This window comes from Aegilops tauschii, chromosome 2, assembly GCF_002575655.3.
Source record: "Aegilops tauschii subsp. strangulata cultivar AL8/78 chromosome 2, Aet v6.0, whole genome shotgun sequence".
Lineage (NCBI taxonomy): Eukaryota > Viridiplantae > Streptophyta > Magnoliopsida > Poales > Poaceae > Aegilops > Aegilops tauschii.
The window spans coordinates 465292576-465364664 of NC_053036.3; the positions used below are offsets into that span (position 1 = coordinate 465292576).

At 46.2% G+C, this 72089-nt stretch overlaps 1 long non-coding RNA gene, 5 other non-coding genes and 2 pseudogenes across 6 annotated transcripts; 7 read left to right on the forward strand and 1 right to left on the reverse strand.

The window, feature by feature from the left end:
* The first annotated feature begins 31991 nt into the window (after window positions 1–31991).
* On the forward strand, window positions 31992–32079 carry LOC120975058 (small nucleolar RNA SNORD25). Its single transcript, XR_005770902.1, has one exon. It is a non-coding gene; the product is annotated as a small nucleolar RNA SNORD25 (small nucleolar RNA).
* Window positions 32080–32191: 112 nt separating this feature from the next.
* Window positions 32192–32279, forward strand: LOC120975057 (small nucleolar RNA SNORD25). The gene has a single exon (XR_005770901.1). It is a non-coding gene; the product is annotated as a small nucleolar RNA SNORD25 (small nucleolar RNA).
* Window positions 32280–32405: 126 nt separating this feature from the next.
* On the forward strand, window positions 32406–32494 carry LOC120975063 (small nucleolar RNA SNORD25). Its single transcript, XR_005770906.1, has one exon. It is a non-coding gene; the product is annotated as a small nucleolar RNA SNORD25 (small nucleolar RNA).
* Window positions 32495–32688: 194 nt separating this feature from the next.
* Window positions 32689–32767, forward strand: LOC120975151 (small nucleolar RNA Z43; annotated as a pseudogene).
* A 164-nt stretch (window positions 32768–32931) lies between these two features.
* LOC120975106 (small nucleolar RNA snR60/Z15/Z230/Z193/J17) lies at window positions 32932–33024 on the forward strand. The gene has a single exon (XR_005770943.1). It is a non-coding gene; the product is annotated as a small nucleolar RNA snR60/Z15/Z230/Z193/J17 (small nucleolar RNA).
* A 213-nt stretch (window positions 33025–33237) lies between these two features.
* Window positions 33238–33324, forward strand: LOC120975170 (small nucleolar RNA U31b). The gene has a single exon (XR_005770997.1). It is a non-coding gene; the product is annotated as a small nucleolar RNA U31b (small nucleolar RNA).
* Window positions 33325–33798: 474 nt separating this feature from the next.
* Window positions 33799–33880, forward strand: LOC120975171 (small nucleolar RNA U31b; annotated as a pseudogene).
* A 12405-nt stretch (window positions 33881–46285) lies between these two features.
* On the reverse strand, window positions 46286–48681 carry LOC120973595 (uncharacterized). Its single transcript, XR_005768755.2, has 3 exons — window positions 48511–48681; window positions 48302–48436; window positions 46286–47319 (listed from the first exon to the last, which is right to left on the reverse strand). It is a non-coding gene; the product is annotated as an uncharacterized lncRNA (long non-coding RNA).
* Between the last annotated feature and the right edge of the window lie 23408 nt (window positions 48682–72089).

A 72089-nucleotide genomic window follows, 5' to 3' on the forward strand; every position in this document is an offset into this window, starting at 1 on the left:
TACAAATTATTGATGTGTACTTTACTAGTGTTTATAGCAACCCCTCGGTAATTGATACTGGTTCAGTTGCTAAAGAGTAGTAACTCAAAAACGGGAATTGCAGAATAAACAGAGACTAGTAAAAGGCGAGGTTACGATGTGTGTTGGAAGTAGTTCCAAGATTGATATGATCATCATCGCACACTCCCTGTACTTTCGGGATTAGTGTTGAAACTAAATAAGTGTTATTTGGTGTTTGCGTTGAGCATGAATATGATTTGATCATGTTTACTGCAATACGGTTATTCATTTAAATTAGAGAACAATTGTTGTTCTGTTTACATGAATAAAACCTTCTATGGTCATACACACCAATGAAAATGGTTTGTTGGATCTCGATCGTAGTGATACACATATTCATAATATTGAAGCCAAAAGATGCAAAGTTAATAATGATAGTGCAACTTATTTGTGGCACTGCCGTTTAGGTCATATTGGTGTAAAGCGCATGAAGAAACTCCATACTGATGGGATTTTGGAATCACTTGATTATGAATCACTTGATGCTTGCGAACCGTGCCTCATGGGCAAGATGACTAAAACGCCGTTCTCCGGAACTATGGAGAGAGCAACAGATTTGTTGGAAATCATACATACAGATGTATGTGGTCCGATGAATATTGAGGCTCGTAGCAGGTATCATTATTTTTTGACCTTCACAGATGATTTGAGCAGATATGGGTATATCTACTTAATGAAACAAGAGTCTGAAACATTTGAAAAGTTCATATAATTTCAGAGAGAAGCAGAAAATCATCGTAACAAGAAAATAAAGTTTCTACGATCTGATCGTGGAGAAGAGTATTTAAGTTACGAGTTTGGCCTTCAGTTAAAACAAAGTGGAATAGTTTCACAAATTCATGCCACCTGGAACACCACAACATAATGGTGTGTCCGAACGTCATAACCGTACTTTATTGGATATAGTGCAATCTATGATGTCTCTTACCAATTTACCACTAATCGTTTTGGGGGTTATGCATTAGAGACAGCTGCATTCACGTTAAATAGGGCACCATCAAAATCCGTTGAGACGACGCCTTATGAACTGTGGTTTGGCAAGAAACCAAAGTTGTCGTTTCTTAAAATTTTGGGGTTGCGATGCTTATGTGAAAAAGTTTCATCCTGATAAGCTCAAACCCAAATCGGAGAAATGTGTCTTCATAGAATACCCAAAGGAGACAGTTGGGTACACCTTCTATCATAGATCCGAAGGCAAGACATTCGTTGCTAAGTATGGATCCTTTCTAGAGAAGGAGTTTCTCTCGAAAGATGTGAGTGGGAGGAAAGTAGAACTTGATGAGGTAATTGTACCTGCTCCCTTATTGGAAAGTAGTTCATCGCAGAAACCAGTTTCTGTGACGCCTATACCAATTAGTGAGGAAGTTAATGATGATGATCATGTAACTTCAGATCAAGTTACTACCAAACCTCGTAGGTAAACCAGAGTAAGATCCGCACCAGAGTGGTACGGTAATCCTGTTCTGGAGGTTATGTTACTAGACCATGACGAACCTACGAACTATGAAGAAGCGATGGTGAGCCCAGATTCCGCAAAATGGCTTGAGGCCATGAAATCTGAGATGAGATCCATGTATGAAGAACAAAGTATGGACTTTGATTGACTTGCCCAATGATCGGCGAGCCATTGAGATTAAATGGATCTTCAAGAGGAAGACGGATGCTGATAATAGTGTCACTATCTACAAAGCTAGAATTGTCGCAAAAAGGTTTTCGACAAGTTCAAGATGTTGACTACGATGAGAGTTTCTCACTCGTATCTATGCTTAACTCTGTCTGAATCATGTTAGTAATTGCCGCATTTTATGAAATCTGGCAAATGGATAAACAAAACTACATTCCTTAATGGATTTATTAAAGAAGAGTTGTATATGATGCAACCAGAAGGTTTTTGTCAATCCTAAAGGTGCTAACAAAATATGCAAGCTCCATCGATCCATCTACGGACTGGTGCAAGCATCTCGGAGTTGGAATATACACTTTGATAAGTTGATCAAAGGATATAGTGTTATACAGACTTGCGGTGAAGCCTGTATTTACAAGAAAGTGAGTGGGAGCACTACAGCATTTCTGATAGGTATATGTGAATGACATATTGTTAATCAGAAATAATGTAGAATTATTCTGCAAAGCATAAATGAGTGTTTGAAAGGAGTTTTTCAAAGATAGACCTCGGTGAAGCTGCTTACATATTGAGCATCAAGATCTATAGAGATAGATGAAGACGCTTGATAAGTTTTTCAATGAGTACATACCTTAACAAGATGTTGAAGTAGTTCAAAATAGAACAGTCAAATAAAGAGTTCTTGCCTGTGTTACAAGGTGTGAAATTGAGTAAAGACTCAAAGCCCGACCACGGCAAAAGATAGAAAGAGAATGAAAGTCATTCCCTATGCCTTGGCCATAGGTTCTATAAAGTATGCCATGCTGTGTACCAGATCTATTGTATACCCTACACTGATTTTGGCAAGGGAGTACAATAGTGATCTAGGAGTAGATCACTGAACAGCGGTCAAAATTATCCTTAGTGGAATAAGGATATGTTTCTCGATTATGGAAGTGACAAAAGGTTCGTCGTAAAGGATTACGTCGATGTAAATTTTGACACTAAATCTAGATGACTCTAAGTCTCGGTCTGGATACATATTGAAAGTGTGAGCAATTAGCTAGAGTAGCTCCGTGCAGAGCATTGTAGACATAGATATTTACAAAATACTTACGGATCTGAATGTGACAGACCCGTTGACTAAAATTATCTCACAATCAAAACATGATCACACCTTAGTACTTTTTGGGTTTAATCACATAGCGATGTGAACTAGATTATTGACTCTAGTAAACCCTTTGAGTGTTGATCACATAGAGATGTGAACTATGGGTGTTAATCACATGGTGATGTGAATTATTGATGTTAAATCACATGGCGATGTGAACTAGATTATTGACTCTAGTGCAAGTGGGAGACTGAAGGAAATATGCCCTAGAGGCAATAATAAAGTATTATTTATTTCCTTGTATCATGATAAATGTTTATTATTCATGCTAGAATTGTATTAACCGGAAACATAATACATGTGTGAATATATAGACAAACAGAGTGTCACTAGTATGCCTCTACTTGACTAGCTCGTTAATCAAAGATGGTTATGTTTCCTAGCCATAGACATAAGTTGTCATTTGATTAACGAGATCACCTCATTAGGAGAATGACGTGATTGACTTGACCCATTCCGTTAGCTTAGCACTCGATCGTTTAGTATGTTGCTATTGCTTTCTTCATGACTTATACATGTTCCTATGACTATGAGATTATGCAACTCCCGTTTACCGGAGGAACACTTTGTGTGCTACCAAACGTCACAACGTAAATGGGTGATTATAAAGGTGCTCTACAGGTGCCTCCAAAGGTACTTGTTGGGTTGGCGTATTTCGAGATTAGGATTTGTCACTCCAATTGTCGGAGAGGTATCTCTGGGCCCACTCGGTAATGCACATCACTATAAGCCTTGCAAGCATTGTGACTAATGAGTTAGTTGTGGGATGATGTGTTACGGAACGAGTAAAGAGACTTGCCCGTAACGAGATTGAACTAGGTATCGAGATACCGACGATCAAATCTCGGGCAAGTAACATACCGGTGACAAAGGGAACAACGTATGTTGTTATGTGGTCTGACCGATAAAGATCTTCGTAGAATATGTGGGAGCCAATATGGGCATCCAGGTCCCGCTATTGGTTATTGACCGGAGACGTGTCTCGGTCATGTCTACATAGTTCTCGAACCCGTAGGGTCCGCACGCTTAACGTTACGATGACAGTTTTATTGAGTTTTGATGTACCGAAGGAGTTCGGAGTCCCGGATGAGAACGGGGATATGACGAGGAGTCTCGAAATGGTCGAGACGTAAAGATCGATATATTGAACGACTATATTCGGACTTCGGAAAGGTTCCGAGTGATTCGGGTATTTTTCGGAGTACCGGAGAGTTACGGGAATACGTATTGGGCCTTATTGGGCCATACGGGAAAGAAGAAAAAGGGCCTCAAGGGTGGCCGCACCCCTCCCCTTGGTCTGGTCCGAATTGGACTAGGGAAGGGGGGGCGCCCCCTTCCTTCCTTCTCTTTTTCCCTTCCTCTTTTCCTATTCCATATGGGAGGTGGAATCCTACTAGGACTAGGGAGTCCTAGTAGGACTCCACACTTGGTGCGCCCCCTCCTAGGGCCGGCCTCCTCCTCCCTTGCTCCTTTATATACGGGGGCAGTGGGGCACCCCAAAGACACAACAATTGATCCTTGAGATCTCTTAGCCGTGTGCGGTGCCCCCCTCCACCATATTACACCTCGATAATACCGTTGCGGAGCTTAGGCGAAGCCCTGCGTCGGTGGAACATCATCATCGTCACCACGCCGTCGTGCTGACGAAACTCTCCCTCAACACTCGGCTGGATCGGAGTTCGAGGGACGTCATCGAGCTGAACGTGTGTAGAACTCGGAGGTGCCGTACGTTCGGTACTTGATCGGTCGGATCGGGAAGACGTACGACTACATCAACCGCGTTGTGATAACGCTTCCGCTATCGGTCTACGAGGGTACGTGGACAACACTCTCCCCTCTCGTTGCTATGCATCACCATGATCTTGCGTGTGCGTAGGAATTTTTTTGAAATTATTACGTTCCCCAACAGTCCAGTGATCCACTCCTGGATTACTTTGGTACCTCCCTGCTAAACTAATAGTAAGGCACACATCAGGTCTGGTACACAACATTGCATACATGATAGAGCCTATGGCTGAAGCATAGGGAACATCTTTCATCTTCTCTCTATCTTCTGCAGTGGTCGGGCATTGAGTCTTACTCAACTTCACACCTTGTAACACAGGCAAGAACCCTTTCTTTGCTTGATCCATTTTGAACTTTTTCAAAACTTTGTCAAGGTATGTACTTTGTGAAAGTCCAATTAAGCGTCTTGATCTATCTCTATAGATCTTAATGCCCAATATATAAGCAGCTTCACCGAGGTCCTTCATTGAAAAACTCTTGTTCAAATATCCCTTTATGCTATCCAGAAATTCTATATCATTTCCAATCAACAATATGTCATCCACATATAATATCAGAAATGCTACAGAGCTCCCATTCACTTTCTTGTAAATACAGGCTTCTCCAAAAGTCTGTATAAAACCGTATGCTTTGATCACACTATCAAAACGTTTATTCCAACTCCGAGATGCTTGCACCAGTCCATAAATGGATCGCTGGAGCTTACACACTTTGTTAGCGCCCTTTGGATCAATAAAACCTTCAGGTTGCATCATATACAACTCTTCTTCCAGAAATCCATTCAGGAATGCAGTCTTTACATCCATTTGCCAAATTTCATAATCATAAAATACGGCAATTGCTAACATGAAGCATCGCTACGGGTGAGAAGGTCTCATCGTAGTCAACTCCTTGAACTTGTCGAAAACCTTTCGCAACAAGTCGAGCTTTGTAGACAGTAACATTACCGTTAGTGTCTGTCTTCTTCTTGAAGATCCATTTATTCTCGATGGCTTGCCTGTTGGGGATCGTAGCAGAATTTTAAAATTTCCTACGCATCACCAAGATCCATCTATGGAGTATACTAGCAACGAGGGGAAAGGAGTGCATCTACATACCCTTGTAGATCGCGAGCGGAAGCGTTCCAATGAACGGGGTTGATGGAGTCGTACTCGCCGTGATCCAAATCACCGATGACCGAGTGCCGAACGGACGGCACCTCCGCGTTCAACACACGTACGGAGCAGCGACGTCTCCTCCTTCTTGATCCAGCAAGGGGGAAGGAGAGGTTGATGGAGATCCAGCAGCACGACGGCGTGGTGGTGGAAGTAGCGGGATCCCGGCAGGGCTTCGCCAAGCGCAAGTGGGAGGGAGAGGTGTTGCAGGGGGAGAGGGAGGCGCCAAGGGCTAGGGTACAGCAGCCCTCCCTCCCTCCCCCTATATATAGGCCCCCTGGAGGGGGGGCGCCGGCCCTGGAACCCATCTACAAGGGGGGGGGGGGCGGCCAGGGGGGAAACTCCCCCCCAAGTCAAGTGGGGCGCCCCCCACCCCCAGGGTTTCCAACCCTAGGCGCAGGGGGGGCCCATGGGGGGGCGCCCCAGCCCACTAAGGGCTGGTTCCCTTCCCACTTCAGCCCATAGAGCCCTCCAGTATAGGTGGCCCCACCCGGTGGACCCCCGGGACCCTTCCGGTGGTCCCGATACAATACCGATAACCCCCGAAACTTTCCCGGTGGCCGAAACTGGACTTCCTATATATAATTCTTCACCTCCGGACCATTCCGGAACTCCTCGTGATGTCCGGGATCTCATCCGGGACTCCGAACAACTTTCGGTTTCCGCATACTAATATCTCTACAACCCTAGCGTCACCGAACCTTAAGTGTGTAGACCCTACGGGTTCGGGAGACATGCAGACATGACTGAGACGCCTCTCCGGTCAATAAACAACAGCGGGATCTGGATACCCATGTTGGCTCCCACATGTTCCACGATGATCTCATCGGATGAACCACGATGTCGAGGATTCAATCAATCCCGTATACAATTCCCTTTGTCAATCGGTATGTTACTTGCCCGAGATTCGATCGTCGGTATCCCAATACCCTGTTCAATCTCGTTACCGGCAAGTCTCTTTACTCGTACCGTAATGCATGATCCCGTGGCTAACTCCTTAGTCACATTGAGCTCATTATGATGATGCATTACCGAGTGGGCCCAGAGATACCTCTCCGTCACACGGAGTGACAAATCCCAGTCTCGATCCGTGTCAACCCAACAGACACTTTCATAGATACCCGTAGTGTACCTTTATAGTCACCCAATTACGTTGTGACGTTTGGTACACCCAAAGCACTCCTACGGTATCCGGGAGTTACACGATCTCATGGTCTAAGGAAAAGATACTTGACATTGGAAAAGCTCTAGCAAACGAACTACACGATCTTTTATGCTATGGTTAGGATTGGGTCTTGTCCATCACATCATTCTCCTAATGATGTGATCCCGTTATCAATGACATCCAATGTCCATAGTCAGGAAACCATGACTATCTGTTGATCAACGAGCTAGTCAACTAGAGGCTTACTAGGGACACGTTGTGGTCTATGTATTCACACATGTATTACGATTTCCGGATAACACAATTATAGCATGAACAATAGACAATTATCATGAACAAAGAAATATAATAATAACCATTTATTATTGCCTCTAGGGCATATTTCCAACATTGCCGATCATCGGGCAAGTCGACCAAAGTCCACACTTTGTTCTCATACATGGATCCCATCTCAGATTTCATGGCCTCAAGCCATTTTGTGGAATCTGGGCACATCATCGCTTCCTCATAGTTCGTAGGTTCGTAATGGTCTAGTAACATGACTTCCAGAACAGGATTACCGTATCACTGGTGCGGATCTTACTCTAGTTGACCTACGAGGTTCAGTAGCAACTTGATCTGAAGTTTCATGATCATCATCATTAGCTTCCTCACTAATTGGTGTAGATGTCACAGAAACCGGTTTCTGTGATGAACTACTTTCCAATAAGGGAGTAGGTACAGTTACCTCATCAAGTTCTACTTTCCTCCCACTCACTTCTTTCGAGAGAAACTCCTTTTCTAGAAAGGATCCAAATTTAGCAACAAAAGTCTTGCCTTCAGATCTGTGATAGAAGGTGTACCCAACAGTCTCTTTTGGGTATCCTATGAAGACACATTTCTCCGATTTGGATTCGAGCTTATCAGGTTGAAGCTTTTTCACATGAGCATCGCAGCCCCAAACTTTAAGAAACGACAACTTTGGTTTCTTGCCAAACCATAGTTCATAAGGCGTTGTCTCAACGGATTTAGATGGTGCCCTATTTAACGTGAATGCAGCAGTCTCTAGAGCATAACCCCAAAATGATAGCGGTAAATCAGTAAGAGACATCATAGATCGCACCATATCTAGTAAAGTACGATTACGACGTTCGGACACACCATTACGCTGTGGTGTTCCGGGTGGCGTGAGTTGCGAAACTATTCCGCATTGTTTCAAATGAAGACCAAACTTGTAACTCAAATATTCTCCTCCACGATCAAATCGTAGAAACTTTATTTTCTTGTTACGATGATTTTCAACTTCACTCTGAAATTCTTTGAACTTTTCAAATGTTTCAGACTTATGTTTCATTAAGTAGATATATCCATATCTGCTCAAATCATCTGTGAAGGTGAGAAAATAACGATACCCACCGCGAGCCTCAACATTCATTGGACCACATACATTTGTATGTATGATTTCCAACAATCTGTTGCTCGCTCCATAGTTCCGGAGAACGGCGTTTTAGTCATCTTGCCCATGAGGCATGGTTCGCAAGTACCAAGTGATTCATAATCAAGTGATTCCAAAAGTCCATCGGAATGGAGTTTCTTCATGCGCTTGACACCAATATGATCTAAACGGCAATGCCACAAATCGGTTGCACTATCATTATTAACTTTGCATCTTTTGGCTTCAATATTATGAATATGTGTATCACTACGATCGAGATCCAACAAACTATTTTCATTGGGTGTATGACCATCGAAGGTTTTATTCATGTAAACAGAACAACAATTATTCTTTGACTTTAAATGAATAATTGTATTGCAATAAGCATGATCAAATCATATTTATGCTCAACGCAAACACCAAATAACACTTATTTAGGTTCAACACTAATCTCAAAAGTATAGGGCGCGTGCGATGATGATTACATCAATCTTGGAACCACTTCCAACACACATCGTCACTTCACCCTTAACTAGTCTCTATTTATTTTGCAACTCCCATTTCGAGTTACTACTCTTAGCAACTGAACTAGTATCAAATACCGAGGGGTTACTATGAACACTAGTAAAGTATACATCAATAATCTGTATATCAAATATACCTTTGTTTACTTTGCCATCCTTCTTACCCGCCAAATGTTTGGGGTAGTTCCGCTTCCAGTGACCACTCCCTTTGCAGTAGAAGCACTCAGTTCTAGGCTTAGGTCCAGACTTGGGCTTCTTCACTTGAGTAGCAACTTGCTTGCTGTTCTTTTTGAAGTTCCCCTTCTTCCCTTTTGCCCTTTTCTTGAAACTAGTGGTTTTTGTCAACCATCAACACTTGATGCTTTTCTTGATTTCTACCTTCGTCGATTTTAGCATCACGAAGAGCTTGGGAATCGTTTCCGTTATCCCTTGCATATTATAGTTCATCACGAAGTTCTAGTAACTTGGTGATAGTGACTAGAGAACTCTGTCAATCACTATCTTATCTGGAAGATTAACTCCCACTTGATTCAAGTGATTGTAGTACTCAGACATTCTGAGCACATGCTCACTAGCTGAGCAATTCTCCTCCATCTTGTAGGCAAAGTACTTGTCAAAGGTCTCATACCTTTTGACATGGGCATGAGTCTGAAATATTAATTTCAACTCTTTGGAACATCTCATATGCTCCGTGGCGTTTCAAAAACGTCTTTGAAGCCTCGATTCTAAGCCGTAAGCATGGTGCACTAAACTATCAAGTAGTCATCATACCGAGCTTTGCCAAAACGTTCATAACGTCTGCATATGCTCCTGCAATAGTTCTGTCACCTAGCGGTGCATCAAGGACATAATTCTTCTGTGCAACAATGAGGATAATCCTCAGATCACGGACCAAGTCCGCATCATTGCTACTATCATCTTTCAACTTTGCTTTCTCAAGGAACGCATTAAAATTCAATGGAACAACAGCATGGGCCATCTATCTACAACAACGTAGACAAGCAAGATACTAACAGGTACTAAGTTCATGATAAATTTAAGTTCAATTAATCATATTACTTAAGAACTCCCACTTAGATAGACATCCCTCTAATCCTCTAAGTGATCACGTGATCCATATCAACTAAACCATGTCCGATCATCACGTGAGATGGAGTAGTATCAATGGTGAACATCACTATGTTGATCATATCTACTATATGATTCACGCTCGATCTTTCGATCTCAGTGTTCCGAGGCCATATCTGCATATGCTAGGCTCGTCAAGTTTAACCTGAGTATTCCGCGTGTGCAACTGTTTTGCACCCGTTGTATTTGAACGTAGAGCCTATCACACCCGATCATCACGTGGTGTCTCAGCACGAAGAACTTTCGCAACGGTGCATACTCAGGGAGAACACTTATACCTTGAAATTTAGTGAGAGATCATCTTATAATGCTACCGTCGGTCTAAGCAAAATAAGATGCATAAAGGATTAACATCACATGCAATCAATATAAGTGATATGATATGGCCATCATCATCTTGTGCTTGTGATCTCCATCTCTGAAGCACCGTCATGATCACCATCGTCACCGGCGCGACACCTTGATCTCCATTGTAGCATCGTTGTCGTCTCGCTAACTATTGCTTCTACGACTATCGCTACCGCTTAGTGATAAAGTAAAGCAATTACAGGGCGATTGCATTGCATACAATAAAGCGACAACCATATGGCTCCTGCTAGTTGCCGATAACTCGGTTACAAAACATGATCATCTCATACAATAAAATATAGCATCATGCCTTGACCATATCACATCACAACATGCCCTGCAAAAACAAGTTAGACGTCCTCTACTTTGTTGTTGCAAGTTTTACGTGGCTGCTACGGGCTGAGCAAGAACCGTTCTTACCTACGCATCAAAACCACAACGATAGTTCGTCAAGTTGGTGTTGTTTTAACCTTCTCAAGGATCGGGCGTAGCCACACTCGGTTCAACTAAAGTTGGAGAAACTGACACTCGCCATCCACCTGTGTGCAAAGCACATCGGTAGAACCAGTCTCGCGTAAGCCGGGCCGCTTCATCCAACAATACCGCCGAACCAAAGTATGACACGCTGGTAAGCAGTATGACTTGTATCGCCCACAACTCACTTGTGTTCTACTCGTGCATATAACATCTATGCATAAAACCTGGCTCGGATGCCACTGTTGGGGAACGTAGTAATTTCAAAAAAATTCCTACGCACACACAGGATCTTGGTGATGCATAGCAATGAGAGGGGAGAGTATGTCCACGTACCCTCGTAGACCGAAAGCGGAAGCGTTAGCACAACGCGGTTGATGTAGTCGTACGTCTTCAGGATCCGACCGATCCAAGTACCGAACGTACGGCACCTCCGAGTTCAGCACACGTTCAGCTCGATGACGTCCCGCGAACTCCGATCCAGCAGAGCTTCACGGGAGAGTTCCGTCAGCACGACGGCGTGGTGACGGTGATGATGTTGCTACCGACGCAGGGCTTCACCTAAGCACCGCTACGATATTATCGAGGTGGAGGGCGGAACCGCACACGGCTGGAATAGATCAACAGATCAACTTGTGTGTCTAGAGGTGCCCCCTTGCCTCCGTATATAAAGGAGTGGAGGAGGGGGGAGGGCCGGCCCTCCTATGGCGCGCCCTAGAGGAGTCCTACTCCCATCGGGAGTAGGATTCCCTCCTTCCAAGTAATAGGAGTAGGAGTCAAGGAAAGGGAAAAGAGAAGAGAAGGAAGGAGGGGGCGCAGCCCCTCCCCCTAGTCCAATTCGGACTAGGCCTTGGGGGGGCGCGCAGCCTCCCCTCTCTCTTTCCCCTAAAGCCCAATAAGGCCCATATACTCCCCGGCGAATTCCCGTAACTCTCCGGTACTCCGAAAAATACCCGAATCACTCGGAACCTTTCCGATGTCCGAATATAGTCGTCCAATATATCGACCATTTCGAGACTCCTCGTCATGTCCCCGATCTCATCCGGGACTCCGAACTACCTTCGGTACATCAAACCACATAACTCATAATATAAATCGTCACCGAACTTTAAGCGTGCGGACCCTACGGGTTGGAGAACTATGTAGACATGACCGAGACACGTCTCCGGTCAATAACCAATAGCGGAACCTGGATGCTCATATTGGCTCCTACATATTCTACGAAGATCTTTATCGGTTAAACCGCATAACAACATACGTTGTTCCCTTTGTCATCGGTATGTTACTTGCCCGACATTCGATCGTCGGTATCTCAATACCTAGTTCAATCTCGTTACCGGCAAGTCTCTTTACTCGTTCCGTAATACATCATCCGCAACTAACTCATTAGTTACAATGCTTGCAAGGCTTATAGTGATGTGCATTACTGAGTGGGCCCAGAGATACCTCTTCGACAATCGGAGTGACAAATCCTAATCTCGAAATACGCCAACCCAACAAGTACCTTCGGAGACACCTGTAGAGCACCTTTATAATCACCCAGTTACGTTGTGACGTTTGGTAGCACACAAAGTGTTCCTCCGGTAAACGGGAGTTGCATAATCTCATAGTCATAGGAACATGTATAAGTCATGAAGAAAGCAATAGCAGAATACTAAACGATCAAGTGCTAAGCTAACGGAATGGGTCAAGTCAATCACATCATTCTCCTAATGATGTGATCCCGTTAATCAAATGACAACTCATGTCTATGGCTAGGAAACATAACCATCTTTGATCAACGAGCTAGTCAAGTAGAGGCATACTAGTGACACTCTGTTTGTCTATGTATTCACACATGTATCATGTTTCCGGTTAATACAATTCTAGCATGAATAATAAACATTTATCATGAAATAAGGAAATAAATAATAACTTTATTATTGCCTCTAGGGCATATTTCCTTCAGTATTCACACATGTATTATGTTTCCGGTTAATACAATTCTAGCATGAATAATAAACATTTATCATGAAATAAGGAAATAAATAATAACTTTATTATTGCCTCTAGGGCATATTTCCTTCACCTTGCCCCTTGTGCAGGGGAGTGCAAGAATGTGGAACACATCTATTCTTCAGATGCCGCTTCACGCTGAGGCTTTGGAATTTGGTTATTCAAAAATTTCTCATACACGACATGGACACGTCGGCGTGGAGCTCCTATGACTCAGTCAAGACATGGTGGGCGAGGACGAGCGCCGTGGGCACCACCAACCAAAAAGCGAAGGCCTCGATCACCATGCTTGTGTTGTGGGTCATTTGGAATGAGAGAAACACAAGAGTGTTCCTGCATAAGAGCGCGCCGCTTGCTTATGGCGGGCTTGGGTCCTCAACACCAATAAGTTCGCGCGGGCTTTGAGACAGCGGTGGCCTTGGTATGAATAGAAGGAGCCAACAAAATTGTGGGTTGGGAGAGGTAACCCGTGTGATGAGGAAGATCTCAACTTCTTCTATGCTAGCACCACAATCAAGGTCGGGAATGGGGCGAAGACACCCTTCTGGGAATCCCCTTGGTTTCTTGGGTGCAAGCCCAAGGACATTGCTCCTCTCATCTATGAGTCTTCATCGCGGAAACATTGGAAGGTACGGGAGGCCCTCAAGAAAAACGCGTGGATCCTCAAAATCAGGCCACTACGGTTGTTTCCACCGAACATGTAACACAATTCTTCACCCTTTGGATGCTTCTGCGTGAGGTGCATCTTGATGAGCTTGCTGAGGATGACATAGTATGGAAACACTCAGACTCTGGGCATTACTCTGCGGCCTCTGCTTACAGGGCACAATTTTTGGGTTTGGTCCTCTCCCCCATGGACCAAATGGTTTGGAAGCCTTGGGCCCCACCGAAGGTCAAGTTCTTTGCTTGGCTCGCGCTGCAAGATAGAATTTGGACCGCCGACAGACTGGCTAAGCGGGGTTGGCCAAATTGTGGCCCTTGCCCCTTGTGCAGGGGAGTGCAAGAATGTGGAACACATCTATTCTTCAGATGCCGCTTCACGCTGAGGCTTTGGAATTTGGTTATTCAGAAATTTCTCATACACGACATGGACACGTCGGCGTGGAGCTCCTTTGACTCAGTCAAGACATGGTGGGCGAGGACGAGCGCCGTGGGCACCACCAACCGAAAAGCGAAGGCCTCGATCACCATGCTTGTGTCGTGGGTCATTTGGAATGAGAGAAACACAAGAGTGTTCCGGCATAAGAGCGCGCCTCCGCCAACTCTACTCAACACCATCGTCGACGAGGCAAACCTTTGGATCACCGCCGGGGCAAAGAAGTTAGGGTCTTTTTTATTGCGAGAATAATTGTCATGCCGTATTCTGGATGTGTGTTGTAACAAACTCTTCTCTCCTTATTTAATATGTGAGACAAATCTTTTGCCTCCGTTTCAAAAAAAAAGTCTCCAAAAGCCTTTGCCTGCCTGAAGCAGTGAGGCATACATCAACTCATTCCACGTGTCCGGCACGCCTGGCAGGCACAGTCCTGCTTGGTCGTGGCTGCCGCCAACAATCTTTTGTAAGGGCATGTACATTAGTTCACCGATACCGTCTGTCATGTCAGATTATAGACAAACACAAAAGACACCTAATATATTAGGCTGTCTGTTTGACAGTCTGTAGCACCACAAAATATGGAAATTTTGTTAACCAATCGAAGTTAGTTATTCCTGATCCGCTGCTATTAAAACAAAGCGAGAGATTTTTTTTGGGCCCTGCTCCCTCTCCATGCTCCCATCCGTGCTCCCACTTCATCCTACGGCTGTTCTTTTCCCTTTTTCTTTTCTAATCTAATCATCTCCCCCCCCCCCCCCCCCTGATTTTCAGGGGGTGGGGCCGGGCCTTATTTTCTTCCAATCAAATCAAGTCACGTATGCGGGAGCACGGATGGGAGCATGGAAGGGAGCAGGCAAGTCTCGTCCATTACAGACGACCCAATCGTACAACGGCAAAAAGAAAGTCGTTAAGCAGCGAGTTCTGCGGCAATCGCTCGTTGGTATTTCTGCGGACGACCATCTTCTCTCTCCTTTATCTCTCTCTTCCACGTAATCAAACATCCTACCTGGGTTTGTTTACAGACGGCTGAGTCAATCCCGATGTACATGCCCTAATGGATCAAAAAGAAAACAAAACAAATCCTAAACGTCCGCCGCCCCGTCCCCCGTGCTCGTTTAGTAGAAACCCTAACTTAAAGTGCGGCGGCGGCGGCGGCGAGCATACCAGGCGGCAGGCCTGGTTAGCAATCTCAACCCCCCAAAAAGGAAAGATCGATGGCGGCTGGAGGCGGGGGAGGCGAGGTGCTGACGCCTCGTGAGTTGGCGATGGAAGAGATGGATCCGCAGCCTGGCGTTTCTTCCGAAGCAGAGATCCTGAGGATGGAGATTGCGTCCCTGGTGAACTTGCTCAGGGAGAAGCAGTCTGACGTTCTTTCGCTCGATCCTGAGACCGTGAGGAAAATCACGTCCCTGAGGAGTGAGATCGCGTGCCAGAAGTCGGCAAGGGAGCGGCAAGCCTTGGTTCCGGAGGTCAAACGCACAGTGCCGCGGAGCAAGATCTCCAGGAGTATATACGATCATACCTGCAATGCTGATAAACAGATGGCTGGCCAGTATGCTGAGGACCAGAGGACCAAGGAGTATGTGGAGACGACTGATCAGGTGGACAAAGGCAAATCCAGCACCCACTGTCTTAACCAGAGGAGCAAGGAAGAGGTGGATGAATCTGTAACAGATTTGACAATGGACCTTTGTAAATCATACATGGAGGCGCACCAGATGGCTGCTGATAGCCAGATGACAGATGACAAGGATGAACATTTTGTGGCAGCAGATCTGATAAGTGGTCTTTCTGACCAGATGACTGCGCACTGATATCAGAACCAGAGTGCTGTGGAGTACCTGGAGATGATTGATCTCACGATGGACAAAGGCCAATCAAGCACGGAGACGCATGCCTCGAGGATGATGCTAATTTTTTTTAAATAATACATTTTTTTATTAATTTGCACAAATATTACGCCTAAAAAATAATTTTCAAAAATAATACACCGTCAGCCCGGCCTAGTCAGCCCACAGCAGGCCGACTGGGCGTACTCGGCCAGTAGCAGGCCGACAGCTGGCCCGCCTGCCACTTGTCGCACGCGCATTGGGCAGGCCACGTCGCGGGGTGGGGAGAGGGAGCTGTCGGCGCGGCGGTCACGGGGTGAGCCCCTGTCAGCCTACTGCGGGCCGATCGGCCAGCTGCGGGCCGACAGGGTGCGGCCCCACGTCCCACGTCGCGCAGCACGCCCGGCTCCCTGCGGCCGGCTGCTTCCTCCTTTATTCGCTGCTCTTTATTCCCACTCGAGCATATCTGTTCTTCCTGTGTTCTTTCCTTCTCCTCTCTGTACACGGAAATGCCTTCAATTTATACACCTAAATGAGCCATTTTTTGCGGATTTGGCACCGTGAATGGATTCAACTTAGTTAGGGCAGCCAAAAGAGTCCTCGATCTACTGATGGGGTAGCTTGTGGTGGTCGTGGTGAGCATTTTGGTAGCTCGTGGAGGTGAAGGTGGTGGTGGTGAAGTTGGGGCAGTGTGGTGGAGGTGGTGGAGGTGAAGCTCGTCGTTCGTCGTTCTTCGTTCTTCGTTGGAGGCGGAGCACCGGCAGTTTGGTGGCCGCCGTTCGTCGTTCTTCATTCGCACGCACGCTTCAAGGGTATATTTTAGCAAACATTTTATTTTTCGTAGGTGCTCCGGTAGTATTTGTTAATATGTTTGGATGTGAAATAAATAAGGTGTGCGATTATTGTTATTTGCCCCGGTAGTATACGTAAATATATTTAGATGTCAAATAATTATTTGTGTAAAAATGTGTAGTTGCTCCGGTAGTATACGTAAGTATTTAGGAGTGTCAGTATTTGGAGTAGCTCCGGTAAAATCCGTAACATAGGTAGTCAAATATTAAAATCTGTAAATATTTGTAGTTGCTCCGGCAAATATTTGTAATATATTTGTAGGTGTGTGAATTGTATTAGTTGCTCCGTTAATATTTTGTAATATATATATATATATATATATAGACATGTCTAATATTTTTTAGTGAATTGTATTTCGTTGTTGAAAAAAAATAGGTGAGCCGAGATGTCTGATGTAGTGAAGTTCAGATTTTACTATGGTCCTGGTACTGTCCAAACAACTGAGATGGGAGCAGATCTGAGTGAATTTACTCACATAGAGGTGCCAATGAGCGCACCTCAAACATGGTCTGTCAGTGAGTTGAAAGAATGGATTGCGGCAAGTTTAGGTCTTGATACTGAAACACACACCGTCGGTGTTCAGGCATGATTGCGGCAAGTTCAGGCATTATGGACACGGTCAAGTACAACAATTTACTTTTATTTGAGGCCGATAGAGCGAGACTCCGATTGGGTACGGTGGTTACAAGGTTGTGAACGAAGGGGATGCAATCATGTTGCTTTAGTGCTTCCCGTCGTGAAGGAGGTCACTGCACATGAAGGCGAGGGTGGCTACGATCCTGGTCATAGCAGTGTAGGGAGGCAGTTATCTATGTCAAATGCTGAAGATGATGGTTACGAACAAGGACAGAGCAGTCAGGTAGAAGGAGGAAATGCTTATGGTTATGAACCAGGGAAGAGTAGTCAGGTATAAGGAGGAAATGCCGATGGTGATTACAATGGCGAGGTGGACGCTGACGAGGTAGATGGGCACATGCAGGACCAGATGGAAGAAGAAGACACCGATGTTGAAAGGGGTCATGCCGATGATTCTGACGAGTCGGATGAAGAAGAAAATGCAGAGGAGGTCCCGAATCCTGCATCGTGGAATCATGACTTCTCATCTGCAATGACCGTGAATGATGGACATGATTCAGCCTGGCAATATCACCAGAACAATATTGCGACGGGTGCTATGTATCCGAACAAGCAAGCCCTGAAGGGTGCAATAATTAATTGGGCAATGTCCACGCAAAGGGTTTTCACAGCTCAGGTGTCCAGTCAGAAATTCCTGACAATGGTATGCAAGAACGCAGATTGTCCCGCCAGGGTGCACGGCTTTCTCCCTAAGTATGGCACAAGTTGGGTGATAAGTGACTTAGTTAATCACACTTGTCTTATTCCCTGCATCCCTCAAGATCATGCCAACCTTTCATCCACGCTTATTGCTCGGTTGTTTTACGATGAGATAGTGCAGGGCAAAGCTATGGAAGTGAAGGCAGTCCAGACAAAAGTCTTCGCTAGGTTCAAGTACATAATTTCTTATGGCAAGGCTTGGAGGGCTAAGCATGCGGCGCTTGAGAGGAGATTTGGTTCTTATTTTGATGCATATGACTCTGTTGTCCACCTCCTCCACACCCTGCAGCAGCGGAATCCAGGCACCTATATCGATATCCAAGACATGTTCATGCCAGAGTTCCCAACTGTGAGGGTGTTGCATCGTCTCTTCTTCTCTTTCGGTGTATGCATCGAAGCTTTCAGGCATTGCCGACCGGTGATATGTGTTGACGGTACATTTCTCACAGGCAAGTACAAGGGTCAGATCCTGACAGCCATAGGTCAAGACGGCCAAAATCAAGTCGTCCCACTGGCATTTGCTTTTGTGGAGAGTGAGAACATTGAAAGTTGGACATGGTTCTTCAGGCAGTTGAAAATATCAGTTGTGAAGGAGAAGCCCAATGTGTGCATCCTTCATGACAGGCATGCAGGTATACTCAGTGCGATAAGGACACTGACAAACCCAGACCCTGAGGAACAAGTTCCATGGCAGGACTTGCAGAGCCGTTGGTGCATGCGCCATCTGGGGGCTAATTTCTTCTCGCAGTTTAGAAATAAGAACCTGATGAATCTGTTCAAAAAACTCTGCAAGCAGAACCAGTTACGGAAGTACAATTTGATACGCGACAGACTTAATGTGTGCACACAGAGACACATGAGGGACAGGAAAGCTGCAAGAGATGCAGCGGTGAGGGCACATGTTGAAGCAGTAGCTGCACAGTTGGCAACAGGAACAACGGCCGTGGAGGAGGAGCCTGTTGGGCTATGTGACCTGCCAGGCTTTGACCCACCTGGTACTAGGAGAAGGCTCGGGAGGTCGATTAAAATCTTCGAGCAGTGGATAGAGCATGAGCCTCTGGAGAGGTGGTCTTTGCTACATGACACACATGGAGCAAGGTACGGTGTCATGACAACGAACCTCGCGGAAACATACAACTTTGTCCTCAGAGGAAACCGGGCATTGCCACTTACAGCCATCGTTGAGGGTATTTTCTATGGCACCGTCAAGTATTTCAGAGATAGACGTCAAAAAGTATAGCAGCATATCTTAAACAACCCAAATACACGGTACTGTGAAAGAGTCACGAAGTACATGGACAACAAGATGCAAAAAGCTAGGTCACACACTGTAGTCGCCATCGGTAATCAAGAAAGAAGGTTTGAGGTCCGCTTAGCCAACAACAAATTCGAATGTGCAAATGAGTTGAGGACGCATGAGGTGAAAATTGGTAATGAAGCCTGGCCAACGTGTGAGTGCACATGCAACAAACCGAAATTGCTTCACCTACCTTGCTCACATGTACTTGCTGCTTGCGGGCAGTTTGAAATGGACGCAATATCGTCTGTGTCTCCATTTTTTCTGAAAGAGTCTGTCCTCAATACCTGGACAGGTGAGCTGATGGGTTTTCGATCAATGGGTAATTTCAACAGCGTCAACCCCGCTGAAAGGCGTTACATTCCAAACCCAGAGCATATGCGTACAAGTAGAGGCAGACGGCAGTGTCAGCGCATCCGGAATGATATGAATGAATCTGAAGCAGGAGGTCCGACTAGGCAATGCATTCTATGCAATGAATTTGGCCATAGGGACACTAATTGTCCCACTTTCGTCATTGTGCGTGGACGAGGCAACAGGGGAAGAAGAGGAGGTAGATGTAGTAGAGGAGTAAGGGCGAGAGGAAGAAGCTAAGCTAGCAGTAGTATGTTCTGAATTTTTATTAAGTGTGGCACTATGTTCTGAATTTGTATTAAGTGTGGCACTATGTTCTGAATTTGTATTAAGTGTGGCACTATGTTCTGAATTTTTATTAAGTGTGGCACTATGTTCTGAATTTGTATTAAGTGTGCCACTATGTTCTGAATTTTTATTAAGTGTGACACTATGTTCTGAATTTGTATTAAGTGTGACACTATGTTTTGAATTTTTATTAAGTGTGACACTATGTTCTGAATTTTTTATGTGCAGGAATGTCGGGATTGTGGTTGCTGAATGGGGACATTGATAGGGGTCATCGTGCTGCGATATGGTATGAGCGCAAGCTTGAGCCTCTGGTCACTCGCACTCCTAAGGAAAACTGGATGATACACCCAGGATGGCTTCAGCGGTACATGCTTTATTAATTTGCACACTGACATGCATATTAATGGGAGACACTAACTGAAATGTTCTCTAATGAAGGTTGAAATGGGCCGGCCTTTTACCTTTCGCGCGTCTGGTTGAGTCTATCCCGGGTGAGAAACGCCTAGCCATCGACGGGTCCTTGCTGAGCTGCTTAGTGGACCGTTGGAGGCCAGAGACCCACACGTTTCACTTCAGATGGGGAGAGATGGCTCCTACTCTGGAGGATGTGTCACTTTTGCTCGGACTATCGTTGGCAGGTCATGCCGTAGGACCGTTGGACGCACCGGCTGGTTGGGAGCGAGCTCTTACACAACGTTTTCATGGTGTTTTTCCGGATGCTCTGGATCCAGTATGGGAGCATCACGGACCTAAGTATGAGTGGTTGCTCAATTTCTGGGTAATTTCCCCTATCTCTTATCTTCAAGTTATCGTGCATACGGTTTTACAGAAAATAACTGCGGCTTACTAAAACTTTCTCTTTGCTTAATGCAGATCCAGAACTTCCGGGCACCGTTGACTGCGGAACAGATCACTCGGAGCCTGGAGGCCTACTTAATGTGGCTTTTCGGCAAGGTGATGTTCACAGAGAACCATGTCACCACTATTAGCGCCCTCTACATCCCTATGGCACTCGAGATAGCGAGCGCTCAGACGGCTGATCAGATCAGACAGAGGAGTATCGTGCATACGGTTTTACAGAAAATAACTGCGGCTTACTAAAACTTTCTCTTTGCTTAATGCAGATCCAGAACTTCCGGGCGCCGTTGACTGCGGAACAGATCACTCGGAGCCTGGAGGCCTACTTAATGTGGCTTTTCGGCAAGGTGATGTTCACAGAGAACCATGTCACCACTATTAGCGCCCTCTACATCCCTATGGCACTCGAGATAGCGAGCGCTCAGACGGCTGATCAGATCAGACAGAGGAGTTGGGGTTCGGCGGTCTTGGCGGCTACATACCGAGGTATGTGCAACGGTTGCCCGCTTACATCGAGAAAGCCAGCCCTTCTTGGATGCCCTCTATTCCTACAGCTGTGGTCGTGGGAGAGGTTCTCTATAGGGCGACCAGATGTACGTGTTCGTGAGCCTATAGACGCCATGTTTGATGTTGACGGCATCGACATGCCTACTTTCGGTCTGTGTTGGACATGTCGCGAGGTATGCACCGTGTTGTAGTTTAATGCAACTTTTTTCTGCACAAGAGATAATTTGATGCTAGTGGCTACTAACTTTTGTTTTCTGCAGAGACGCTTTGCTAGTGATCAGACCAGGAAGGCATACACAACATTGAACGAGCAGTTCGATGCATACACCGGGGTCATCTGGCAGCCCTACACGGAAGCAGCCATACAAGCGAGATACCCTGGTGGTATGTCTGTGCTATGCACAAGGGACCGAGATTACTGGATGACAAAATCAAAGATCATCTTCGATGTCTTCGTCGAGGAGATGGCACAACAGAGGGTTATGAGGCAATTTGGTCTTCTGCAGTTGGAGCTGCCTCCCCCTATAGAGAACCCGGTGCCAGCACACATCCACAGGTATTAACCAGTTTTTCAATGTTGCATTATCTTTCATAGTACTCCATTCGAAGCTTTAGGTAATTGTTGAACACACACCATAATTTTAGGACGACAAGGAAGGGCATGACCAGGACAACTGCTGACTGGCTAGTTAGACTAGAGTCGTATGTTATAGAATGGGAGACAGCAAACACACATCTATGGCACGAGAATCACGATTTTGATCTCAATGAATTCAATCTCTATTTGCGGCGCTACATGACCGGAACACGGTTACGCATCGTTGAGCATTCCCACCCAGAGGAGATACCGGATCCTACTCCATCGGATATGTACCCGAGCTATGACACTTCGGGCTCTAGGCAGTATGCGGTAAGATTTATTTTCTTTAAGTAATGTTGTCACATACTTTGACGTGCAAGAGACAGACATTATTAATCATCATGGAAATTTGCAGGCTACCTTGACACACGAACTCTACGCAGACGTGACCATCTTTGGACGATCACTGTCGTCTGGACCTCTTCTTCAGCACCGTCCAGTGCTACAACCCTTCTTGGAAAGAATTCAGAATAAGATACGGACTGTGTACGAGGCTATCACGTGCACCTGGAGAACCGACGTTGTTCAGCACCAGCAGCAGCAGCCGCGTCACTCCACGCACCGACATCAACCACGTCCACGTCTAGCACATCAGCCGACAACCAGGCCACCCCGTCCTGACCAACCTGGCAGCAACCACAGCACTATGGTCCCACGTCGAGCTTCATGTTTTCTCCACAGCCACAACAGCACGGTCCCTCGTCGAGCTTCGTGTTTTCTCCACAGCCACAGCAGCACGGTCCCTCGTCCAGCTTCGTGTTTGAGCCAGAGCAGCTGTCACATCCAGCAGGTACGTGTCTTCATATTTATTGTTTTCAATATTAATTGACGCGACCTCATTCTTCATGATGAAACGTTCCATCGCGCAGGAGCATACAGATATCAGGCATCTATGTCGGCATCACATGATACGTGGGGGAGTGATCAACATCCCGAGGAGAACATACAGGCTCAGATGTCGCAGCACACCCAGTGGATGAACATGTTTTCGGCTCCTCCACCAGGCCCCACACAGGATACACAACATGACCAGGAAGAGTCTGAGATTCCTCCTCGTCACATTAGGCCACCCGACAGGTGGGGATGGTCGCCGCTTCCAGATCCGCCTCCCCGCCAGGCCAGACATCGTCACTGACGCTTCTATCTATCCGTACAGACATTACCATCTATTTCTGTGTGAGACTTATGTCTATTCTATGTATGAGACAAATGACTATGTACTTATGTATGAGACATATGCCTACTCTATTTTAGTACTCTGTTATCTGAACTACAAGATCATATTTAGATAGAACATAATGCTCATACAACAAGACATTACAAACAACTACACAGAACTATATCTAAATTAAACGGTATGTACGACTGAACTTGCAACATACAGCATAAAAACTACATGAAGTCATCATCGTCATTCTCAATCGATGCAGAACTCTTGCCCTTCGACGGTGAAGAACTCTTGCCCTTCGACGATGAAGAAGTCGTGCCCTTCGACGATGCAGAAACCTTGCCCTTCGACGATGCAGAAACCTTGCCCTTCGACGATGCAGAACCCGAAAGCGGCGGCATGAAGATATCATCTTCGTCCTCGCTCTCCTCAGTCCATAAACATGGATTATTTGCTGCAATCCTTCTGAAAGTTTCACTCTTCGGCACCACTACCTTCTTCCACCTTTCATGCAACCTAAAAAGTTCTTTACGTACCTCCTCATAGGTCCTTTCAGGCCACCCAGACCGACGTAATTCGTGAGCCAACTCATTCATTATGGTGTCACTACCGGTGAGTTCGTCCCATGGAACTATCCTATTGTCCATCCTGAAATCGGTAGCTAGCCTCAGAAGAGTCCTGCTCATCCCAGGGTGAAAACTACGATCGAAAGGATAATGCGACATCTCAACTACACTACACTGGAATGCTTATCCACCTCCGTCTGAAGGGGTTTTTATAGGTAGAGAGGAGAAAATGGCGGGAAAGAACGACTGCAGTATGGCGGGAAAGAGTTGGCGGGAAAGAGGTGGCGGGAACATATGGCGGGAAACGGGTGGCGGGAAAGAGTTGGCGGGAACATACGGCAGGAAACGGGTGGCGGGAAAGAGTTGGCGGGAACATATGGCGGGAAACGGTGGATGAGAAACGGGTGGCGGGAAAGAGTTGGCAGGAAAATATTGAGGGGAAAGGGTTGCGCGAAAATACGTCATAGTTTAAAAAAAAATCTGTAATATCGTACGGGGCAAAAAAAATCTGTAATATGCTATGCATGCACCAGTCGGCCCACAGCAGGCCAATTAGTTCCCGTCGGCCCACAACAGGCCAATTAGTTCCAGTCGGCCTGCTGCAGGCCGACTGGACCTTGTCAGCCTCCAGTTGGCCGACTGGACTTTACCTGGTGGCCGATAGGCCAATCGGTCGACTAGGACCAGTCGGCCTGCTGCGGGCCGACGGTGTATTATTTTTGAAAATCATTTTTTGGGCGTAATATTTGTGTAAATTAAAAAAATGTATTATTTAAAAAAAAATTAGCGGAAAATCAACTAGTGAAGGCGAATCAAGTAACGAAGGCCAATCAAGCACGGAGACGCATGCGTCAAGGATGATGGACCAAGGAAAATCAAGTAGTGAAGGCCAATCAAGCACGGAGATGCGTGCGTTTAGGATGATGGACCAACGAAAACTCGCTGGCGTGGACGAGCTCGCCTGCACACGGTATCACGATGCGTCTGTCCAGTTCGGGATGCGTGATGCACGACGTATTTCTGGACGCGGACGTGAACGTATTTAATGCGTATACATGACGGCTAGAGACGCCGTTGCAGCAGATTGTGACGGTGACGCCGCTTCGTCCTGTATCACATGTATAGGAACTTCATATGTATTGATCCACACAAAAACATGTGTATTATTTTGCCATGACGACATAATTTAAACTGCCATGGCATCAAATTTTAAGTTTGCCATGGTGTATGCAATATATTTGTCATGATTAAAATATAAAAAAATAACTACACACGAAAAATTACCATGGTACAATACAAAGGTGAACATGGTTAAACGGAGAGTGGCATTTTGGCACATGTGAGCGCGCGCACATGGTTTTTAAAATGTGTTTTAAACATATTTTGAAATGTCAAAAAAATTCAAACAAAAACTTGACGTATAAATCTCAATATTGTACGTGCTCACAATGTTGTTTCGTGAAAAAGACAACTCATCTGTTGCATGTTAAAAGACAAAATCCGGTGTTAAAAATACTTTTCACAAGACATCCTTCCGTCTTTTTTACACAAGCCACAAAAAATGACGGTTTTCTCCGAAACTTGACGCGAACACATATAATGTCGAGATGTATGCGCCAAATTTTTTTTTTGGAATTTTTTCACACATTGAAATATTTTTTCGCGTGCAGAAGCGCGCACTCCCGGGTGACAAAAAAATAGATATAATTTTTTTTCTGAAATTGTGATGTATCAAACCTAGTCGACTATTCTACTCATGTGTGAAGTTTCGTAAAGAAATGAATCCCATGGTATTCTTAGTAAACAAAATATAATTGGGACCATACTATCATCAACAATGCTTTTAATATAGTTTCGATTTTCTCATTTTCACCGAGATTACCATGGTTGTGATTTCCTCGTGGAACTTCTTATCGGTTGACTAGCTATGTATATTACAAAAAAGTTTTTTTTTTGTTTTTTCTAGTATTTTTATACTAGTCATAAGGGGTACGCGTGGAACCATGTTCACAAAATCCACGTCTTGGCAAAAATTCATTTATAAAACATATGTGAAGTTTTCATGGCAAAATTTCATTTTGAAACCATATCCAAAGTAATAAACAGTTGACACGGAAATATTATTATTTTTGAAACATATGCCTCTAATAAAAGTTGCCATGGAAAAATTCGTTTCAAGATCTAAACATGTTGTAACAAAAAATATTCAAACCGTTCGATCAAAACATTTGCGAGAGATTTGATGATCCGCACTTGAACTCTAATAATAGAAAAATGGTATTCTTGGCTCACCCAAGGCAAGCGACTGGGCGCGTGAGCCTCTTTTTCGCAGGGATGGATCCGCGTACTGCTCCTCGCTAGCTGTCAATCACCCAATAGGAACCATATTCGGGAAACAGCATTTCATTAGTTTGCATGCAAACAAATTAGATATATGGGAGTTTCGCAAAAAAAAAGGATATATGGGAGACCGAAGCTACTCACTTTGACCGCTGCGTGCTGCTCCTCGCTAGCAGAACCATCCATGCGTCCGTCACGGCGACAGCCAGCTCCGTCGCGACGGCCCTCCTGGCCCACATCGGTATACCAAGCCGTATTTCCCTCCGTCCATAATTTCCTCCTCCACGTGACCTTGTACCATTGGTCCACAAACCAGGAGCATGCGAGCTCGTCCGCCGTATCGCTGCTCTCGATGGACCAAGGAAAATCAAGTAGTGAAGGCCAATCAAGCATGGAGATGCAAGGCCAATCAAGTAACGAAAGCAAATCAAGCACGGAGACGCATGCCTCGAGGATGATGGACCAAGGCAAAAAATCAAGCTTTAGGATGGTGCTGGATTGCGATGAGAATGGTATGCCCAACTTGTGCAAATATTACGAGATACAGAGCTGTTACACAATGGACCCGATCCCCTTCTCACTTCAGGACGAGGCAGAGGAGACTGAGGAGGCGGAGGAGACGGAATTCACAAAATCAGACACGGAGGAGATGGAGATGGCGGACAAGTTGTTTGCTTTAGGGCGTAAAGGCTGGGAATCTGCATGGGGAGACGACTGCGGTAACTTCGAAGACAGGAGTAAGTAAACATAAAATCCGTCGATTCCTTCTCATCTTATTAGTCTTCCAAAACAATGGCAACACAGTCAGATTCGTCCCTTCCTATCTTCTTTCCTTGTATGAGTAAGTAAATAATTGATGTTACAACATGTCTTAACATTTGGATTAACTTGCTGCTGCAGCCGTATTGAGTCCTATGCACTTTACACATTGCACGCCGGGACTGATCCCGTACGCTGCTCGCACTGTGAGCACCTTGCAAATCTACTCCGTGAAGATTGTTGGAACAGATGGAAAGTTGAAGTTGCCACTCCATGTTTATGGGATTGTCGCTGCCCGAGATGCCGTGGACTACAACCGCAACATTCTCTTCTCCCGGCGAAGGGAAAACTGCCAAAAACTCACTCCAGAGGTATGTAGCATATTACATAGTACTCCCTCCGTCTCAAAATATAAGAGCATTTTTTACACTAGTGTAGTGTTAAAAACGCTCTTATATTTTGGGACGGAGGGAGTATTTCTCTTAATTCCCCCCTTTTCTTCCTGCATGTGCATTCGTTCATTTGATTCAACTATAATGATGATTATGATGCGATCCCTTTTTGCGCTTGACTGACCCGTCCCGTGCAATTGTGGCTGTGGACCATGTTGATTTCGAAGTCCAACTGAAAGTAAAGGGCTCATCAAGGTCTCGCGACAGAGCATTGATGAGTCATTGCTTTACTTACGCCGGTGGTTACCATGAAGGTTTACATACCACGTTCTCCAGCAACAGCTTTTGCACAGTAGAGTTTAGCTATGAGCGACTTACAGAAACAGTCCAGGCTACTATCTTGAGTGCGCGTGTTGTTGAAGGAGCGCCTTGGCCTTTTGAATATGGCGGGCGGATTATGTCCTCCTCGCCACCACAGGAAGTTACGGACTCCCTATCCAGGCAAGTTGTGTTGGTTGATTCTCATCGTTCTGATGATGGTGGAGAAATGCCAATGGGCTCGGATGGTTACATTGATCTGTCAAGGCATGTTGTTTCTGTAGAACTTGAAGAAAGCCTGCAGTTTGTCATACAAGCCTACTCACAGTCTGGTGATGCTATTGCTAGACAAGGTAGTGTCAGGTTCAGGACCAAATACTGCAACATAAGTCGAGCGATATGTGAGATTGGTGACTCTAAGGTGGAGATAACTGTCGCTTGGTCCCAACTTGCTAAGCACAAGAGGGATATCCTCTTAGAAGGACATGTTTGACGGCTCTTGTGCCGTGGATGTTGTGGACTGCCGAATTATTTGTCTTTGATTAGTAAATCTGTCCTGTACCTGTTGCCCAATTTTATCTGTTTCTGTCTTGCATGTGGTTTGCAAAACTGCAGAATTATTTCTCTTTGATTAGTTAATCTGTCCAACTATTTGCGAATCGATTAATGTTATCCGACTATTTGTGTCTACTATAACTTATTATGCTATATGTGAAGTACTATCTCTGTAAACTAATATGAAACCTTTTATAGATCACTGAAGTAGTGATCTAAAAGTGATCTAAAGTTTTATATTAGTTTACAGAGGGAGTAGTATCTAAAATGCCGCCGCCTTGTAATGATTATTAGCTGCTAACCGGGTCTAACTAACTGAATGCATGCTTTCCTGGAAGTTTATCCACCTCTAATCATAGAACCGAACTTCGTGGACTAACCGTAAATCCTATCTACCCCTTATAGCAAGCTAAAGAGGACAAACAAAATTCATGTAACCATCCTATCATAGTCTCCAGGGACCTTTGCCTGCCTGGAGCAGCGAGGCATAGAGCAGCTCATTCCAAGTGTCCGGCACGCCCGGCAGGCACCAGTGGCTGCAGTCCTGCTTGGTCGCCACCGCCGCCATCCGCTCCTCCTCCGTGTCGTAGCGCACCCGGTACACCGACGGGTGGCCGTCCTTCCGGTAGTCGGTGAGCCTGCTGATGTTGAGGTATATCACAGGGGTCTTCATCCTGCTCATGACCTTCTCCAGTATCCTCATCCTCTCAGGATACTCGGTGAGGTACGTCTGGCTGAATATCGGCTCGGTCTCCCTGTGGCATCGCCCTCCTGAGTTCCACTGCCCTCCCCTGCAGTGAAACGGATCGATCATGAGAGTAAGATTAGTCGTACCGATGACATAATGGTTGTGGTGGCGGTCTCTTAATAACAATTACTTGAAGTGTGTTAGGGAGAGTCCTCTGAACACGATCTGAGTTCTTGTTGGGTCTATGTTCTTGTCGACCCATTTAGCCCATGTGGTCAGTGCTTTCCTGTATGCCTCCATCACCTCAAGGCTATGGTGCACGCGGTAGCCTTCTTGGTAATAGTTCAGCCTGTCACAAACATTTCACCAATCAGGATGTAAACAGATTGGCTAGCAGATCAGCTTAATAACCTGAGGAGTTCTGGGGGAAGTGTTGCACTATACACAGACCCTTTTGACGTCTTTGGGTGAGTCCACCAGTGCCCGGTGTTGACGACGACGATGTCGGCGGTCTGGTACGCCGGAGTCGTTGCGTCTAGCTCATCCAACCTCAGCTTCTCGTCGAGTACGGTGCCGTTTGGGCTCTCGCGGACCGTCTCTTTGACCAGAAATGTCGATCTTATGAAATCCACAGAGCAATTGTAGTCCTGCAATCAAGTGCCAGTGAGTTGGATAGACAAGATTCTACCAAGTTTCTCTTTCTCTCCTTTTGAATGTGAGATGAGAACAAAAAAATGGCAGTATTCAGTGAGGCAGCCAGTACGTACTCTGAACTTGAAGGAATAGAATCCTCTGGTTTTGAACTGGTTCTTCCCGGACTTCTCGTACACGTTCTTCTTATTCCTGACACCATGGCGGAGAATGCAGACCAGAGACTCCCACATGTTGCGGTTCAGCGAGTCGCCGACGAATATGATCCTCTGGCCCCGCAGCCTCTCCAGGAAATCAGTCACGTTCATCCTGGCCGACGCAAACAAGAGAGGATAACTCAAGTTTCGATCACCGAGTGTGCTATAATGAAATTGGTCGGAACAATTGATATGATCAGAATCTAGTCAGAGGATGCATGCACCTGGGAATGTTGCAGCCGCTGGGCTGCCACCTCCAGTTGAGGAAGCCGGTGTCCTGCCGGCCGTTCTTGTGGCAGTTGAAGTCGCCGTCGATGTGGGGGCACGACCGCGGCGGGTAGAACGCGTGGTTCTCCTCCCTCACCCACCTCCCGCTGAACAGATCGCACTTGGCGAAGGTCACCAGGTCCTGCACGCCCGACGTCCACACCACCCGGTGGTTGCCGGGCCCGACGGCCAAGCTGGTGTTCGCGGCTGCCGTGACGGTGCCAGTGCCGGCGGCGTCGCTGTGTTCGGCGGAAGGCGTCCACTCCACCCGGTGGTTGACTGGGCCGACGGCAACGCTGGTGTTCGCGCCTGCCGTGACGGTGCCAGTGCCGGCGCCGTCGCTGTGGTCGGCGGAGGACGTCCACACCACCTGGTGGTTGCCGGCCCCGACGATGCCGATGACGTCGCTGTGGTTACCGGAGCTGGTGTTGGCGCCTGCCGTGCCGATGCCGGCGCCATCGCTGTGGTCGGCGGCAGCTCCTTCCTGCACCGGGTGGACGAACTCCTTCCGTCGCCTGATCGAGCGCTGCTTGTGCCTCGACATGGAAGCTCTCTTGCGCCTGCGTCTGTCCTCCTTTCGCTGGCCCGGCGGTGTAGATGGAAGCGCTGCTCGCCGCGTCGAGGTCGGCAGTACATTGTCGACGCTGGCGTTCGCGTTTCGATCTTCCTTACTCGAACGCACAACCGTGTCGGTAGAGTTTCCGGTGGCGCCTTCGGAGTCTGAAGGCTCGTCCGGAGCGCTGATAATGGGTTTCCCGGTGGAATTCGCTGCGTCCGCTCTCCGCCACGGCGGCGTCGGCATTGCGGTTACATCTTGCGCTTTAGTGCCGTTGCCGACGACGGGCTCCCCGTCCGATTCGCTGATCGTGGCGTTTCCGGCGTTATAGAGGGGATCCTGCGCTTTTCCAATATCCTCCGGCACCAATGCCGGCTGTCCCGAGCCATCGGTCGGCGCCCAGTCATCATCCGAGTTGTTGCTCTGCACTCGACGCGGCGACACCACCGTGGCATTGCGCGCGCTGCTCCGCTGAGCCGTGCCGGTGCTACTTACATGAGGAGAAACGGGAGGGCGGGGAGGAAGCGGCTTTCTCGGCGACGTCGGCGTGGACGAGTTCGACGACAGCAGCGCGCCGGACGCCGGCGAGGAGCCCGTCGGGGTGGGGAAGGAGTCCTCGGCGGCGGGGCGACCGGTGATGGAGACGTAGAAGAAGGCGATCACCAGGACGACGGAGAAGCAGGCCAGCGCGGCCTTGGTGCTCACGAACGTCCCGCCGCCGTGCTTACCGCCCGGGAAGCTGCCTCGCTTGTGGGCGGTGGCGAGGGAGGAGGAGGAGGAGGACGGGGAGAGGAGGCCGTTGAGGTGCGCCTGGAGGGAGCCGCTGCTGCCCCCGCCGCCGCCGCCGCCGCCGCCCCGGTCCAGCACGGACAGCCACGCCTTCCTCCAGCCGGCCATTGTGCTCGGTCAGCGATCGCCGATCACTCCCTCGCTCACTCCAGTGCTCTACTGGTCAGTGTGACGGTTAGCAACTGCCGGCAGGAGCGGATCTCGATGGGCAGGCTCAGAGTTTATGGAGAAAAGTCCGTTACGGACCAGTTGGGCCCAAATCCACGCGGACCGTTGCCGGCAACTGGGCCTAGCCCACATATTACCCGGCCCACCAGATCCCTCGCTTCCTAGGGTTCGTTCGCCGCCCGCAATGGCCCACCCAGCCCGCGTATATATAGATGATCGTACCGATCCACCCGAATGTCGCACCGCATCGCCATTCCAACTGACCAGGCGCCTGCCTCCGCCACCTTTGCGAGGTGTCCACCATGGCCTGCGGCGGCGGCGGCGGCATTTTTAACCGGGCGCTGGGCTACGTCGTCAACGAGTTCCTCGTCCAGGGCCTCGCCAACAAGTAATGCTCGACTCCCCCTTCCCTCCATCCCTCTCCCTGGAACTTAGATTAGATCTACCGCTTCGTCATCTGGTCCTTGGGAGGATCGGTTCTCCGGTCGGTTCCCAGCGGACTCGTTCCCTTGAAGCCACATCGTCTCGTTGTATCGTGGGCTTGCCCTCTCATGTGCTCTTCGTAGCGTTACCTATGCCGCAGGGCGCAGCAAGCTCTTACATACTTCTGCTGTTACTGATTTGTTCTAGCATGTGGGAACAAGGTCAATTTTTTATTTTGGACCAAATCCCACAAATTTATAGGGTTGTGCACGTACGTGACGGTGATGAGCCTTTACAGACCTGTAATGATTCTTGCGAGCATGATCGCTTGATTCAAAGAACATCTAAGGGACTGAGTCCTTATACTAAACCAATGGGGCAGAGTTGAGGTGTCATGTGAATTCTGTTTCCGGAGTTATTGGCTTTGATAGTCTAGTTATGTTTGATTTGTCTCGTTGAAACTGACGTAGGCATGGCAACAGTGATGAGTTCTTACAGACCTGTAATGATTCTTGCGGAAATGATCGCACAGTTCAGAGAACATCTAAGGGACTGAGTTGTTATGCAACATTTGTATTGCATTTGTGTGCTGTGTTTCATTTCCTATTTGCCCAACAGTTACTGTATGTGTTTATGTCTTCTCTTGTTTCATTATGAGTTGGTGTTCAGTTTGATTTTTCATGGCAACAATGACTCAATGAGAGTTTTAGCAGACTTGTAATTATTCTTGCGGGAATAATCGGAAGATTCAAATCACATCCAAGGGATTGAGTTATAATGGAGAATTTGCACTAGTTTTCTGGTATAGTACGTGTTGTTTTTTGTCTGACTATATTTAAGGTTGTGTTGCCCCCTTCAACAAAATCAGTATTTCGCTCACATCTGATAGCCTTGATCGCACCCTTTATCTGGATAACGAACACATTATTGTGTTCCCCATTGTTGAAGGAAACTGTCTGAATTGTTACGGTGGACGGTGAAGATTTATATTTGGTATCGTTCGTCGTAACTGGCATTTGTTTGGCTTGCCGACTACCCAAATTTGAGTCCATCTATCACATTATCTTATTGGTTTGCTGTTTTAGTTTGTTTGTTGGGCCGATGATTAAACTAAACTAATAGACAAGCATATGTCTCAACTCTCTTCATGTGGAAAGCATAATTATCAATGAGGTCAAACTCTGTTTTTCTTTGTACTTCCTTTTATCGGTCTGCAAGTTCGGGTGATGATCACAAGTTCATAGTTCAGATGGCCAAACTGTGACTATTTGAACAAAATAGTCTTCCGCTCCTAGCTGATGAGCTTTGTCTGCCTGTTCAATTTTGATTGAAATTGCATTTGAGAAATCATAACCTAGCAAGTTAAATTATTTTAACTCGATCAAGGATACTGAAGAGGACATGCTATGTGAACAATTCCATGCGAGCCGTGCCACATAGCCAAGGATTTCATTTGGCTGAGTTGCCTTCCTACTTCTGATGCATATAAAGACGAGTTGGTGTAAACAATGAATTTTCAAGAGGATGATGATTTCATATTTGTCGCCCCAGTCTTAGGGTCCGCTTCAGTGTATCTGTGCTGATTGACATACTTCTGAATCTGACTCTGTAAATGAATATTTTGATATTTATTTTTAAAATTGTGATTGCGTTATTAGCTCCTCATTAACTGGTGTGGGTTTGTGTTCTGTACTTTGGATGAGGCGGAGCTTGTTTGAGTTTTTCTTTCTTGTGATCTTATTAAATTTTACTCTGATGTTCAGGAACCAAACTCTTGCATGTGCCTTATGAAGTATTTTTATCTGCTTTGTTTAGGTACCATAGTTTCTTTGTTCTTGATTTCTGTTTATTTTTTTAACTGCCTGGTTGTGCTGTTGTTTCTGAGTAAGGTGTTTTTTTTATCTTTTTTATTTACATACCACTCCTCTCTTGAACAAATCCACGCCTGCTATCTGGCAGTGAGTGGGAATAAGACGAGCTGTGGCACTTTGTCAATAATTTATTTGGCTGAACTGCTTTAAACTTCTGCTGCTTTTAATGATTGTACTAAAGATGCTTTAGTGTCAGCATTGAATATCCAAGAGGATGATGATTTCATATTTGTTGCCCCAGTCTTAGGTCCGCTTTGGTGTACCTGTGCTGATTGACTTTTGAATCTGACTCTGTAAATGAAATTTTTGATATTCCTTCAAAATTGTGATTGCATTATGTCCTCATAAGCTGGTATGTGTTTGTGTCGTGTGCTTTGGATGAGGAGCTTGTTGAGATTTTTTTGTGTCATCTTGTTATATTTTACTCTGATGTCAAGGAAGCACTCTTACTATTGCTTTGTTTAGCCACCTTAATTTCCCTTGATATCCGTTAGTTTTATTTTACTTGCCTTGCTGTTTGTTCTGAGTAAGATGATTTTTTTTTATTGTGCAGCCGTGCCTTCCAGAGGTTTGCTGTGAGGACTAGCAAGACTTTCGAGAATCTCTCATCTGGAGGTAATGTTGCTCATTTAATGGTTCCCCAATTTCGGCTGAATATCAGTTTGAAAATTTGTTGGCAGAACATTCGCATCACTGGTTTCTATAGTGAATTTGTATATAGTCATTTTCTTTGTGATAGGAGTATTTTTCATCGTTGTGGCATCACCAGTTCACCACATTATTTGAATATGTGGGTTCGATTTTAATGCCTTATTTATGCTAACATTAATCTGGTAATTTTTGCTTCTCACTCGACAGTTAAACAAGTGAGGGAGGAGGTGTCAGAGCAAATTAGGGATCCTCGTGGGCATGATAATGTGAGTTAAACCAAACCTTGACGTGGTTCACCGTTGTGGTTGTTTGAAATGCCACAGGTGACTGAATAGATCTTTGTTTGCAGGGCTTCAAGCAGTGATTCTGACTCCTAGGCCTGCATCAAGTTGCTAGCTGTACAATCCTGCTATCAGCGTTCCCGGTCATCTTTTCTTATCGTAGTTTTGGATGCCATCCTCAAGTGGCCATTGTATAAAATCTGAATCCAAATGATCTTATTTTCTATTTAGAATGTTTTTCTTAGAAAGAACTAGACGCAGAGCATTATTCTACTCCTTGGCTGAGCCTCAGTTCTACAAATTTCTATGCTGGAACAAATTACTCCCTCCGTAAACTAATATAAGAGCGTTTAGATCACTACTTTAGTAATCTAAACGCTCTTATATTAGTTTACAGAGGGAGTACTATGTAGCCTGCTGGAGCAAATTCTAGAGAGGGATTTTCCTTGGCTGGGCCTCAGTTCTACAAATTATATGCTTTGTTTTATGACTAGTTTTTGCGGTCTGTCTGTTGTTATGTCCTTGGCTGCCAAATCTATATGACAATGACACTGTTGATATCCAACCAGTTTAAATGTAGAAGCTTAGACATTTTTGTTTGGCGTACAAACAACCGGAAGCTATATTTTACTCCATCTGTATCAAAATTTAAGATGTTTTTTGACACTACAAAAGAAGGGTCTTATATTTTGAAATGGAGGGAGTAATTCATTACCTAAATTCCATACATTTAAGTGGGATTCTACTATGGTTTTTCTTTTGTTGGCGGTGTTCGCAACAGTTATGAAGGTCGCTGTTTGCAACCCGAATCTGCACTGCTAATGATTCCGAAGAAATCCTCACCTGGTTTTGCGAACTCTACAATGGTGGCTCAAGTGCCTTTCTTTGAGATTTCACAAATCCATTCTCTCCGGTCTCCGCCCCTCCTTTCTCGTTCTCTTGTTTGTTACTACTTCATCACACAATGTTAGACATTTATGCGAGCGATGATAGTTTGCAAAAATATTTTATATTATGGGACGGAGGGAGTAGTAAAGTTAGTACTTGTGTCCTTCATGACAATTTTGAGGATTCCGCATTGGGTTGGAGGCATCGATATTAAATCAGTGTTGAACCTGGAGATGCCGTTAAGGATGGTATGGGTACATTTAAGGATCGTATGGGTACACGAATACCATATCCATACCCATGTTTCTCATGGGGGTAAAATCCTACTCATACCCTACCATCGAGTAAATATGACGGGTGGTGGCCTAATTGCTACTCCCTCTGTGGGGTACTTTATCATTTAAGGATGGTATGGGTACACAAATACCATAGCCATACCCATGTTTCTCATGGGCATAAAATCCTATTCGTACCCTACCATTGAGTAAATATGAAGGGTGGTAGCCTAATTGCTAGTTCCACATGTGGTGAAGATGCGAGCCAATGAGAGATTTCTATGATTGGGAAATCGCTTATTGGGAGGAGGATGGGAGTGGGGTACTTTATCACTAGAGACCAAAAATGGAATGGATGTATGAGAGTTGACATGAAGCTTGTATATAAAGACTCGGTAACTTAGGGTTTATTACACATATGACCCATCAGTGAGATAATCGGGTAGGGTCTAGACATACCCTTGGGCAAACAATCGTACACATGCCTTATTCACGACTAGTCGGGTAGGGTTCAGGCACTATCCATTGCACGAAAATGTGCCCATACCCGACCTAAGCGGGTCGGGTACCCAAGGGTACCCGTGCCCATGGGTAAAACTGCCATCCTTAGATGTCGTCTTCATCTTTTTCGTTGGCATTTCTTCTCTTGGTTTGGCTTGCTTTCCTCTCTTTGAATAACCTCCCCTGATTGAGTCAATTGAATCATTCTTTGCGGGCAATTTGCAGCTATGTTAAAAAGGAAATATGAGAGAGGATCTCACTGTGTCACTCCTAAAGCTACAAAAAATTCATCCCACTGAATCATCGATATTCACAATGAGTGTCCACGTTTTACCACATTACCAAACCACCCCATCCACATATCATTAAACCCTCTTTGTCTCATGCTATAGAATAAGAAATCTCAGTTAACCTTGCCATAAGCCTTCTCAAAATCCAATTTTAGTATCGCACCTTGTTGATTTTTCCTCTTAGATTCATGCAAGATCTCATGAAGTGACATGACCCCATCTATAATTTTTCTTCCTTTGATAAATGTATTCGGAAAAACATAAAATAGTTTATGCATAAAAGGCTTGACTCTTTCATCCATAACTTTAGCAAAAACAAAATGAAGAGGAGATGTAACAAACAGATAGGCTTGTATTTCTGAACTATGTAGCACCAAGCCCTTTTGGTATAAGAGTGATTACTCCAAAGTTATTCTACCCAGGTCCAATCTCCCAACATGCAATTCAAAAGAATAAATCATCAAATCATCCTTAAGAAAACGCCAACAAGCTTGGTAGAATTCAATATGTTTTCATCTACACCTACTCGCATATCTGTTTTTTCTCATACTACCAATTACGCTCTTGATTTCCTCCTCACTATATTTTTTACAAAGCCCAACATTATCTTCCTCAGATAGACGCCGGCTATATCTAGGGTGGGAGGAGGAGTAAGTCAGGAGACAAATGTGATGCATAATGGAGTGGTCTAATGAGGACAGACAAGAATGAGAAGGGGAAATGGATTAAGTTACGGTAGGGATTGGGCAATATATTCTGCATTTTCTAGACAAAGAAAAATTACAGGGAAAGATGGAGCGGTGGGGTAGAGGCCACATAATATTGTGCCAAAGTCAGATTATTGGATTGGATTTAGGTATACCTAGGAATACATAATTATGCTCATGCCCATCCGTAAATGTGCCTGGCAAGGCACAGCCCGTGGCGAGCCGCACTTCCAGGTCCAGACACGACACAATTGCTAAACGGGGCGACCCCGCATGCTATTAGAGCTTTTGGGCTATTTTAGACCTAATTTTGGCATTTTGGGCTGTTAAAAAAGCCATGTTGTGTCGGCACGTGTTGGAGATATGCCCTAGAAGCAATCATGTGTTGATGCTATTTTTCTATGTATTCATGAATCATAGTTATTGTCCTTGAACACTATCAATGATATGTATCAATAAGTATGTGGAACTATATATTATATGATGATTGTTCTAATGGTCCTAGTTGATAAGGTTATCCTAACACATACCCTTTGACTACTAATATATGATTCAGTCGATGACTATGTTTCACAAGTCATGGGCATAGAGATGCTAAACCGATATTATGGATCGGGGATGGAGATCACTGAGTCGGACAGATCAACTTTGAGACGCAGCCTGATATTATCATCTCTTAGTCTCAGGTACGATGTATATGCCATGTCCTAGACCTAAAGTCCTCGCATGTTCTCGGAATGAGGATCAACTCACTTAGGGTCTATCAAACACTACACCGTAACTGGGTAGTTATAAAGGTAGGTTCAGGGTGAGTCATGAGACATGCCGCGAGACATGATTGACAAAGATGTGATTTGCCCCTCCGATACAGAGAGATATTCGCTGGACCCTCTCATGATCAGATTCTAAAATCATGGCCATGCGACTTCGGTTAAGTGTTAACCCGGTTCGGGAATCTGTATCACGATAACGAGAAGAGATGCCGAGCTACCACAAGAGTGACAAGTACTCGCAAAATGTTTCATATGACACATTGTCGAGGTCGTCTAACGACTTTACGCACACATGGAAGTTGGCACGTTTCGCTAGGAGCCGCTACCAACTATCGACTCGGTCGTGTCCATGTGTACATGAGCCTATAGGATTGCACACTTAAGGGGCTACAGTCTATTCAGATTGGATCCGAGTAAAAATTGGGTGTAGACTCCTAGTGAGCCTCAAGTGTTGACCCACCTCGGAGGTCTATATAAAGGGGAGTGGTTGCACCACTTAGGGTTGATCTTTTTCTGACTCTACGGCTGCCGCCACTTCCCACGCCTCATGCGGTGCGACCAGACCTAGTAGTTTGCCGCACAGCGCCGCTCCTCGTACGTGTGGATACCTCGGAGGCATCACATCTGTGGTGGTTGGACGGACCGTTCGAGGAAACTACAAGGAGCCGTTCGAGGGATCTGTAAGAAGCTGTCTGCGGAAGATCGTTGTTCGCGGGTGTAACGCCCGGATTCGATGCGCCAGGTGTCTTCCAGTTATTCGTCGCTGTTGCCATGTCTTTTGCTTGCGTGTTGCATTTTGCCATGTCATCATCTGCATTTCGTCTGCATGTTTTTCAAAACTTGCATCCGTTCGGGTTCCGCCGGTTCTCTCCGTTGTCCGTTCTGAGCACAGACACACTCGCACGCACCTGTTGCACCTCTCAGACCTTGTTTCGTGAGCGGGAGAAAAATGTTCTCGGAATGGGCCGAGATTTGCCGAGTGGCCTTGGTATATCACCGGTAGACCGCCCGTCAAATTTCGTTTCATTTGGAGGTCGTTTGATGCCCCAACGGTTAACCGGGTAACCGTAAAAGCCCTCTTTTGTGCAGCCCAACACCTCTTCACACAGCCCACCTAGCCCATCTAACCCCCCTCCATACTCTCCGCCGTTCGATCACGATCGTGTGAGCGAAAACCGCACCCCATTTGGTCCCTCCTAGCTCCCTCTACCTATAAAAGGCCTTCCCCTCCCCAAATCACGGATGAATCCACCCTAACCCTAGTCCCGCTCCTCCGCGCCGCCGGACACGATGGACATGTCCGCCGGCCACCTCACTCCGGCCAATCCAGTGCCGCCACGTCACCGCCGCCGCCGCTCTCCTCCAACCCGCAGCCGCCACCTGTCCCGCCCCTCCCCCGCACCGCGCCAGGCCCGCGGGGCCCGGATCGGGCCCGCGGGGCCTATCCCGCCGCCGCCACCACCCGTGGGCGCTGCACCGTGCGCACAGCCCCGCCGCCCTTCGCCGGCGTTCGCCTCTGCCGCCGCCCCGCCGGTGCCGCCTCCTCCCGTCGCCCGCGCGCCTCCGCCCCGACCTTGCCGCCGGCGACCTCCGCGCCGCCAGACCCCGCACCGGCGCCGCCTCGCCGCCCTCAAGCTCCGCCGGACCCCTCCGCGCTCAGATCCGGCGAGCCCGACCTCAACCCGCGCTCCACCCCGCCGGACCCCATCTCCGCCGCTCGCCGGCGCAGCGGATCGGGAGGTGCCCCGATCCAGCCGGCCTCCCGTTCGCCTCGCCGTTGACCCGTGTGTGGGCCGCCGGCCTCCCCAAGGCCCAGCAGTGCAGCTCCAGATCCGGCCCGTTTGCCTCTGTTTTTTTTTTCGAATTTGGCCAAGTCCCTGAAATATCTTCTCATGTGCTCACGTTTGCCATGCCATAATTTCATGCTCGGTACTTCGATTTGTGCATATAATATATCAAAATGTTTACCATGAGATGCTCTATATTTTGTTCCATTGTGCCATGCTTGTTTGAGTTCATCTTGATGCTTTAGTCATCGTTGCAAGAGTGCTATATGATGTTAACTGTTGTCTGTTAACAGAACTTGGTGATTTGTCTTTTTCATTGCATTTTGTGTGTGCATCCTATGAGCATGAGCTCTACATGTGTTTTGAACTATGTCATGCCATCTTTACACAGGTGCTTGCCATGTAGTTTTGTGATATATGTGGTGACTAGCACAAGCATGCAAAGTAGCCTCCATGATGTTGCTGATTTCTGTGACCGAGTCATTTCTGCCAAGTCTGTAGCTGTAACATTATGATGCCATGTAAACCTTCTGTTACCACGAGTTCTATGCATAATCTGGATATGTTCACTAAGGATGTTTTGTTTTAAATGTTATTCTATATCCATCAATGCCCTTGGTTGCATTTATATCCTGCTGTAATTTGTTGTAATCTTACTCCAAACTTGCTAAATAATGTTGCTGTCAGCCTGTTAACATGAAGTTCAGTTTTTCCATGTGTTTTGCTAGTGATCCATGCAACCTATGACTATGATATTGCCATGTTTAGCTCCATATATGTGTCTTCTTACTGTTTGTCACCTTGTCATGCCATGTATTGCTCTGTGGTGAGTTGTACAAGCTCACCAACATACCTACTTATCGTTGTTTCTGTCATGTACTGTTATTTTCACTAAGTCTGAATCTGTCATATCACTTGCCATGTTTGCATGGATGCTACCATGTTTTCTGTTGATCTTTGGCATAAGTTTAGTAAGGAAGTGTTGTTAAGTGCTTTTAGTATAGCATGCCATGCTTAAATTTGCCATGATAGCTTGCTGTAACGTGTTGTTTGATAGCTCTAAACATTACAACCTGGTGTTATTTCTGTCATGTCCAGTGAATTTCTGCTAAGTCTGTGAACTGTTATTATTTGCAATCTTGCCATGTCCTTTTGAGCATGTTCTAGTGGTTTATGGAGATAGCTCAGTGTTCATGTTTTGTTAAGCTTCATTTGTAATCATGTCCATGCCTTTTGTTATCATGTTGGAGTGCTGTAGCATATTTTCATGAGGCTTGCAAGATGCCTAGTTGCTGTTTTGGACAGATTATTGTTATATCTTGTTTGGAGTGTATGTGTTGCACCGTCGCTCCGTGTTGAGCATGCTCTATATGAAACTTGCTTAGAATTGCATGTAGTTTCATATTATCATGTTGCATCCTTGTTTTGAGGTGTTCGCTTGATGTTTGGATGCATTTTGCATCAATGCCATGTTTAATTTGTTTTGCTCATATCTTCTAGGCCGTAGCCCCGAACTAAACGAACTTTATATGTAACTTGACTAGAATTTCGTGTAGATCATCTTTGTGCATCTTAACTTGCTGGTTAACAACTTAAACATAAGGCTTATTCAGATCTGGACCAATTTCGAAACTTGCATATGAGGACCTACCGGAATTGTTATATGTTGTTACCGGCCTCATTTAAACTTGCTTTGATGTGTTGCTCTTGTATGCATCATCTCTTGCCATGAGTAGCATCATATAGCCTTTATCATGCATCATGCTTGGTTGAGCATCATGCCTTGTTAGGTGTTGTGTGTTTACCATGTTGTTTGCTTCTTTCTGGTTGTGCTTCTTCTCGATAGTTCCCGTTTCGTTGCGATCGTGAGGATTCGTTCGTCCATGCTTGGTTCGTCTACGTGGCTTCATCTTCTTCATGGACTCGTTCTTCTTCCTAGCGGGATTTCAGGCAAGATGACCGTCACCTTGGATCTCACTACTATCATTGCTATGCTAGTTGCTTCGTTCTATCGCTATGCTGCGCTACCTAACACTTGCTCTTCAAGCCTCCCAAATTGCCATGTCAGCCTCTAACCTTTTCACCCTTCCTAGCAAACCGTTGTTTGGCTATGTTACCGCTTTGCTCAGCCCCTCTTATAGCGCTGCTAGTTGCAGGTGAAGATGAAGATTGCTCCATGTTGGATTATGTTTATGTTGGGATATCACAATATCTCTTATTTAATTAATGCATCTATATACTTGGTAAAGGGTGGAAGGCTCGGCCTTATGCCTGGTGTTTTGTTCCACTCTTGCCGCCCCAGTTTCCGTCATACCGGTGTTATGTTCCTTGATTTTGCGTTCCTTACGCGGTTGGGTGTTATGGGAACCCCTTGACAGTTCGCTTTGAACAAAACTCCTCCAGCAAGGCCCAACCTTGGTTTTACCATTTGCCTATCACCTATTTCTTTTCCCTTGGGAGTCGCGCTCCCGAGGGTCATATTTATTTTAACCCCCCCGGGCCAGTGCTTCTCTAAGTGTTGGTCCGAACAGAGTAGACTGCGGGGCCCCCTCAGGGAAACTCGAGGTCTGGTTTTACTCGTAGGATGTCTCATCCGGTGTTGCCCTGAGAACGAGATATGTGCAGCTCCTATCGGGATTGTCGGCACATCGGGCGGCTTTGCTGGTCTTGTTTTACCATTGTCGAAATGTCTTGTAAACCGGGATTTCGAGACTGATCGGGTCTTCCCGGGAGAAGGAATATCCTTCGTTGACCGTGAGAGCTTATAATGGGCTAAGTTGGGACACCCCTGCAGGGTATAAACTTTCGAGAGCCGTGCCCGCGGTTATGTGGCAGATGGGAATTTGTTAATGTCCGGTTGTAGAGAACTTGACACTTGACTTAATTAAAACGCATCAACCGCGTGTGTAACCGTGATGGTCTCTTTTCGGCGGAGTCCGGGAAGTGAACACGGTTTTTGGGTTATGTTTGACGTAAGTAGGAGTTCAGGATCACTTCTTGATCATTGCTAGCTTCACGACCGTTCCGTCGCTTCTCTTCTCGCTCTTATTTGCGTAAGTTAGCCACCATACTTTGCTTAGCCGCTGCTGCAATCTCACCACTTTACCCCTTCCTTACCCTTTAAGCTTTGCTAGTCTTGATACCCATGGTAATGGGATTGCTGAGTCCTCGTGGCTCACAGATTACTACAACAACAGTTGCAGGTACAGGTTTTGCGACGATCATGACGCGAGAGCGATGTTACTTGTTTTGGAGTTCTTCTTCGATCAGGGGATAGGTTCCAGGTCGGCAGCCTGGGCTAGCAGGGTGGATGTCGTTTGAGTTTCTGTTTGTGTTCCATCCGTAGTCGGATGTTGATCTCTTGTATGATGTTGATATAATCTTGTGGCATTGTATGCCTCTTGTATGTATCCCCAACTATTATGTAATGTTGATGTAATGATATCCACCTTGCAAAAGCGTTTCAATATGCGGGTCTATCCTTGGTGGGACCTTCGAGTTCCTCTCGGATAGGGTCGCATATTGGGCGTGACAGCGGGAGATCGACTACACGAGGAGGAGACGACTCGGTTGATCGACTACACGCATCACCAACTCTACTTTCGCCGCGGTGACTGCGCATCTAGTGATAAACCCAATTTCGTGATCTATTTCAACATCATGTTCTTGGGTGCGATAGGAAAAAAAATATTTGACGCTAGCGTAGCGTTCCGCGTGTTCCAACAGCACGCGGGCCTCACATCGCAGCTTAGGCACAACAAAAGGTGTGGCTTGAGCCTAACACAGATGCGACTATGTGCAGCCCGCGGCGATTTCTATCACAGGGTCGCTTGCAGGAGGCACTGCTGGGTCGGCCCAATGATCCCGCGTGCTAACATCGCCCGTGTTTTTTTGTTTTTTTTTCTCATTTTGTTTTTGTTTTTTGCTTGATGTTGTTTCTATTGTTTCTATTTATAATATATTTATATTATGAAAAACACTTTACAAAGTTAAATATATTAATCATGCATTTGAAAAATATTAAACATGTATAGAAAATTGTTAACCATGTGTACAAAAAATGTTTGTGGCATAAAAAAAATGTCACGTGTTTAAAAGCATGTACTCCCTATGTAAAATAATATAAGAGCATTTCGATCACTAAAGTAGTAATCTAAACGTTCTATATTAGTTTACGAAGGGAGTACATGCCATTTAAAAATATATTTATACAATCTATATCTATACCTACTAATAAAAGATATAGTTATTCTTAGTCCGTCATGCTATTTTATAAAAAACCCCCTGATTTTTCTGACATTAAACCCGCCGTAGATATCAAATGTTTTTTAAAATACTCATATCTTCTAAACCGTAACTCCAAATTTAACATGTTATATATCAATTTTGATTAAAAAAATATCTAGAATACGAATATGATATTATTTTACCTGTTAACAATTTTAAAAAAATACTATCTATGATGCAATCTTAATCATTAATGCATTATCTGTCTTTATTTCATACTGGTAGTGATTCGGATTGGGGAGGAACAGCTCAGCAAAATCAGAATTGGACACGGAATTGAAGATAAATTTGCTAGAGACACCCAATAAATAAAGACACGCATGACAAGAAATAAAAGAAGGACCCAATAAAGATGGGATATCCGCTATAAAAGAAATAAAAAAGAAAATACAGAGGAGATCCGATAAAGATGAGATGTTGCGCTATTCTCCTATATATAGAAAGAAGAAAGAGAGGACATGCATGGCAAAAAGTAAAAAGGAGGCATGCATGACAAAAAATAAAATAAAAGACATGTTTGACAAGATATAAATAATGATGAAACAGAGACCAATACCTTTGACATGTATGGCAAGAAATACTGATGAAATATGGATGCAAGTACCTGCATCCACAGGAGACCATACAAAAATGCTTTTTTCCAGACAAAAAAAATCTCTCTTTATGCTTAAAAAATCCTATATCTTTTTAACAACTCTTCATGTATTTAAGAAATATGCATGTGAAAAAATGTGTTCAAGAGTTACCCTAAGTTAGTGATGCTTAAACTGAAAACCGCCCTTGATACACGCGTCTCCGTTGTGTGCTAATGTGTCATCGTCTATTTTTGTCGTTTTCCTTTACCGGCCCATAACAATACCCCATTTCACACATAACATGAATAAATGCATGATCACTTGCCCATTTCTTTGTACGGATTAAATCTATGTGCAAGTCGTGTCGAAATAGAATAGCTGTGGAATCTTGAACTGCGTTTTTGTAGGCTAATACCATCTTTGTTTGGGCCGTAGCAACAAATTATCAGATTATAGACCATTTTTTTAATTAAAAGCGTGTGGTATTTTTTTCTCCAATTGCAACGCACGGGCCTTTTTGCTAGTGTAAAATAATGTCTGAGTAATTAAACAAAAAGTCATACATACCAAAAATACACATACCATTTAAATAAAATGTTCACGAGTTTCCAAAATGTTTTCTGATATTTTATTAAAAAAATTGAAAAATATTTGCATACTTTAAAAAAATGTTTCATACCATTAAAAAAATGTGCATCACATTTTAAAGAAAAATTTCAGCAATTCAATTTTTTTCGTGAAATCCTAAATAAAAATTCTGGTGATTCAAAAATAAAAAGTCAACACGTTTGAAAAAAAGTTTATACAATGTAATAAAAATGACCCTGTAGGTTAAAATATGTTTAGTTCCATTTAAAAGATGTACAACGTGTATATAGAAAAATGTTATTATGAATTCAAAAAAGTGTTCAAAACATGTATTTTAAAAAATATACATCATGTATTTTAAAAATATCTGAAGTGATGATAAAAATGTACATAGACTGAGAAATAAGAAGACGTGTGTGTAAAGGAAGAAAATAATAAAAACCGACAAAAAAAGGTAAGCAAAAAACCCAAAGAAAATGAAGAAAAATAAGAAAGAAATAAAAGAGTACCAACGTATAACAATGCGTTCTTTTGGCTCGGCCCGCGTAGCACGGCCCAGATGGCCTGGTCTGGTTCAACCAACTGCGAGTGAACGTATCCAACCCTGCCAAATGGGCCAGGTACCCGCAGGCATGGATGGTATGTGGTTAAAACTGGGACCTTCTATTCCGCGTATTTAGTAGCGCCGACTGGGAGTTCCTATACGCCGCAGTCTGCGTCAACTAGACGAGAGTTCGCACAGGGGAGTTCGTTCGCGGGCTTTCTGGGCCGCGACCCTTCTTTCCCGCGCGGATCTTTGTTTCTACTGTTTCGTCGAGGATGTTTCTGTTTCTTTGATCTGGTTCTACCGTGGCGCCTTCTAGAGCGTTGCTAGCTGGTTCTTACTGGTTTTGGGAACCATCTAGAAAGTTCCTGAACCGTTTTTTTTCCCTTTTTTTTTACTCTTTTCTGTTTTTTCTTCTTCCTTTTTCTGTTTTTTTTCCTTTTCTTTTCCTTATTTTTTTGTTTTCTTTCAGTTTTCCTTTTCAAGTTAATTTCTCTTTTCAACAATTTTCTTTATTTGGTTTTTTATTTCTTTTTATTTTCTACTCTTATTTTATTTTATTTTTCAAAATATTCAAGTTTTGTTCATGTTTCCAAGAAAAATTCAGTTCTCAAAAAAATGTTCTCAAAATTATAAAATTGTTCTCATTACACAAAAAAGTTCAAAACTTTTGAAATTCAGAAAAGTACCGGATTTCAATTCTTTGTTTATGTATTCTAAAAAATTCCCGCTTCCAAATTTGTTAGGGATTTTTCAAAATTGTTCTCCGTTTCAAAAATTGTTCTCAAGATTCAAAAACAATTCATGCTTTAAAAATTTGTTCGTGCTTTGAAATTTGTTCTCAGGATTCAAAAAATGTTTGTGCTTTAAAAAATTGTTCACAAATTCCAAAACGTTCATGTTTTCAAAAAATGTTCAGTTTTCGAAAAAATGTTCTTAAAATTCAAAAAATGTTCTCATTACACAAAATTGTTCAAAACTTTTGAAATTCAGAAAATGTACCGGATTTCTATTTTTTGTTCACGTACTCAAAAAAATTCACGCTTCCAAATTTGTTCAGGATTTTTAAAAAATTATTCTCAGTTTAAAATTTGTTCTTAAAATGCAAAAAATGTTCGTGCTTCAAAATTTGTTCTCAAGATTCAAAATTCGTTCATAGTTTAGAAAATTGTTCCCAAATTCCAAAACCTACATGTTCTCAAAAATGTTTGGGAAATTCCAAATTTGTTCGCGTGCAAAAGTTGTTCATGTTTCCAAATTTTGTTTTGGAATTTGAAAAATGTTCCTGTTTTTTAGGAATTGTTCCTGTTCAGTTTTTTGACTAGTTTAAAAAATGTTCTGTTTTTAAAAAATGTTCGCTTCTCCAAAATTCATTTGCATGTTTAAATATGTTTGAGTTTTCTCAAAATGCTGAACAAATTTGAAAATTGTTCCCGTTTTATTGTCGAAAGAAATTGTGTTAGAATTGAAAGCATTCGGATCGGCGTTTGAGTTTCTTGAGGTGTTGTGTTGTGCTGTAATCATTAAAGGTCACTAGCTCAACTGGTTAGAGTCATATGCTCTCAAGCAGCCGGTCTTGTGTACCTGTAGCGAAGACAGAAACATGATGAGGAACACAACCGTTATACATTGTTTTAAATTTCATCAGGTCAAGCAAACAGAATCAATCCCATATTTACAGCACTCCACATCTAGAACCTGAATTCAACATGTTTGAAGTGAAAAAAACAAAGTCTTGCCGGGCAGGTCAACAGGGAGGAGGCAACAGCAAAAGAGCAGGAATCAGGAAAATCATAGATGGAAACATGGGGAAACACCACCAGGCACAAACGATATATGCTCTAGTGACTTATGCAACCAACTTATCAAGCTTGCCTAAGCAAATATCAAAATACGCTTATAAATTACTTAAATGCAAGGTAACTGCAGAATGTTGATGGATGCATCCTAACACGACAAAACATATGAACAAAAATAGAAACTGCCACTAGTAGACATCACACACAACTGTCAGATAACAAAACAGAAACAGTTCGCATCACCAAAACTGTTTGTGCATCCACTTGCTTGGTTTTTCCTCAAACCTTAAACTCAGACAAGAAAATCATGTGAACTTCACAGGCCAACTCCACAAAGTGGATGCTGATTTGCTATCTTCTGTTCCCTAATTTCTAGTCCAGCAAACCACTTTATTTTTCTTAATTACCAGCAAAACAGAAGAAGCTACACTGACGACACCAAATCAGAGCAAATACTACTTGTGGAGCAGAGGAATACATCCTAACAAGTCAACCGAACATGCTACACAAACGCCATATCAACAACAGACAGCCCCAGGCAAAGCACTACAACCAATCATCATCATGCTGCATCAAACCCGAAAATCCAATCTCTAAACCAAAGCCCCTAGTCCACACTCAGACTCACCAAATCAAAACTGCCCCTGTACAAGACGACGTTTGTCAAACCCTAGAAACACTGGAGAAGACACTAACACAGCTATACACTCGATCTAGCGGTACCACACAGAGAGAAGGAACACATCGCGGGAAATTGGCGCCGTTACCTTCAAGACGACGAACTTGACAAAGCCCAATTCGAGGCCGAGCTTGATGAAACCCTAGAAGACGCAGACCTTCACGGGAGCCTTGACGCCGCAGACCTTGAAGGAACCCTAGAAGCCGACGGAGACACTAGCCACCTGCAAAAAAACATCTAGCCAGATCAGACGAATCGGGAGCGGGGGCAGTGGGGAGAGGACCGTCGACTGCTCACGAGGGGCGGCGGTGTATTGCCGGAGTAGGATCCCCGGAGGAAGAAGCAGGTGAAGAACGAGGAAGGGGGATCCGGCAGGAGAAGCAGATGAAGAACGAGGAAGGGGGATCCGGCAGGAGAAGCGGATGAAGAGGAATGACTCGCACGGGGGAGGAGGGAAACCAGCGAACAGCTAATAAAACAGGCCGGCCCAAATTAAGTCGGGGGGTGTGCGGCACCTCGACACTTTGACGCAAAATGCGTCGAATAGGATTTTCCGCGCCGACTAACCAAACTGGCGCTCATTGCAGCGCCCTGGTGGGCCGGCCCACGAACACGCAGCGGCAGCGAAAAAATCCTGGAAAACTTGTTGCGGTCAGGAATCGAACCCGCACTACTAGTAATCCGTAATACTGTGAAGTAGTTAAGGAAAATTGTCGCCCCCCTGTCCCAAAATTTGCAAGTTCACAAATTTGTTTTAAAAAGAAAAGGTTCGCGTATTAAGAAAAGCTCACGGAAAATGTTCACTAATTCGGGTAAAAAGTTCATAAAGTTGAAAAGAAATTCACGAAATTTGAAAAGTTCACTAATTTCAGAAAATTTCACGAATTTTAAAAAGTTCACGAGTTCAAAAAAGTTCACAGATTGAAGAAGTTCATGAAAATTTTGAAAAAGTTCACGAAATACAAAATAGTACAAGAATAATTGAAAAGTTCATTAATTTCAAAAAACAGGGCGACGCTACGCGTCGGCCGGGGGATCCTTTTTAAAAGATCCGCCGCCTCCACATCCATTTGATCGGGGCCATCCAGTGGCCAACCATTTTCTCATCTTTGCAATAAAAGCGAGTGTTGCATAACCCTTTGCATCAGACCTCTTGTTGTAGAAACATTTGCAATAGAGGTTCTGTTGTAGATATTTTTTCGTCTGAACTCTTGAAACATGAGTGTCGTTGTGGAAGGACTTTTGGAACACGGATGATATTGCGGAATTTTTTCTGTCTTAACCTTTTTTACAACATGGGTGTTGTTGCGAAAAGACTTCTGCAACACAGATGATTTTGCAGAATTTTTTTTGTCTTAACTTTTCCGCAACATGGGTGTTGTTAATGACTTCTGCAACATAAACGGTGTTGCAGGAAAATTGTAAGTGGCCGAGGCACACGTCCAGTGGTGGACGTCCTGGCCGGTTGTGCGTCGGCTAATCAAACTCGTATCTGACGGCTGCGCTTGCGGCAGAAGTGTACCTGTGATCGGTCGTGCTTATAATATTTTCCCTTTCAAAAAAAGTTCATACATTTGAGAAAAGTTCATCAAATTTTTTTAAAAAAGGAAAAAGGAAAAAGAACGAATAAAAGAGGAAAAATGTTAAAGTTTACTAGATCCCCCTTGGTGGCGTGGTGGTTACACCTACGTCGCGGGTTCGATACTCATACAACGCCCTTTTTTGCGCATTAATAGACAGAAAAAGTGTTAAATGGGCCGGCCCAATTAGAAACGCCAGGTTCCGCCGTTAACATTGCCATTCTTACTAGTGTCGCAATGCAACGCCGTTTCGATTGACCAGTTGCCTTCTTCCGCCCCCTTCGTGATGTTTCCCCGCTCCACCATTTCGCCATGGCCGGCGATGACATTTTCATCAGGGCGCTGAGCTACGTCGTCAACGAGTTCCTTGTCGAGGGCCTCGCCAACAAGTATGCTTGCCTCCTCCCCCTTCCCTCCCTCCCTTCAGAACATAGATTAGATATACGCGTCGCCGTCCTCCTCATCTGGTCCTTGGGAGGGTCGGCTCTCCGGTCTATTGATACGTCTCCAACGTATCTATAACATTTTATTGTTCCATGCTATTATATTATCTGTTTTGGATGTTTTATATGCATTAATATGCTATTTTATATGATTTTTGGGACTAACCTATTAACCTAGAGCCCAGTGCCAGTTTCTGTTTTTTCCTTATTTTAGAGTTTCGCAGAAAAGGAATACTAAACGGAATAAAACTTTCGCAATGATTTTTCTTGGACTAGAAGACACCCAGGAGACTTGGAGTGCAAGTCAGAGGAGCCTCCAGGCGGCCACAATGGTAAGCAGTATGACTTATATCGCCCACAACTCACTTGTGTTCTACTCGTGCATAACATCAACGCATAAAACCAGGCTCGGATGCCACTGTTGGGGAACGTAGTAATTTCAAAAAATTTCCTACGCACACGCAAGATCATGGTGATGCATAGCAACGAGAGGGGAGAGTGTTGTCCACGTACCCTCGTAGACCGAAAGCGGAAGCGTTAACACAACGCGGTTGATGTAGTCGTACGTCTTCACGATTCGACCGATCAAGTACCGAACGCACGGCACCTCCGAGTTCAGCACACGTTTAGCTCAATGACGTCCCTCGAACTCCGATCCAGCCGAGTGTTGAGGGAGAGTTTCGTCAGCACGACGGCGTGGTGACAATGATGATGTTCTACCGATGCAGGGCTTTGCCTAAGCACCGCTACGATATTATCGAGGTGTAATGTGGTGGAGGGGGGCACCGCACACGGCTAAGAGATCAATGATCAATTGTTGTGTCTATGGGGTGCCCCCCTGCCCCAGTATATAAAGGAGCAAGGGGGAAGGCGGCCGGCCAAGGAGGAGGGCGCGCCAAGGGGGGAGTCCTACTCCCACCGGGAGTAGGACTCCTCCTTTCCTTGTTGGAGTAGGAAAAGGGAAGGGAGAAGGAGAAAGAAGGGGGCGCCCCCCCTCCCTAGTCCAATTCGGACTAGTCCATGGGGAGGGGTGCGGCCACCCTTTGGGGCCTTTCTCTCCTTTCCCGTATGGCCCATTAAGGCCCAATACGAATTCCCGTAACTCTCCGGTACTTCAAAAATACCCGAATCACTCGGAACCTTTCCGATGTCCAAATATAGTCGTCCAATATATCGATCTTTACGTCTCGACCTTTTTGAGACTCCTCGTCAAGTCCCTGATCTCATCCGGGACTCCGAACTCCTTCGGTACATCAAAACACATAAACTCATAATATAACCGTCATCTAACTTTAAGCGTGCGGATCCTACGGGTTCGAGAACTATGTAGACATGACCGAGACACGTCTCCGGTCAATAACCAATAGCGGAACCTGGATACTCATATTGGCTCCCACATATTCTACGAAGATCTTTCTCGGTCAAACCGCATAACAACATACGTTGTTCCCTTTGTCATCGGTATGTTACTTGCCCGAGATTCGATCGTTGGTATCTCAATACCTAGTTCAATCTCGTTACCGGCAAGTCTCTTTACTCGTTCCGTAATACATCATCCCGCAACTAGCTCATTAGTTGCAATGCTTGCAAGGCTTATAGTGATGTGCATTACCGAGTGGGCCCAGAGATACCTCTTCGACAATCGGAGTGACAAATCCTAATCTCGAAATACGCCAACCCAACAAGTACCTTTGGAGACACCTGTAGAGCACCTTTATAATCACCCAGTTACGTTGTGACGTTTGGTAGCACACAAAGTGTTCCTCCGGTAAACGGGAGTTGCATAATCTCATAGTCATAGGAACATGTATAAGTCATGAAGAAAGCAATAGCAACATACTAAACGATCGAGTGCTAAGCTAACAGAATGGGTCAAGTCAATCACATCATTCTCCTAATGATGTGATCCCGTTAATCAAATGACAACTCATGTCTATGGCTAGGAAACATAACCATCTTTGATCAACGAGCTAGTCAAGTAGAGGCATACTAGTGACACTCTGTTTGTCTATGTATTCACACATGTATCAAGTTTCCAGTTAATACAATTCTAGCATGAATAATAAACATTTATCATGATATAAGGAAATAAATAATAACTTTATTATTGCCACTAGGGCATATTTCCTTCATAGACTTGTGTACAGTACATACTTTCCACCTCCTGTGTGCCATTGTGGGGACCCCTTTGACTATAAAAGGAGGCTCGAGGCGTACTGAGGAAGGATTCAGACTTTTTGGACCCTGCACGCTTTGTAGCTAGTCCAAGAACACTAGATAAACACAAACCAGCAGGAGTAGGGTATTACGCATCGCTTGCGGCCCGAACCTGGATAAAATTCCCCCGTGTTGATCTCCCAAACCCGCTCTTTGCACAGCCCCGCGCCCGCCGACCGTAGAAGGGATCCTCGTGATCCCATAGGTGTCATTCTCCCGACATCTTTGGCGTGCCAGGTAGGGGGCGCGAGCTGTGAAAATCCGGTTTGGAAGTTAGCATATCGACTTCATCATCACCATGGCCCCCAAGAAGAAGGGGATCACTCCATCGGGTCGTCCGGGGCCGGCCCGTCCGCACCAGCACAGGCGGGCGACGGGGTGGCCACGGACGGCGCCGGAGGCGCAGCCCACGAGCGTCCACGACACTCTGGAGATCGGAGCCAAGGGAGCGGCGCTGTCTGGGTCCAAGACGACGAGCCACACGCTGCTGGGCCCGGGGACGGGGCTGTGCTGCCAACGGGCGGCGCAGCGACCTCCCGGACGCCCCGCCGGCGCCCGTGCCGCAGCCTTCCCAGGCCACGCACGATGAGCAACACCGCGACGTCGGTGCCCCCGGGCGCCGCGGGAAGAGCCCTTTGCGTCACTCTCAGAACGCATCCGGCCAGCGTGCGCACCGGGACGCTGGCGGAAGCGGCGCGCGACCGCGGGACCGTGATAGAGCTCTTTCTAACGTGGTTAGAAGTCGGAGCGCGTCATGGTCCACGCAGCTTTCGCCACCACCCACACCAGCAGAAGCGTTGGCGCACGTACAATTGCTCCTCGACTTCCCGCCCGTCACGGAGAAGCTCGAAGAGTGGAGAGCCACCATTCGAAGCCTTGTCAGCTTCGCCAACAAAGATGAGCCACTCCCAGCGGGACCCTCGTGCCGGCGTTCTGTCGAGCTGACGCATGCCGGCGGTGGGAGGACCGGGGATGCTGTGACCGCGGTGCACTCTCCTCCCCTGTGGCCGCGACAGCAGCCGCTGGCTCACCAGGCCGACGTCCGCATCAACGTTTCTACGGTGTCGTCCGACCCGCGAGCCAGCCGCGACCAACGCCAAGTCCTTCGGGAGCGAGCTCAAGAAGACGCTCGAACCACCATCGAGCGATAGCGGGAGACGCGCCATCAGTCAGATCGGCGTGCGGGGCCTACTATGGACCACCCGGCGCCGGGGGGCCCCGGCGACCTGCCTTACGAGGTGGGTTGTCCAGCCTTTACCCGAGAGTTGCGGCAGTTCCAATGGCCCTCCCACCGCACGTTCAAGCCTGATGTTGGGGAAAAGTACAACGGCAAGACTCACCCGTCGGAGTTCCTCAGCATCTACACCATCGCGATGCAAGCCGCCGGGGCTCGCGACGACAAGGTGCTCGCCAACTACTTTCCGTTGGCGCTTAAGCCCAACGTCATGTCGTGGTTGATGCACCTGCCAGTGGATTCCATCTCTTCCTGGTTGGATCTGTGCCACGAGTTTGTTGGCGCCTTCACCGGAGGCCACCAAGCTCCTGGCCAGGCAAGTGACTTGCATGTCATCCCCCAGAAGGATGGCGAGTCCCTGCGTAAGTACATAGAAAGATTCAGCCGTGTGCAGTACACCATCCCAGATGTTCATCCCACCGCTGTCATCAGTGCGTTCCATCAGAATGTACACAACCGCAAGATGCGTGAAGAGCTGGCGATGAACAAGGTCAAGGATGTAGCCGAACTTTATGTTCTGGCTGATAGATGTGCTCGGGCTGAGAAAGGAAGGAAGTACCCCGGCGAGGATGCCGGCACGGAAACCGACTCCACTGACGAAGACACCGCCACCCCGACAAAGAAGGGTCGACACCGCAGCAGGAAGCGTAAGGGCAAGACTATGCTTGCCGTTGAGGGATCCGGCGACCCCGGCGCCGCCAAGAAGGCCAAGGCTGACGACCCCGGCAAGGAGGTTGCCGGGTGCGCCGCCAGCCAGGCCTTGGCGGCCGCCGACAAGCCAGGAGGCTCCGACAAGCAGTACTGCAAGATCCACCGCACCAAGGGCCATGACCTCCAGAACTGCCGACAGGTTGAGCTGCTTGCAGAAAAGCAGAAAGCTGAAGATGAAAGGCGGGACAAGGAGAAGGGTCAGGATGGTGCTGAGTGTCCGGCAAGAAGCGTGGCGGCCAAGGAAGTCGCCGCAGCAAAGATAATCAACAAGAGAGGCCCGCTTGGGGCCGCGATAAGAAGGAGGAAGATGATGATCATGACGAGGACGATGAGTCCGGCGAGCATGAGTTCCAGAAAGCTACAGAGGCCATGTGCGTCGACGGTGGCGCCTCGTTGCACACCTCACACCGCCAACTGAAGCAGTGGGCGCATGAGGTCACTATGGCAGAGCCATCGTTCGATGCCCAGAAGCCACTAAAGTGGTCCCGCATGCCCATCATTTTTGACACCGAGGACCACCCTGATCGCACAACTGCGGTCGGGTGTTTGCCGTTGTTGGTTTCACCAACAATACGCAACCTCAAAGTGACAAAAGTGCTGGTTGACGGTGGGGCCGGTCTGAATTTGATCTCGCCCGATGTGATCAAGTGGTTGCAGATTCCTGATGGAGATCTCGAGGAGACGAGCATCACTACAAAAAAAAGACACATCCGTGACATTTTGGTCCGAACGAAATTTTTTCTGTCATACTTATGACACTTCTATGACGATAATTGTGACAAAACCTAGTATCATCATAGATGTGGTGGGGTCCTACTTCTATGACAAAAAATCATGACAGAAAATGGGCTTTTTGTCCTGGGGGGGCCGAAGACGCAGCTGCATGACATTCTTTGGGCCGTCCATGACGGAAAAAACTATGGTAGAAGCGAGGGCGAGGAAAATATCGGGGTGTTCCCGGTTACGGTGGGTGGTCGGGGCCAAGCGATGCGCGTTTCTCTCATACACGCACGCGCGTGGGTGCAAGGCGTTGGGCTCTAACTGAACCTGAGCGATTGCACTGCAGGCTACGCGTTACTGAACCCAAATGATCGATCGATGGCTGTTAACTGAACCCGATCGAGCGGTTCCTTCGCTACTGCTGCTAACTGAAGCCAATCGATGCTGCCTCTGGATGAACAGTGAGCGTTGCTGGGGGGTTTGGATGAATAGTTCCTGGTGGGGGTGGATGAACAGGACCCCGTGGTGTTGCCTCTGGATGAACAGGACCCCGATCAATCAAGGCGGTTGGGGCTGGATGAACAGGACCCCATGGAGGGCAGGATGAACAGGACCACCCCGTGGAGGGCTGGATGAACAGTAGACGGTGGAGGGCTGGATGAACAGTAGCCCATGGAGGGGTGGTTGTACAGGAGCCCGTGGAGAGGGCTGGTTGAACAGTAGCCGGTGGAGTAGCGCGCGGTGGAGGCTGGATGAACAGGAGCCCGTGGATGAACAGTCGTAGGTGGAGGCTGGAGGAGGTCGACGGTGGATGAACAGTAGCCCGTGGAGGCTGGAGGGGGTCGACGGTGGAGATGAAAGTATCCCGTGGAGTCCCGTTTTGCGGTACGCCACACCCCTCCCGATGAACAGGACCCCTATTTCGACCGTAGCGCTCCAACACAAGTCTGTTTCCTCCGTTTTGCGGTACGCCACACCCCTCCCGATCAACAGGACCCCCGTTTCGACCATAGGAGGTCCGTTTCCTCTGTTTTGCGGGACGCCAGACCCCTCCCGATGAACAGGATCCCGTTTCGAACATGGCCGGTCGAACACAAGGCCGTTTCCTCCATTCTGCGGTACGCCAGGCCACGTTTCCATTGGATGTTCCATCCAAGCCCTCCCGATGAACACGACGACGCATTCCGTTCCGACCCAGCCGGTTGGCTCCCCATGAACACGACAATGACGCTGTTTCTCCGTTCCGACCCAGCCATGTACACGAGCCCTGGCCATATGTATGCGCGAGTAGGCGTTCAAGACCCCACCCGTATGTACGTACGTGGCCGTATTTACTTTCTTGCACCATGGCCGCTGTACGTACGTGTACATGCTACGTGCGCGCCTCTAGTACGACACATGCGCGCCTCTACATTGCCCAGTATGTACGTACACGTTTGCGACCAGAATGACAACGCTACGTACGCTTTGACCAGGTGGGTCCCGACTGTCAGGCACTTCCTTGCGTGCGAAGATGTAGCTGGTGGGTCCCAGCAGTCAGGGGGGCGAATCATTTTTTTTGCCCGGACGCACTTCCTTGCGTGCGAAGATGTAGCTGGTGGGTCCCAGCAGTCAGGGGAAACTTTTTTTTTGTGAAATACGGTGGCCCGTCTGATGGGTCCCCGCTGTCAGGTGGAGGAATAATTATTTTGCGCGTAATAAGGAGGCACTTCCTTGCTGAGGCCATGGACCCAGCTGTCAGCCTCTCCACGTACAGTCCACGTCCGATGGAAGCCGTTCCTTAACCACGTTGACCACGCCGCGCTGAGAGCACCAAGGCGGTGGACGACGGCGAGGCCTAGGAAGGGGACGACGCGGAGCCGGGGAAGACGCAGCAGTGGATGCCCACGCGTAGAGGAGTACGAGGGTTCACTGGTTCGCTGCGGTGTGAGGCTGCCGTCGCCGCAGAATAACAGGGGGTGTGGGTGAGTAGAGGGATGGCCTGGCGAGCGGTGGGAATAGTAGGGGGCGGTGAGGCCTCCGCGGCAGCACAGCCGGCCACGGGAGGCAGGAGCATGCGGCACGACCGGCGCTGCTTTGGGTGGCTGGAGCATTAAGACCAGAGGTTGAAGAAGCACTACGGCCGTTTGATGGACATCATACGGTCACTGGAGCTAGAATCATTCATATTGACTAAGTTAACAAAGCACTCCATCCCCGTCAACTTAGTAGGCCCATAAGTCAGCTTCCCACCAAGGTGGGTCCCAACCAGCAGGGGGAGTATTCATTTTTTTGTGCGTAATAAGGAGGCACTTCCGGTGGGTCCGAGCTGACAGCAGGGGAACGTTTTTTTCGCGCAATACGGTGGCCCGTCCGGTGGATCCCAGCAGTCAGGGGGGAAATGTTTTTTTCGCGAAATACGGTGGCCCGTCCAGTGGGTCTCTGCTGTCAGGTGGAGGAATCATTATTTTCCGCGTAATAAGGAGGCACTTCCTTGCTGCTGTCGTGGACCCAGCTTTCAGCCTCTCCAGGTATAGTCCACGTCTGATGGAAGCCCTTCCTTGACCACATTGACCACACCGCGCCGAGAGCACCAGGGCGGTGGACGACGGCGAGGCCTAGGAAGGGGACGACGCGGAGCCGGGGAAGACGCGGCAGTGGAAGCCCGCGCGGAGAGGAGTACGAGGGTTCACTGGTTCGGCTGCGGTGTGAGGCTGCCGTCGCCGCGGAATAACAGGGGGTGTGGGTGAGTAGAGGGATGGCCTGGCCAGCGGTGGGAGTAGTAGGGGACGGTGCGCCCCAGATGTCAGGGGGAGGAATCATTTTTTGGGCGGCTGAAGCAAGAATATCCGAGATTGAAGAAGAAACACGACATCCGTTGGATGGACATCCAACGGCCACAGCTGCCGGAACCGTGTGTTGTTGACAAAGCCTTGCATACGCGTCAACTAAGTTTTTTTAGGGGACACGTCAACTTAGAAGGCCCACAAGTGTGTGGCAGAGAACATATAGCCCATTTGCGATTTGTAAGAATGTACAACCCATTTTTAATTATAATGGAATTTACTACAGCCCATTTACAGTTTGTTAAAAGTACAACCCATTTTCTAGCTAGGACAACGAATAATAATTTCAACCAACCGCTCAAAACAGAATTCAAATAAAATTCCCACATTTTTATGGGATCCGAAATATTTTTATCCGAAATTTCTAGTCAGATTAAATATAATTTCAAAATAAAGTTGTATTACATTAAAATCCAACAAAATATTGCGCGCGCAACAAGTAATGAAATTAAAATTTTCAAATTCTGAAAATAATATATTTTTAAACTAATTACGTGTTTGGTGCATTTTTTATAGTTACTGCCCAGTTATTATAATTACATCCCATTTATTATTTCTTAAAGTCCATTTTGTTGTTAAGCCTAATGCATACCTCCTAGGAAAGTTTGCAGCCTAGCGGGGCGGAGAATAACAGGTTGACCCGGATATTGTGTACAACTGTCGGCCCAGTTGCATTGCTGATGTTGAAAAAAAGGCCTGTGTAGTACAGTACAACCTAACATGGCTACTCAGCCCACATTCAGCGACGCCAGAAAGGCCCAAACAAGGCTTCTGTACAACTTTTTGAAGTCACTGAGCTCAATTAATAACTTAAGAAAAAAGTTAGATTATAGTGGAACCTAATTAAAAGCTGTCACGAGCAAAGAAATAATTCAACGGGTCCCACTTGTGCGTGTGTGCGTGTGTGTGTGTGTGTGAGAGAGAGAGAGAGACCCATCGGTCGATGCTCGTAAATACATCTTTCAGCCATATGCATTGCTGATGCTCAGTAAAAAATTATATAGTTCACACAATCATATAGAACATCGCACACTGAACTAGCATACAAAAATTTCACGCAGGCAGCACAATCAGGATGGAAGCAGTGGATCGCTATGGGTAGGGCTATGTTGAAACCAACGAACTCGTACATAATGGTTCATCGTCTTTATCAATGACAGGGAAATATCTTGAATGCTGTGCAAAGAAAACAGACAGACAACACAATAAGTTCTGCTAGCACATTAAGTTGACGTACATCCCTTTCTAAAAAAAGTTTAGGTACAAAATTAGAACAGGTCACAATCAAATGTACTGGCACATCAGTGCTTCACACCCATAGCTCGGATTTAACTAGTATCTGACAAGATTCAGTTGTTACCTCAAATTAGAGCACATCCAGGCCAGCCCTGCCTCTTCTCCCAAAGAAGCAGTGGCCTCCGCCGCGCGATGGAGTAGGCCCTGTGCCATCCATCGTTCCGAGCAACACGGGGAAAGTCTAACGTTGACTCCTGTAATGGACGTCGTCGACGGACCCTGGCACCAGCGGCGGCGGCAGGACTTTGATTGATGGATTGACCACTTCTTCAACATGCACGAACACTCGATACAGGTACATCCCTAACATGGTCCGCGGCGGCCTTGGTGGCGACGAATAGTACAACCCCGGTTCCTGCACCGGTATCTCAACACCAATCACCTTCGGTATGGTGGACGGCTTCTTCATCCATGCCATAACCGTCAGAGCCCAGCTGTCTGGAGGAACAAACATACTTACGAGCTCACCTCCAAGGTCGTTGATAAGCTCATTCATGGACTTGCTGTTCCAAGCACGTCAAGGCATGCCGTGGAAGGTAAGTTTTGTTAAAAACTCAAGCTCAGAGCGCACCGAGCCCCATCCTGGGTGCCACCGATCAAAGCTCACTAGCGCGCCAGCACAGAACAAACGCCGGGAAGATTCGAACACACGACTGCAGTCGAAAGTTGTCCGGAACCTGACGAAGAAATCAGCCGGTGGCGGACAGACTTCGACGAGCAAGTCACTTATTTGGATGCCGTGCGCAATGCCAAGAGCTTTGATAAGGTCGTCTGGCGAGACGGGAGGCCGGTCGCCGTTGATGGTTACCATCAGCACTTTGCCGACAAACTGGTCGTCAAGCGCCGCCATGCCACTGTTGAGCGACAGTACGCAGCGACCGAAGGCAGGACGGACCTCAGGATCTCTGGCTCAGAGATCCGCGTTGACGGGCGACATGATAGTGAGCTTGAGTACAGGGAGTACAGGAGGGGGATTTAGGGGAACTGGAGTAGGAATCGAGATTCCAGAGGTGGGGGAGGGACGGGAGATTGGGGATCAAAAGGTAGCTTGAATTTCGAACACGCGCCAATATGCTCTCGGCGCGCAAGCGCACGAAAACACCGGTGGCGCTCACATGTCGGCCTAAGAGTCCTTATTTTTTCTCTTTTGGAGAGCCCGGCTTTTTTTGAGGATCTTTTGAGAGCCCGGCCTGAGAGTCATAATTGACCCGTTTGGCATTGCGTTACTACTCGGCCCATATTCAACGACACCTCACTGGCACAAACAAGTGTACATCATCGAAAAGACACTGAGCTCAAATCATATAACTTGAAAAAAGGAGATACACTCTGAACACTGGAGAATGGTGGTGCCCTCATTTAGCCCACCAGTAGTTCGAGGCAATAAACAGTTCAAAACAACGATATATACAACATTCAAACACTGACTAGTGAGTACTACTGACATAAACAGCAAGACATGATAGTTCATAAGAAGTCTTGCTACACCACCAAAACGCACCCATCTGCAGCGCTCAGACTCTCGTGACCCAGACGAGAATGACATTTTAAATAGAGCCAATTATTACATAGTAAGAGTGACATAGACGAGGATGACCAAATGACAAGGAATATGCATAACAAAAGAAAGAACTACCCATCCAGAACAAGCAGCAAAGACAACAAAGTCATTCGAAGAGATGATCCAACACGATCATAATTTGCAGCCCCGCTTTAGCGACCTATGATCCGGAGACACCAGTACTCCACCCTTTCGACACAACAGCCCAATTACCTATCAACCTGAAGGCTTGAACCACATCACTGCCTGTCGTAATTGAGACATCCAAGGATCAAAGTTAATCCGGATGCCTTTGTCATTCTCACCTTCTTTTGGCTGCAAGCTGTATCGTTGACAATCAGGGGAGTTTGCTCCCGAACTCCTAGGGCTCGCCGTGTAGACACAGTTTTCCATAGCAAACAGAGCCTCTCTACCATCAAGGTCCTTGCCAATGGTGATCTCCTGGTTAATTGGATAATTGAGTTCGAGAAACAGAGAGTGTGACCCAAGGCTGTTTACCCGCCTCCAACTAAAAAATCCTGAAGGCCCCAACAAGCTGGTATCCTGCTCATAGACGTAATAGCCACTGTCCGGATACTCACGTATTTCACGGTGCTTGTATACAGTGGGGTTTTTGCAATATAACTTTTCTGGCTCATGTGTCCGAATGATCATCAGTCTTTTGCCGTCGTCTGATCGAGCGAGGAACCAGTTGTGCTTCCCTATTTTTGGCAAAGGTGGTGTGATTACAAAGGGCAGTAACTGTAGGGACACTTCATCATATCAAAAAGGACAGGCATTGTTAATGTAAGATCAACATTGTTCAGAGTATGAGTAGGATAATGCAAGAAACAGCATTGATATGTCCCTGTTGGAACTGGGAGGAAAATACAGGGAAATGTATACCGGGTTCAAAAATATAGAAGTGCCATGCATGGTTATACTCATGTTATCTCGCGATCGATTCTTCACAGGAAACTACCATGTCATTCATGTTATGGAATCATGTTCTGTCCTCACAAACAAATTCTTCAAGGTAACTAACAGACCATGCATTGTTATATACTCGTGTTCTGTGGGCAATTTTTTTGTGAGGATATTATTCTAGCCATTGATTGCTGAAGAGCGAATATAGGTATGTACACATGGTAAGCATTACAGGGTTTCACTACTTCCAAATATAGAGTTCTTCATATGCACATTTACTTCCCTAATGTATGGTTAGATGAAACCAACAGTGTGGTGCATGTTTCTACATCATGAAAATGAGGAAACTAACATGGCCATTGATACACACTCATATTTAGTAGTAGTATATAGATTACTGTAAAATAAGGAGAATATCCATATATTCCTAACCGTTTGATTATTCAGGGGTACAAATTGGCTGTAATGACATGATCACAATCGCATGAATTAACTCATTCCAAATATAGCTGATTTACGGCGTCTCTAATACATTGCCATAGTTCTACTCAAATTCTGCTCAAACAGGGATATGCCAATCATCACAAAAAGTTCAAACAGTGTCATGGCGTCATCATTAACATGAGACGGAAACAACTTACACGCGCCGTCCTAGCAATACGTGGTGCCATCTGCTTTGTCGATCGCGTAGATGATGCCATTGTGTTCAATAGCATCACAGAAGTGTGTATCAGCTTTGACGATGATCCACTGCGAGCTGAGTTGTCTCCAGCTAAAGAAGGCACCGGCATAAAGATAGGCGAGTCCGCAGTCGAACAAGGCAATTAGCTTGAAGTCTGCGTAATTCGCATGTCGTGTGGGCACTTGGCAGATTACAATCTTCTGCAAAACAAGTTCCGTCCAACTGACGTGGTAATCTAGATGACTAGGACCGCGATGGTAAAACTCTATATAATCCAACGGAGGAAGGATAATCTCATGGTAGGTCTGGAGGTTCACGAGCACCAACTTTTTACCGTCTTCTCTGAAGGTAGACATCCAGTGGGAGTTCATGCCGACCCAGTACATACCTGCCAAGAAGTTTCGGGCGATGGTGATCGGATCGAAGTCGAGGGAAATGATGTACGGCGACCCACTACATACCTGCAAAGAAGTTTCGGCTAATGGAGATCGGATTGAAATCGAGGGGCATCATGTACGCCTCCGTATCATGGTGAGCCAATCTCGCAAGACCAGATAGCAGCAAGCAGGGTGTCTTGAAAAGCTTTGGCCTCACTTCGATGATGGCTGTGTGCATGCCCCTCGAGCATGCAGCCAGCCGCAGGGCACTCAACTTATCCATACACGAAAAACAGAGGTCGAGGACGTCACTGGGGAGATTTCTCCAATCGCGGCTCATATGGATCCTGCGCGGTTCGCGTTCGGCCATGGTGGAGTTTGGAAGGTGGGGTTTTGGGGGGCTTGATTTACGGGGGAGGAAGGTTGTCGATGCTGGAGCGGCTAGCGAGGGAATATTGGTACTGGGGGAGGCGAGCGAGGCGAGGGTATGCGGGGGCACAGTGAGATAATGAAGAGTGACCTCAGGATCTCCGGCGAGACGGAGATGGAGATGGAGTTGTGCTAGGGGAGAGGGAGATGAGGCGAGGCATGCTATACAGTGGCGGTGACAGTGACCGCACAGTGCACAAGGTGAGGCTGACTTTGGTAACCCGGACACGCCGCCTGGACTGGTGTCACCTCGGGCGCAGGGTCTTGTCACTTCACTGTGAGGACCAAATGAATAATAGTATTTTGACCATCAAGTGTACCGTAGTTGTACTACTACTACTACTAGTAGGAGTAGTAGGAACATGAGTACACTCCCGTGCTAGCATGCCTCTGGGTTCACTTCATCCTCCAGCTATCATCCATATTGCGAGCAGAACCAAATTCTCGTGCATGTGGAAGCATGAAGAAGGACTTTTATATTTTGAGGATAACCGCATATTCCTTAACCGTAGTAGGAACATGAGTAGTACTCCCTCCGGTCCTCTTTTGTCTGCGCATAACTTTTTTCAGTATTTCTCTAATTAGTCTGCGTATATACCCTTTTGCATGCGCCCATTTCCCTCCATGCCCCGCATTCATAGCATTAATTAGCGTACGCATGTGCAGCTGCAGCCAGACTCCAGCCAATAAACTGCAGCATGCAAGTGGGCCACTCTGTGCGCGTGGGAGAGAGAAAAGGCAACCGAAGAGCCCGTCCAATCCATTGCATGCAGCAGTCAAACCACTGCACCTCTCCTCATGCATGCGCATAACTTCTCCCATTTACCCCCATTTACTTCTCCATCGGGAACCGATTTTCCTCGGCTTTTTCACTACTCCTTGATCTTCATTTGCATCCAAACCCTGCATTCACATTGTTTTAACCTCTTCACATCCTCCTGGAGTAATTCCGAAGCCCCTATAAATAATCATCTTCTTCAGTTAGACTAGCCATCTAATCCTAATTCTCCAAACCATAGCCCTTGGGTCCAGCGGTTCCAAATGGCGAAAGAGATCGAGATGCAGGTTTTTAGCGTCCAACATGTCCTCTTTGAAGGCTCGTTGAGCATAGTTGCCACAGTCACCGACCACCCAAGGGTTGTTCGGAAGTAGATCAACAATGTATCCAACTCCCTCCAAAAGGTGGAGATGAATGTCATCGGCCTCGACGCAGAGTACACGGAGCGTGCCACTGGGAAGATCCAACGTGCCGCTGTCCTTCAGCTGTGCCTCGAAGATGATGTTTTGGTGTACCACATCATACACGTGCCCTCCATACCAGGTGAGCTTCACGATTTCTTGTCTCGGGAGGACATATACTTCTCTGGGGCAGCCATCGCAGGGGACAAACAGAAGTTGGAGCCGTACAACCTTGATTTGAAAAGCATCGCTGACCTACAAACCAGAATAAAAATTCTTGTAGAAGATTGTGATAAACCGACACCATCCCTATTCGACGTAGTAAATTTTGTGCTAGGAACAAATCTTCAGAAGGGTGACGAGACGCTGGCATTAAGGTCGTCTGGATGGGAGAATTATCCCTTGATGTACGAGCGGATAAAATATGCTGCCCTCGATGCCTGTGTGAGTTTCGAGATAGCTGCAAGGTCCAGAGAGCTTGTTGCGAAGCTGTCTCCCACAGAAAATGAGAACAAGAAGAAGAAGAAGAAGATGCTGCACCAGCAGCACGGCATTATGGATGGATGAACTATTTCCTCTCTTGTAAAAAAATATATTCCCTCTCTATGTATATTGATATAGATGGACTATTTCAATGGTGTGCATGTCTTTGGAACAAGTAGTAGCATGGGTCCGCTTGACTATAAGGAACTATTTATCCGCCTAGCTTTCTCTACTACTCCTTCCAGTGATCGTTATGCAATGCATGTGTCCGTAGACATGACAACTTGTCCATGGAAGTTCAACTACGGCGACCATCACGTTTCATCCACTGCCACTCGCGATTCCCACGACGCCACTCCAACCCACGGCACCACGTCCCCCGACGTGCGCCTCACCCCTCTCGGCCGCACCGCCCCTCTGCCTTTGTGTGCATGACATGTGGCCACCTTAAATGCGGCGAGCATCAAGTTTCTACCACAGCCACACGTGATTCCCACGACGCCGCACGAAACCATGACACCACACATCCCGCACCATCGAATTTTCATCCAGCGACTGTGACACATTTCGTCCCGGGCATCAATCCTCAGCTGGAGTACTTCTGTACTACAGGTAGTACCCGCCGGTGTGGCCATCTACGCCTCGTAACGCCCCGACGCCCAGCTGTGGCACCCTCGCCACAGCCACGCCACCACCGGCTGGTTCATCTCGAACGAGTGAGTCGCGAACCACACCACCACCATGAGAGTGACATGTGGGCCAACCGCATTTAAGGTCCGCATGTCATTGACTCATAGGCCGGGCACTAAGCCACTGAAGTTCGGTCCTATGGGCCCCGAGAGGGAAATGTAACTCCTGCGGCAGGCCTTGTGGTGCTCCCGCAGTACGAGCTCGTGCCAAACCCGGAATTTGTTTCTTACTACTACCAACTACTAGTAAGGTACACATGCATTGCACGCATGAGATTCTGGTGGTTTGTGCATTATGCTTCTACATGTGGAGTCTTCTAGATTCTAGATGTGGCAAAATCTGGCGGAATGTAGATGATATCCAATGACCAGTAGTGCTCGGATTTGCCATCTTTGTACCGTCGGATTGGCTTCATCCAACGACCAACTTTCAAAGTTATGGTTTGGTTTGCAGCCTAAGGTTGCCACGCCTAAGCTTAGGCGTGCCGGCATGTGTTTGGTTCATTGCTACACTTGTGGCTTGCCACACTTTTCTAGCTACATGGTCCACATGTCATAGACTCAACTTCTTGCCAAATCTTGCCACACTTGTGGTGGCCATTTTGTTAGCCACATTTTTTGTGGCAGACACACTTTGCCTAAGCTTAGTTGTGGCAAAGTTAGTCATGAATGAAGTTCAACCATGTAGTCTTCTAGATTCTACATGTGGCAGAATCTGATGGAATGTAGATGATATCCAACGGCCAGTAGTGCTCGGATTTGCCATCTTTGTACCGTCGGATTGGCTTCATCCAACGACCAACTTTCAAAGTTATTCACACACTATATAGGGGGTATAGATATAGATGTGCCAGCCCATTGCAATGGATCCAAAGTATATCTGTTTAGTGGAGTGCACTCTAAACACATTATTTATTTATTTTTCTCTAACCTTTCGTAGCCATGCAACCAAGCCACATAAGCTTCATGGGTGCCCCCCACATCATATTATTCATACTACGTTGACATAAAAAAAGATAAATCACCCAAAACAAGATCTTCCCCTTTTTTGTTCCTACGATGTTGTGCCGTGCACGTACCTACTAGTTGTATAGTGGTAGTACTAGTTGTATAGTACAAACTTGGTACTAGTAGGAGTAGAGTAGTACGGAATGCTCCTACTCTATCAACGAGCCCCATCTGACACCAAATTTCTTGGCTTCCGTGCTACAGCTAGATCTTCCCCTCGTTTCTGTTTTCCAACCCGGCGGCGGGCGGGGTGCGGTTTGCCAATAGTCGGTTTGCTCAATGGCGGTCCCACATGAAAGTGAAAATGCTAGGCAACACGCCTTCCCTAAGCTATGTGTCATGCCGGACGCGCCGTGGAGTACTCCTAATTCCCGGGCGTGTGGGGGTGCGCCGCGAACGTGGCATGCCTTTTCCTTTTACTAGCAATGTGCCCGTGCGTTGCGACGGATCCAAAGTAGTAGAATAGTAGTACTTGTTCACAAACTTGAAACAAATCACTCTTATTTTGATATACTCCTAATATATTATTCCCTCCGTACCTAAATATTTGTCTTTTTAGAGATTTCAAATGGACTATCACATACGGATTATATAGACATATTTTGAAGTGTAGATTCACACATTTTGCTCCGTGTGTAGTCACTTATTGAAATCTCTAGAAAGACAAATATTTAGGAACGGAGGGAGTACTTTTCACTCAAAATATATTTCTCAGGCTGTTTTGATGAGGTGAGGGAGGGATGTGGTTGCTTTCAAGATAATAAGGGGTTTTCTGCAAATTGGAGCAGAGTAGTGGGCTATTGTTGCAAAAATGCCACAACTTACCTCACAGTAGTTAGATGCAGATCTAATGGTCAGAAACGACGGATGGCAGACACACCACCATCACCAACTGAGTCTTTTATAGGAGGATATATTTCTCATACTGTTTTTGATGAGGTGAGGGAGGGATGTGAAGGAAATATGCCCTAGAGGCAATAATAAAGTTATTATTTATTTCCTTATATCATGATAAATGTTTATTATTCATGCTAGAATTGTATTAACTGGAAACATAATACTTGTGTAAATACATAGACAAAAAGAGTGTCACTAGTATGCCTCTACTTGACTAGTTCGTTAATCAAAGATGGTTATGTTTCCTAACCATTGACATGAGTTGTCATTTGATTAACGGGATCACATCATTAGGAGAATGATGTGATTGACTTGACCCATTCCGTTAGCTTAGCACTTGATCGTTTAGTATGTTGCTATTGTTTTCTTCATGACTTATACATGTTCCTATGACTATGAGATTATGCAACTCCCGTTTACCGGAGGAACACTTTGTGTGCTACCAAACGTCACAACATAAATGGGTGATTATAAAGGTGCTCTACAGGTGTCTCCGAAGGTACTTGTTGGGTTGGCGTATTTCGAGATTAGGATTTGTCACTCCGATTGTCGGAGAGGTATCTCTGGGCCCACTCGGTAATGCACATCACTATAAGCCTTGCAAGCATTGTAACTAATGAGTTAGTTGCGGGATGATGTATTATGAAACGAGTAAAGAGACTTGCCGGTAACGAGATTGAACTAGGTATTGAGATACCGACGATCGAATCTCGGGCAAGTAACATACCGATGACAAAGGGAACAACTTATGTTGTTATGCGGTTTGACCGATAAAGATCTTTGTAGAATATGTGGGAGTCAATATGAGCATCCAGGTTCCGCTATTGGTTATTGACCGGAGACGTGTCTCGGTCATGTCTACATAGTTCTCGAACCCGTAGGGTCCGCACGCTTAAAGTTCGATGACGGTTATATTATGAGTTTATGTGCTTTGATGTACCGAAGGTACCTCGGAGTCCCGGATGTGATCACAAACATGACGAGGAGTCTCGAAATGGTCGAGACATAAAGATCGATATATTGGACGACTATATTTGGACTTCGGAATGGTTCTGGGTGAGATCGGGATAATACCGGAGCACCGGGAGGTTAACGGAACCCCCCGGGAGGTATATGGGCCTTAATGGGCTTTAGTGGAAAGGAGGGGAAAGGAGCAAGGGAGGGGGCGCCCCCCAAGCCCAATCCGAATTGGGAAGGGGCCGGCCCCCCCTTTCCTTCCTCCCTCCTTCCTCTTCCTTCCCTCTGCCTCTCCAAATAGGAAAAGGAGGAGTCCTACTCCCGGTGGGAGTAGGACTCCCCCCTTGGGCGCGCCTCCTCCCCTTGGCCGGCTCTTTCCTCCCCTCCTTGGAGGAAGGGGGCACCCCATAGACACAACAATTGATCTCTTGTATCTCTTAACCGTGTGCGGTGCCCCCCTCCACCATAATCCACCTCGATAATATCGTAGCGGTGCTTAGGTGAAGCCCTGCGTCGATAGCAACATCATCATTGTCACCACACCGTCGTGCTGACAAAACTCTCCCTCAAAGCTCGGCTGGATCGGAGTTCGAGGGACATCATCGAGTTGAACGTGTGCTGAACTCGGAGGTGCCGTGCGTTCGGTACTTGATCGATCGGATCATGAAGACGTACGACTACATCAACCGCGTTGTGCTAACGCTTCCGCTTTCGGTCTATGAGGGTACGTGGACACACTCTCCCCTCTCGTTGCTATGCATCACCATGATCATGCGTGTGCGTAGGAATTTTTTTGAAATTACTACGTTCCCCAACAGTGGCATCCGAGCCTGGTTTTATGCGTAGATGTTATATGCACGAGTAGAACACAAGTGTGTTGTGGGCGATACAAGTCATACTGCTTACCAGCATGTCATACTTTGGTTCGGCAGTATTGTTGGAAGAAGCGGCCTCGACCGACATTACGCCTACGCTTACGCGAGACTGGTTCTACCGACGTGCTTTGCACACAGGTGGCTGGCGGGTGTCAGTTTCTCCCACTTTAGTTGAACCGAGTGTGGCTACGCCCGGTCCATGAGAAGGTTAAAACAACACCAACTTGACGAACTATCGTTGTGGTTTTGATGCGTAGGTAAGAACCGTTCTTGCTCAGCCCGTAGCAGCCACGTAAAACTTGCAACAACAAAGTAGAGGACGTCTAACTTGTTTTTGCAGGGCATGTTGTGATGTGATATGGTCAAGACATGATGCTATATTTTATTGTATGAGATGATTATGTTTTGTAACCGAGTTATCGGCAACTGGCTGGAGCCATATGGTTGTCGCTTTATTGTATGCAATGCAATCGCCCTATAATTGCTTTACTTTATCACTAAGCGGTAGCGATAGTCGTAGAAGCAATAGTTCGCGAGACGACAACAATGCTACGATGGAGATCAAGGTGTCGCGCCGGTGGCGATGGTGATCATGATGGTGCTTCGGAGATGGAGATCACAAGCACAAGATGATGATGGCCATATCATATCACTTATATTGATTGCATGCGATGTTTATCTTTTATGCATCTTATTTTTCTTAGTTCGACGGTAGCATTATAAGATGATCTCTCACTAAATTTCAAGGTATAAGTGTTCTCCCTGAGTATGCACCGTTGCGAAAGTTCTTCGTGCTGAGACACCACGTGATGATCGGGTGTGATAGGCTCTACGTTCAAATACAATGGGTGCAAAACAGTTGCACACGCGGAATACTCAGGTTAAACTTGACGAGCCTAGCATATGCAGATATGGCCTCGGAACACTGAGATCAAAAGATCGAGCGTGAATCATATAGTAGATATGATCAACATAGTGATGTTCACCATTGATACTACTCCATCTAACGTGATGATCGGACATGGTTTAGTTGATATGGATCACGTGATCACTTAGAGGATTAGAGGGATGTCTATCTAAGTGGGAGTTCTTAAGTAATATGATTAATTGAACTTAAATTTATCATGAACTTAGTACCTGATAGTATCTTGCTTGTCTATGTTGTTGTAGATAGATGGCCCGTGCTGTTGTTCCGTTAAATTTTAATGCATTCCTTGAGAAAGCAAAGTTGAAAGATGATGGTAGCAATTACACGGACTGGGTCTGTAACTTGAGGATTATCCTCATTTCTGCACAGAAGAATTATGTCCTGGAAGCACCGCTAGGTGCCAAACCTGCTGCAGGAGCAACACCAGATGTTATGAACATCTGGTAGAGCAAAGCTGATGACTACTCGATAGTTCAGTGTGCCATGCTTTACGGCTTAGAACCGGGACTTCAACGACGTTTTGAACGTCATGGAGCATATGAGATGTTCCAGGAGTTGAAGTTAATATTTCAAGCAAATGCCCGGATTGAGAGATATGAAGTCTCCAATAAGTTCTACAACTGCAAGATGGAGGAGAATAGTTCTGTCAGTGAGCATATACTCAAAATGTCTGGGTATAACAATCACTTGATTCAACTGGGAGTTAATCTTCCGGATGATAGCGTCATTGACAGAATTCTTCAATCACTGCCACCAAGCTACAAGAGCTTCGTGATGAACTATAACATGCAAGGGATGGATAAGACAATTCCCGAGCTCTTCGCAATGCTAAAGGCTGTGGAGGTACAAATCAAGAAGGAGCATCAAGTGTTGATGGTTAACAAGACCACCAGTTTCAAGAAAAAGGGCAAAGGGAAGAAAAAGGGGAACTTCAAGAAGAACAGCAAACAAGTTGCTGCTCAAGAGAAGAAACCCAAGTCTGGACCTAAGCCTGAGACTGAGTGCTTCTACTACAAGCAGACTGGTCACTGGAAGCGGAACTGCCCCAAGTATTTGGCGGATAAGAAGGATGGCAAGGTGAACAAAGGTGATTTGAAACAATGCGGAATAGTTTCACAACTCACGCCACCCGGAACACCACAGCTTAATGGTGTGTCCGAATATCGTAATCGTACTTTACTAGATATGGTGCAATCTATGATGTCTCTTACTGATTTACCGCTATCATTTTGGGGTTATGCTTTAGAGACGGCTGCATTCACGTTAAATAGGGCACCATCTAAATCCGTTGAGACGACACCTTATGAACTATGGTTTGGCAAGAAACCAAAGTTGTCGTTTCTTAAAGTTTGGGGCTGCGATGCTTATGTGAAAAAGCTTCAACCTGATTAAGCTCGAACCCAAATCGGAGAAATGTGTCTTCATAGGATACCCAAAGGAAACTGTTGGGTACACCTTCTATCACAGATCTGAAGGCAAGACTTTTGTTGCTAAATTTGGATCCTTTCTAGAGAAGGAGTTTCTCTTGAAAGAAGTGAGTGGGAGGAAAGTAGAACTTGATGAGGTAACTGTACCTGCTCCCTTATTGGAAAGTAGTTCATCACAGAAATCAGTTCCAGTGATGCCTACGCCAATCAGTGCGGAAGCTAATGATGATGATCATGAAGCTTCAGATCAAGTTACTACCGAACCTCGTAGATCAACCAGAGTAAGATCCGCACCAGAGTGGTATGGTAATCCTGTTCTGGAAGTCATGTTACTAGACCATGATGAACCTACGAACTATGAAGAAGTGATGGTGAGCCCAGATTCCGCAAAATGGCTTGAGGCCATGAAATCTGAGATGGGATCCATGTATGAAAACAAAGTGTGGACTTTG